Source organism: Lindgomyces ingoldianus (assembly GCF_010093535.1).
Source record: "Lindgomyces ingoldianus strain ATCC 200398 unplaced genomic scaffold BDR25scaffold_16, whole genome shotgun sequence".
In the NCBI taxonomy this organism is placed as follows: domain Eukaryota; kingdom Fungi; phylum Ascomycota; class Dothideomycetes; order Pleosporales; family Lindgomycetaceae; genus Lindgomyces; species Lindgomyces ingoldianus.
Window position 1 is genome coordinate 900,321 of NW_022985177.1, and position 65,696 is coordinate 966,016.

Sequence of the window (65,696 nt, forward strand, 5' to 3'; positions counted from 1 at the left end):
ATTATATAGATGTTATATTAAAAGCTTATTAGACTTATTTTAGAAAAAAACATGTAATAAGTTATAGTAGTTTTAAGAGACTATTATTTTTAAGTTAGTATGTTTTTAGAGAGCTAAAGCTTAGTCTATATTAGAAATTATAACTACGTAGATTTTGTAATCTAGTTATTAAGCTAGGGTTATAAATAGGGCAGGTTCTATATAGCAGATGTCTATCTGCTGCTTAAGTCCTAGTTTATGTTTATATTAAGTAAGTAAAAATTTCTTAAAGGCTTTCTTTTTTTTAAGTTTAAGTAGTTATTAAATTATTTTATATAGCCTATTTTAGTAAAAGGCTTAGCTTATTAGCCTTACTTAAGTAGTTTTTTTTTAAGTTATTAAAAAGTAGGTCTAGAAACCTTCTATATTAAGTGCTACTTAAGTGTTATTTAGGTGTAAGTGTAAGCATATATTTTAGCATTAGAAAAAGTTAAAGTTTAGAACTTACTTTTAGTAATTAAAGGCAACCTTGTGCTAATATAGCTATAGTTGTTCTAGAATTAGGTTATAACATCCTATGTTTATTACATAGAGCTTAATCTACTTCTTATAGTGTTAGTAAGTAATTATAATAGTTATAGTATAAAAAATAAAACCTTTTTTAAGTTATTTTTTATTAAATTTAGTTAGGTAAATTATTTAGGTAAGTAGTGTTAATTAAAGATTTAGTTTACACGCTAGTTTTTTATTAATGTAACCTATGCTATTTACTTTTAAGTTAATAAGAGCTTATATTAAAGCTAATATAGTTTTTTATTATAAATATATAAAAATATTAACTTAGTACTTTTAGTTATTAGTAGAGGACTTAGCCTATAAGTTAGCAAAGATCTAGTGTTAAATTAGTCCTAGAGGGCAACTTAGCCCTAGAACAAGCCTTTTTACAGGCTTCTACTGCTATAGCTGCAGCTACATTAAGAGTAGCAAAAAAGATTAGAGCTTAAATATAAGTTAAAGCCCTTATAAAAATAAAATTAAAATAGTAAAAATTTTTAATAAGTGCTAGCAGCGCTACTTATATAGACTTAAGAAAGAAAAATAAAGCAGTTTTAAAAAATATAACTATGCTTACTACACTTAAAGTATTAACTTTTTTTTTTATAATTTTTACACTTTTTAGAACTAACTAAAGCATAATTTAAATTAATTTTTATTATATTAAAGTTTTTATTTGCAACTGCGTTAGTTTAGAGGCGTATTAGAGCTTATATAAAGAAGAACTTTATGTTATTATTATAGGTAGTAATTAGGTTTACATATATATTAAGGTTGTTTAGAAGGGGTTCTCCTACTATAGCATGTTATAGTTTAGTTAAGAGGAAGTTATATAAGGCTATAATTAAACTTATCTTATTTAGGCTTATATTAAATACAAGTTAGCAAAACTTAGTAAAGTATAAAGTAAAGCTTTTTTTTTTTTATTATAAAGTGTTTAGGCAACTTAAGGCTATTAACTTTTTATTTAAGTCTTTATAAGTTACTTATAAAAACACTATAAATTAATCTAAGTTAATAATATTTTTATTTATTAGTAAGTTAATTAAGGCTGTTATATTATAGTTAAGTTAAAAGTAAGTGTATAGTAACTAAAAGTGTTTAGAAAGGAATTAGTCTATGTTTCTTTTAAGTTTATATTAGAGCTTATATAGGAAGAAAGGTAGGTCTTTTTATTTTCTATTAAACAGCAGAGGATTAGAGAGTTAGTTAGATTTTATTACTAAGTTAAAAAAGTTATAGGTTATAAGTAGTGTTAGGTAGAAAAGAGTTAAGCTATCTCTAGACTTCTAAGTAAGCTTTAAGGCTAGTAAGTTCTTAGTTCTTACTACTATAATAAAAGTTAAGGTAAAAATAGACTACTTAATAATATAAAGCTGTTCTTTAAAGTTCTTTTAAAAAGCTTTAAAGCTTGTAACATAGTAGCTTTTTTATAAAGTAAGCGCTTTTTAAAAGGCTTTTTAGCTTACTTTAATAGCTTAAAGTTATGCAAGTACTAAGCTTATTAAATTAGATTTAAAGGCTATTCTTAGCTAAAGTTTTAATATAACATAATGTTATAATTATGCACAAGTAAGGTTATAGAGCTTTATAGAGGTCTAGTTTAATTACTATGTAAGGTATTATAGTAAGTATAAGATGTTATGTAAGGAATAAAAAAGTTTAAAAGAAAATTAGTAATTAAATACTTAGCTTAGAAGTCTAAGCGCTTTAGGTATAAATTAAGCCTGTTCTAGGTTTAGTTAGTGTTAAGGTAGTTTATGCTTAAGTTTATGTCTGTGTTGTGTTGTGTTTATGTTAGACATGCACTAATAATACTCTAGTACGCGTCTAATACAGTTATGTCTGGGATCCGAGGAGGATACCGTGACATTTAGAGTTAACCTCTAGCAGTATATTTATACCTAACTATAAGCACAGCTTAAGCAGCTAATCTACTAAAACACTGCTAGGCTACTACTAAATTACCCCTAATAACGCCTTAAATTACTCTTACTACTCTAATAGCAAGAGACCCTCAAGGCACTTTTAATAACACTTAAATGCTACTACACTAAACGCACGCCTAAGATTAATAACTACATAGATAGTAATAAACAAAGGTCTTAATAATTACTAGGCTAGACATCTATATAGATTACTATTAGAACAGGCGCGCATAGCGTTAGGTGTGGAGGACACTGCTAGCAGTGCGAAGGAATACTTAGTAAGGACACCTAGCTAAATTAGACTAATTTTAGTTTAAGGTAGAAGACATAATAGTAATACTTTGTACTATAATTACTACTAATAAGGACTATTTGTCTATAGAGGGGGGGGTAGTGTAACAATTCTTATAAATTGTTTTATCTTAAGTTGCCTAGAACCTTTAGAAGGCCCTTGTATTAGCCCTAACCTTAACCTAGCTCTAACCCCTACTGTTACTCTTATTCTCTTATGTATTTAGTCGCACCTTGCCCTTATAGCTAGCTTAGTAGTTTTCTAATATCCTTTTGTACAAGGCCTATAGGTGTCAATGGCATTCCCAGGTTCAGAGTCCCCACGCACTCCCATATGCCTCTGAGTGGATTCCCACCGCATTCGGACCCATTGTCTTGCCTGCGCTGTTACACCTTAGTCTGTTCTTCCTTTGTGTGTAACAGCACAGGCAAGACAATAGGTCTAAATACAGTAGGAATCCACTTAGAGGCATATAGAAGTGCGTGGGGACTTAATAACCTGGGAATTCTATTAACACCTATAGGCCTTATACAAAGGATATTAGAAAACTACTAAGCTAGCTAAGAGGAGAGGTGCGACTAAATACTTAGGGGAATAGAGGTAACTGCAGGGGACAGGGTCAAGTCATAGTCGGGGCCGATACAAGGACCCTTCGGATAGGTTCTGAGCGACCCAAGATGGAACGATTCGTGAGAATCGTTACACTGTGGGGTTGGAGACCCGCATGTTCCTCTAGCCTAACTAGTGGTTGTAACAGCTAGCTAGAAGGTTGACCTTTTAGCAACGCAACAAAAAGTGTACAGTCCTTTGTATAATCTAGCAGAAAGTGAAGTAAGAGAGAAGGTTAGTAAAAAAAAGTAAAGTAGAAATAGTAAAATAACAAATTAGCTTTAGTTTTTTTATAAATTACAAAAAGTCTTTTATATACTTTATATTAAAAAGAATACTAGATATATTGCTATACCTAAGGTTATGCCTTAAAGATAAGAATAACTACAACCTCTTAAAAGATAAAGAGAGGTTAAGACTATATACCTAGGAGTGGTCGCAGAAATATTCTGCGACCACTGCGACCACTTGCCAAGACTTGCGACTACTGCCAAGTCTATGTACACATTAGTTCTAGCCTTTTTGTTACACTATACCTGATCTGGAGCATCATGTGATGTGACTTTTGCGGGCCGTGCCCTCGCTAGCCTCGGTCCGTCCTTCCTCCGTGGGGTTGGAGACCCGCATGTCCCTCTGGCCCAACCAGTGGTCGTAACGCCCGTGGTGGAGGATACCGTAAAGGAGAATACCGCGAAGGAGAAGTCCACAAAGAGTTCTTAGAAGGCTTAGATAACAATAGTATGGCCGCATATTATAAAATTACAATAGCAATCATTGCATTGATGGGATTGGCTTCTTACCTGGCATCACGTGCCATGTTCTGCTACAGCTGTAAAATTGTGCAGGGTGGAGTCTGAGCTGATTGGACCAAGGCAGGTTATTTGAAATGGAAGGTGCGTTTGGCCCACAAGGCTGCTAAATTGGCGAGCCCCCACGGGTAGCCACCACCTCTTCCATTCGCACCTACCGCTCCATCAGTCTTCGCTCATACAATTATCTTCACCATTCTCCTGCTAAAGCGCAATTTCACCCACCTAAAACTTCAGTAGTAGTCTCTCACGACGCCGAACAACCACTGTCGCAATCAGGAGAAACAAACCCGCTTTTTTTGCTTTTTTATCAGCGGACACGTCATGAGCAATTCCAGCGTCACCCAAGTTCCCTTCAATGCCTTCAAACTTATTGATTTTGGACCATCTCTTAGCCTCAAGGTGTACCAACAACTTTACAATGATAATGCTGAACCAATAGGCGTGATTGCCATCGTGCAGTCTCTCGGTCTTCTAAGACCGGTGGACGAGGCTATCGACCAATTCAACGGCAAGTGGACCCGAGGTTCCACGACATGGGAATTTTGTGAGACCGGTATCGAGGTTGTTACCGGCCAATCGTCGACGAGCAATTTCATGGCAAAGACCCGTGCAGGGGAGGCCGCCGTCATGGTCCTTTCGCTTCTCCTCGAATGCATGGATGCTCGAGATGTTTCTGAGATTGTGCGGCTCGTTATTGATTCGAGCCCCAATAATCTGGTTCAAATTAAGCCACGCAAGACACAGATTAAGAACGTGGTAACAACTATAGAGAGCCAAACGAGCTGCATCAGCTGGCAGGAGGAGATTATGGCAGCCCAGGTTGCAGTCCTTGAGAACTCACCTATTTGGACGAGAGATCAGGGTCCGGTATCCTCGGATTCTTTTGAAATCCCGAATCAGTGCATGGCTGCCTATTTTCAGGCTCTGTGTGCAGTCACAAATTTCCCTGACTTTCGTTGCACTCTCCACACCGGTGGAAGTATATCACTTCCGTTCCTTCTCGCGCACACAGTATGCGGGCTCCGTGTCTGTGTGACAGTAAATGGAGAATTGGTATTTGGGAACGCTTCTTCAGACGCCTGGCAGGTCCGGCTGGAGAAGTCTCTCGGCCAGAAGACAACTAGGGTCAAATTTGGACAGACGCTTAACGATATCCAAGACCTGCTAGTTTTGGATGAAACTGGAAAGCCGCGAGCTAACAGAATCGATATTCATGGAATTGGAAAAATTGCAACAATAGGGCAGGCTCTAGGTGAAAGGGAAGCAAACGACATTGCGATCCTTGTCGTCTGCGTTGCCTCCTCGATTTTAACGACCTGGAAACGCGAAGTCCACGACCACTCCAACCCAACCGGCTCGTTGGATTACGAAAGCGACTCATCCACCGCATCCACTAAAGAAACATCCGAATCTAAGGCATGTGGAGAAATAAAACGCCGTCTTACCCCCAAGGCTGTAGCACTCTGGTGGGGGTGCTCGGAGCTTGCGTCTGTTAAGATGATGGACGAGGCATCGAGACTTACTGATCTCCAGCCTACCGAAGCGACTTGGAGAGGCCTCAGATATTCGAAAACTACCATGGCAAACATTGCAGACTTTGAGGGGTTGAGCAAGAATGAACAGTCCCAGCGAAGGCTGAGAGAGAATAAGCCTCTCTCTCGAGAGGATTATGCTTCGCTCACCCACACTCTCACAACATATTTGGTTTTAATATCCTTCCTTTGCTTCAACGAGACGTCCAAGACCACCATTCGAGTTCGTTCTTCAAGCCGTCCGCAGAACTCGGCTATCGGACGAACCCTTCGATGCATGAGAAAGCCGAAACCTCTGGCACAGTCTGATATCCTAGGTAGTTGGTATTATTGGGTCAGGGGATCAGGCCCCAAGTCTCTGGATAATGTTGATGCCTTTGTTGTGGATGGCTTTCTCATCTACCGCAATCTTCTACTTCAGCTAGATCTCAGCCCTGAGGCATGTGAGACAGTTGTCGTTGAAGCTGGGCACCTCCAGTTCCAGGGTTACCGCGCAGAGCTAATTCGCAGTTCGAAAAATTCCACGACTGTAATTGGCAACGCTGCATCTAGTAACCTGAGCGGACCTTGCATATTGAGATCTAGGGACATGACAGGGCACGTAGATACCCGGTGGTCTGTTGACGAAGTGCAAGGCTCGTTAGAACTTGGCCTTACTCTCGAGTGTGGAAATTCCGGAATTCAAATTGAGACGTCCGTATCTAACATTGCCAAAGAGTCCTGGTCCATACTCTACGGTGATAGAACAATTGACTGCTCCCACGACGAAGGATTTGTTGGACGCCTTGTTGAAGGCGAAGTGGTCGAAGAGTTGGTTCCGGGTTCCCATCACACAGCTTCTCCACCAGGTGTTTTTGTATCAGGATACCGGGATTTAAAGTTGTACCGTGCACACAGAAACGAACTTGGACAGATCGCTTGTCTCATGAGTAGTCAAGGGCACTTGCGAGGGATTTTGAGGCGCGATGCGTGCCTTAGATGCTGTGTCTCATACGCCGAGAGAGCGGGTTTGGATTTCCTCATCGACTAATGTCAAGAGTTCCCCTCCTACTTTCATTAAACCTCTGGTGAATTTCGGGGAGCAACAGGCGGCACTGCAACTGCTAGTAGAGAGTTTTCTGTTAGCAATATTTCGGATTTTAGCAACCAGTGTCTAGGCACAATGGCTTTCCAGTGTGCGGGGCATTACACCTAGTGCTGGGGTTATGAAATGTGCCAAGAGGATGCAGACTTCTGCCTGAGCCAGAATTTTAAGCATCCTAGAAGCTGATATTAGGAATTAGGATAAAGCATTCGTCTGCGAAGGATGCTAAACTCTTAATTGATACATTTGAATAGCTTCCCACCACAAATGTCCCGCTCATGCCTGCAATACCTTCCACCCTCCAGGCGTCAAGTTCGTATATATCCTCGATGGATCGTACTTTTCCCGGACCTCTTTTAGCCTCTCCAAGTTCTTTGCAGGATAGCTCTGGAAAATAGGTTGTCCCTTCCCAGCATCATTCATATAGAGGTATGTCCCGGCCAGTCCCTTGGCCTGTAATTGCTTATTAATATCCGCCGTCACTGAGTCCGCAAAATTAAGAATGGTCTCATCATCCTCTTCTCGCGTCCAACTCCAACTCTCGTCCATCCAGAAATACGGCGCTTTGGAAATATCAACACCCTGAGGGTTTCCGCCCGCGTTTATCCCTTGCTGGATGAACTCTTTCGTGATAGGCTGAAAGGTAATCGTTGTGGTGAGATTCGCAACACCAGACAGTTTTGCGGATACCGCAGAAGTATAGGTGTCGTGAATGAGCCCAATGGCGTCACGACTCACAATGCTTGACATAACGCGAAATTCCTGACGAAGGCCAAGCGGTTGGAGAACATCGGTCGAATCAATGTACGTGCTCAACGGCTGTAGCGCGAATGAGTCCGAAAACGAAACTAAGTTCGGCGCAGTAAAGTTCTCAAAAACCGTCGGACTGCTCGTTTCAGAATCATAGAACTTCGCCGTGACGTATATTGTCGTATTTATTCCAGGAAGCATTACGACAGTTGGGATAATCGCGGCTTTTGAATCCAGCGCGCCGTATTTACCGAAAGTGTATACCGCGTCAAGATAGTTGGCACTCTGGGATTGATCGTATTGTGCCATTCCCACCCATACTTTCGGCGATTTGAAGGCCTTGAGGTCGAAGCGTGTGACAATACAGAAGGAGTTTCCGCCGCCTTTCAGCGCCCAGAAAAGGTCGGAATAGGCGTTTCTGGCGGTTGCTTCGATAATGATGCCACTAGCTAGTACGCACTGTGAAGTTCAGCTTATAAAACAGATGGGGGTATAGAGTAGAAGTTTCTAACTCGGCGGCGGGGAGATATACCTCATATTTAACAACGTTATTTGACGCAAACCCATATTGATTCGAATAAAAGGAAATCCCTCCACCTAATAAAAGCCCCGGAACCCCTACACTCCCAACTCTCCCCCCAGCAACGGCGAGCCCATATGGCTGGAGATACGCATAGACGTTGCGCCAGCGATTTCCAGGGCCTATGGAAACGGTAGCCTGGTCTTTAGAAAGTGCCAAGGTGCTAAGATTGGAAGTCGAGAGGAGAATGCCGTTAGAATCGATGTTGTTGTAGCCAGGAACGGGCATGTGGCCGCCACCCCGGATTGCGAATTTGGACAATGTGAGGGTTAGGGTTGTTATTGCGAATGAGACTTGGGTTGCGGATGAAGGAACGAAGACGCAGGCTGGGAGGGAGAATTGGCGGGCGGACCAGTATTCTATGTATTATACGTAAGTGCTAGACTGGATGTAGGGACAATATGTGGGAGGTTGAAGTTTATGGCTTACGTGACTGCGTTTCGTATGTATATCCTGCCGTGTTGGGGTAGAAAGTATGATCTGGATACTTCTGCTTGAAAATCGAACAAGCTACTTTCTCAGATCCGAATACGCTGGATACAGACGTCTCAGTCGGCGCAGTGAAAGCCGTTTGAACAACGAGCAGCAATGCTGCGAGGGTTGATAGAGTCGACATTGCGCAACTTAGATGATTAGGAGGTGTACATAAACCAGCGGGGGGTTGTCGCGATCATCATGGGCGGACGAAGACCTAGCTTTAAAGCGCATTTGTTGTGAGTTAGTGCAATTCAATAAAGCCTAGCTCGAAGATGCACGGTGTAATGTTTCCCTATTTCTGCAGCTTATTTACCGGTAAGCTGGTCTTGTCCCTGTTCACTAACATCTCATCATGAACGAGATGCAGGGGTCCGCCCGATCTGATGAGTCTTTCCCATGAGGCACGACAAATTGAAGTATGAATCGCTGAGAAGAAGTACAGCGATTACCCGAAAGTAGTATTGGATTAATTCATCAGCATGTTGTGTTTTCGTAGGTTTAATTTTAAGACTCTTCCGGTTTGGTCCAGTAACACGTGGTGCCAACTTTCCACACCTTCTATTCCTTCTGCTTTGAGTGCTGACAGCGGCGGGGTGACAACTGAAATGTGGCGTGTGATTGAGGTAAGGGGAAATACTCGCCCCAGCCCTCTAGGTTCTATTTGGACGAACGAGGCGTATCCCAACCTCCGTTAGAGTGGGAGGGAAATGTGACACCCGCCATGGCCGAATTCTGTTTGGCGTGGTTGTGCTGACTCTTGTATTTTCATAGGGAGGATTTGAGGTTTAGGCTAGTTACGAGCTTATATCATGCCAAATGGATTTAGCAGTAGCATCATTCAATTGGGGTTCTTTAACTCTCGACGCTGAACGGTGGGCTCGGGGAAGAAAGGGTTGCCGTGCGGAAGAGGTTCCGCGTCCCGGCTTCCCTGTTTCCAAGGGTCTGGTTGGGAAAGCACTTGGGACCCTGGTTCGCGGGACCGATGGGACCGATGCTGGACCCAACACAACGCCAACACCAACTCTCCCTGTGTGATCAGTTTGACTTTCGAGTCTCCACACATGCAGGGTCGAAGGGCTTCACTTCACTTCAAGTCATACCCTGCCGCTTTTTGCCTCGTTGCCCCGATTCCTGGAAAATATGTCCTCTGTCCTCAGGATTCATGTCACCCACCCACCTATCAACCGCGCCGCATCCCACCATCTTCATTACATCTGCAAGGATGGAAAATCACGCACTAGATACTGTTGAGTGAAACTTAATCCACGGTCTAGAAACTTTTGCTCGTCATTTCCTCCTTGAAGTTCGCAGGGAATAGTGCGCCTTCGCATTGGCGGCATCTGAAGCGCGGGGTATTTCCTTTTCATCCCCTAGTTCGCAGTAAAGTTATGCTAAAACAGTTCATCTACAAGGCATAATATTTCTACAAGCACGTGGTGAACTGCTCAGGATCTCGGCCCGAGGTCTTTTGATGCGAGTACGACAGTTCTAGATTTCGGGACCTCGCCAATCTGGTGGGGCCCTCTTCGCCAGCCTTGCTTCAAATCTCATCGATCAGCATCGAGCAAGTGCAAGGTGGGCTGATGCATCTACTATTAGCGTTGCCTTCCTAGGGCTAGCGACTATAATTATCACAAACCGTTGAACTCTGGACAGAATTGGTACTTTTCCGGCGCCGGCTGCCTCCTCTCTTCTTTAGCAATATGGGAGGTGATTCACAAAACCTGGCTATTATTTCCTATGCGTAGGTGAGTTGTCTCTATATCTATGTCGTCTACCCTACGACATCGAATTCTCTCCTCCCTTCTCCCTACTGCTAGAGCCTACGAATGTAGCGCTATAGCTTTAAATTTTATTTCCTTTTCCGTGTACAGGGGCAACACGATACCTTACAGAGGGTTACCATATCTCTGCATACGGCCTTAGGCGACATCTATAGCCTGTTTTGTTTTGTCAGATATCCCTCTACATATGATTTGTAATAAATAGTGTTTTGGGTGGTCAAGGCCTTTGATGATATGAGACGCTCCCAACAAGATGCAGCGTCGCTCAAAGTCCACCAGTAAAGTTTAAACTACACAGAGATAACAATAAGAATATAAATCTACGTCTTAACCCTATCCTCATTAATTGAAATATAGGTCCTAGTCTAGACTCCATGTAGCGTCGCCTCCGCCCCAACAGCATTCCGAGGAAGTATTCACTGGTGCTCTCAGCGTCCGCTCTTTGCGCACAACTACTTCGTCTTTCTCGGACCCTTCACGTTGACCCGGCTATCAGTCGTTGTCACCAGATTCCTTCCACATTTCTATATCATTGCATAGTACACCCAAGTGCGGATGAACCTCCTGACGCAGATGCCACCTTCACATCACGACTTCGTTGCAACGTAAACATCGTTGAAGTTGATGTTCAGGTTCTGCATCCTGACTTCTCATCAGCAATTTCACATGATACTATCGAGTATATTAGCCAGGTGTTACTCTTCTAGACTACTCTCTGGGACACCAAACTGTCACTTCCATTCTTCTTCCGCCGCCTGCTCACAAGCCTGCCAACGTACCTCATTGGCTAGCGGATCTGCTTCAGCTTCGTCATGATTTTGCATTTAGCCTACATGATTTCCAATCTACTGACTTGCGTCCCATTAACCAAATACATGAGTTCAGGTAAGCAGATCAGCTCTCCTAGAGACGTTACCAACCCCTTTACCAGCCAAAGTACAGCCGACTGCAGCGACCCGGGAAATCTCGTCCGCGCTGACATCTCGATAAAATTCGGAACCACAGCTGACATCGTTGCAGACGCTATCAGTAAGGCTACCCTACCCTCTCCTCCCCCAACCCCAGCACTAACCATTTCGCTCCAGTAGTAGCGATCCTCCCCCTTCCAGAAACTAGGCCTCGGAATCGTTTTATCCCCCGATGGAGCCATTATCGCCTTCGTATTCGCATGGCTAGCTCAAATCTCCAAAGTAAACTCATGTGCTGGGAATGACGCTGCCTCAATCGCCACAGTCTTATGTTTTTAAGTATGTAGAGTGATATGGGATGCGCTGTTTCTAGTATCGTCGGCACGTTACCTGCACTCTGGTTTTGGTTGAGTGGGAAATTGAATTTGGGGAAGACGCAAGCGCCAGGGATGTAAGGGTGTGGGCATTCTGGAAGCAGTAGGCTGGGAGCAATGGGGAGAACGAAGAAGGGGTTCAGTGTGTCTAAGCACATAGTCAAGGCGATACTAGTACCAAGGATGCTAGGGAAGGTTACCTTGAAGGATAGAGGCGAACATTGTAGGATATTGCGGCAGGTTGATGATGGCCTGAGTTGAAACGGAAGCTTTCAGTATTCTTCATTCTACAATTCAAGATAAAATGGACAGCAATTCATGTCCACTTTAACGTGTGTACAGGAATATGTAAGGTTCGGAGTTATGAACTATTTTGTAGTACAGCTTGTATGTTTGGGGCAACTCGAACAGTTGGACAACCCTTCCCCCCCAAGAAAAACCCCCCAAATCATTTAACATACTTGACCAGTTCTATTACAAGTACAAGAAGGCAATGTTCGGTACATCCATAAACTTTCCTCCTCTTAAGATATTGGGAAGGAAGACATGCAGATGAAGTCAATTCTCTGATGAGAAGTTAATACAGGGTTGCGTTTCAGTGCAAAGAGATCGCCCACGAAACTCTATTGATGTATGAAAAAGGATTGCACAACGTCATAGGACACTTGGGGTTGCCGTACTCCATAATAATATCAAGCACTATGGTGAATCGGCTCTGGTACATCTCTGTTTCTTAGAGGCGGCCGGACCTAAATTTCCGTTAGCGAACCTAGAAATACCGGAGTTGATTCAAGTTAAAAAGATGTGGAAGAACCTACTCGATCAGCTACACGCCCAATTTGGGATCCCACGCTTTGCAGAGAACAATTGAGGAACATGCGAAAATGATAGAGAGCCCCTTGCTGCTCAACAACTAATTCGGGTTGCAACTCCTCACATCGTGGGCGTTTCGCCAGCGGAAGAGTATACGTCGGTGCTTCAACGAGAGTAGACTCTAGGAGTCCACGCCGGGCCTCGCCAGAATATATTACTGTTGTTGATGTAGACCCGTTATGACGTGTCGACAAAGACCTCTTACGCTTCCCTGTCGCGGTGCTATTTCTAAAGATTGAAACAGCCTTCGAGAACGTTGACGATACATCCAGTAAAGCAATGTGTTTCGCTTCAAATGTTGGCTCGTTGTTGACAAGCCGACTGAGAGTTCTTGCCATTTCCTTAACATCCTCGGCCTTAACAGGCCGATAGAAGTTAAGTCGTAGGTCGATGTATTCGTGACGTGGATCGCGATGCTCGCTCCGCGCAATTGATTCTGGCTGTGGTTCACCGGCTTTAATCGGCGCAATCCAGACTATTCCGTCCGCAACCTCATCTCGCCGGAGGAGCTCTGGGTTTTGTCTCGGGTCGCGATGTGGATATTTCTTGATCTTATCGACCAGAGTGATCGACGTGAATGGATATTCGCATATTAATTCTCTCAATGCCCACATCAGTGCACTGGTGAAAGACTTTTCCCCAGGCCGAGCAGCCTTTTCCCTCATCCCACAGGCAGCAATGAATTCGAAATTTGGCTTGGAATAGGACCGGACTTTGTGTCCCCCAATTCCACCAGCCTCGCAGCAGTCGAAAATGACAAGCACATCTGCTTGGGAACTAGTAAGATTACTCTCCGCACCAGACCAGGCGATACAATTGCGTTGCTCCTCGTTCTCTGTCTGCAGACCTGTTGTGCTATGCTTTGTCAGACGAAATATGATAGAAAAGGTGCAAAGGGGGGGTCGTACGCGTGCATATGAACGCTGTTCTGACGATAGCTACCATGGCCAGCATAATAGACGATTAACAATGTGTCTTTACCATCATTTTTATACATGAAGGTAGATAGATAGCAATTGAGTTGATGTTTGGGCAGCTCATTATCCAATACTTCCCGCGTAACCTTGAACCCATAGAGATCGGTGAAAACTGCCTGTAATTGATCAACCTATTGCTATTAGTCTAGAATACCACTCCAAGGTCACATGGTTCGTCACCTCTGGTTTCACTTTGAGGTCATCGAGCTCTTCCCGCCAGGATAACAAAAGAACGCACACTCTATCATGCTTCACGGGCTTGTTCTGCATATTTTTATCCCATATCGTCCGAAGTAACTGGAGATCTCTTTGGGCGCGCATTGAATCTGGAGTAAGGGGGGTTTGAGTAGGGGAAATAGGCGTTCGGGCATCACTTTGAACTTCAAGGTGAGTTGCTAGGTTGGCACCGGTCGCCATCTTGGTTTCTAGTGGTAACATGTCGGACTGTGAAGGACTTGTGGGTGTTGCCCCGTGAGGCTGCAAAACTGGACCCATTGACATGCTGCAGAACGAAATCTGGGATAAGAACCTTGAGACAGCTCATTGGGAATCGAAATAGATATAGGCAAACGAATCGAGGCTGAGTTCCAAAAACAAAAGATTGCCTTGAATGCCTCGCGTGATACAGGATGTGAGCCTGTGAGCCTGTGAACCTCGTGTGTGAGCCTGGTATGCAAGGCTGGCCAATAAGATTCTGCGAACATTATCGATTCATATGAAGCTCTCCGCCTCCTCGCAGCCTTCTTTCTTATCCAGTCTCAGCTCCACATTCGTCTCTGAACCACCGGCTGTGAACTGTTGCGTTTCGTTGTGGTGGAGCCGCACAACTCATGGCCTTCTCATATATGATTCTCTTGTCGCAGCCTTATTCGAGTCCGGTATTTTCTCAGGTTGAAACTCTATTTGCATCGACCGTGACTTGTCAAAATGTCTGCCTCGACACCTGAAAAACAAGGCAGAGCGCTTCTGTCGAATGAACAGCCAAGCACAAGCAGCAGCGCCCAGTCCAATCCGGTCAGCGAGTGTCCACCATTCCCGCCTCATATTGTGGCTGACGAAGAAGTTCTCAAGCAGCTGCAGACTCAACAGCCTGATTGGAGGTCCCCAACGGGAAATGTTAGCGACAATCCAAACGCGATTCCGGTGAGTCCCTTTGGTATCGTGAGGGGGTCTATTGAAACCTCTGACCGGTCGACTGCAGAACTGGCCAGCGAAATACCAGGTTGGGGATGCTGTTTGGGTGTACAGAGAGGGCGATGGGTGGGTCCAAGCAAAGATCAGTAGCGTTCAGTCGTCTGGAGCTAGCTGGGGCTATCATCTGAAGGACAAGAATGGACGGGCAGTGTGGCTAGATCGACCGACTTTGTTTAGAGAGAATGAGCTCTCAGTCGATGAGGGCGATGATTGAGACCGCCACGGCTGAGCGCGAAGGGTGCAGCAAGAGATCGGGTGACACCAATCAAACATCCCCATTAGACAAGGCTACGCTTGATTGTTATTTAAAGGGTGACGACAGCATCGACAGAAACTATTTCTCTCGCCATTGCAAATGTGAATTCATGGACAATTCGTTGAAGGAGTTGCCAATGCAAAACGCGGAGAGTGTGATGGAAAAGGGTGAAGCAGGGTTGATTGGCTCAGTCCCCACATCCCCAACACTTTTCAACAGCTTTACAGATGAGACCATCACAAAGGATGAGCTTCCAAGCAAAAACTCCTCTGGTATGATTTTGAAGAAATCGGCGACCTATTAACTAATATCTCACAGTTCTTCCAATTTCGCGACGGCGTTGGCCGTGGGCCAAGTCCTGGAAGTCCTGGAACCTTCGCCCAAGGAGGACTCCACGACGAAAAAGGTATCGGACTCCAGTCATAACCAGGAGATGTGGGTTAATTGCCCTTAGCGTCTATTTTGTAGCACGTACTGATGATGATGGAAAAGTAAACGACTCACCTAAGGGATATCCAAACCTAGCGGCGTTCCTCGATAGCGATGAAGGTTTTACCATATATCGGCGGTTTGGATACCTCCAATCTCGACTGCTCCTGCATAAGCAAGAGGAGCTTCGACGTCTCGAAAAGAGACTAGATCGCATGGACATGAGACTCGTGAAGGATAACGAAAATCGGTTGTGCTCACGTGACCTTCGGGGACCTCCCTCAGACGCAGAGAAACAAGGAAAGCTCTTATTTGAAATTGAGAACGCATACTGCTCGTATGGTTAGTGGACCTAGATTTGATGAACCAGCTTAGAGCTCACTATAATAGCAAAAATTCTCGCCGCCGCCCAACAAATGAGGGGATTCAGTAAACCGGCCGACGCTGACTGGCAAAGCGTTGGACGTTATATCTATAACAGAAAAGCTCTAGTCGAAGAAGAAGCCTCATGGATTCAACACAAGGATGATTTACTCACCCTCAAGGCAGGACGTGAGCATGCTTGGCTTGACGATGTGGTTGAAGGACTCCTGAAGGTCTGTCACTGTAAGCTTATCGACATTATGTTTCGCTCCAAGGCACGTATACATGAATATTCTTATGTTCAGATCAGTTATTGATTGATCAAAAAGGAAACGCGAAAGAAAACCGAAATTGATTCCGATAACATGCCTGCTAGGCCACCGAAAGACGAAGACAAGTACGAAATATACTATACACCCTCTCGAATTGCGAAACTCACCAATGGAATCTTGACAATTATAGTATTAACTCTTCTAGTCCTTCCGATATATATTTTGTATCATATGGTGCATGAAATTGGCACTACAGCTTACATGAAATGTATTGGAACGCTTCTTGTCTTCACTCTTGCTTTCTCATCGGTCCTTTCTCTTTTCACGAAGGCTAAAAGACATGAGATATTCGCAGCAGCCGCAGCTTACTGTGCTGTGCTTGTAGTTTTCCTTGGAAACGCTGTTCCGAAAGACAAATCTTAGAGCTTTACAAGAAGACTTTTAATTTTACGCAAAATATTATAGATATCTTAGCTGCGGATAGAACATCGAAATTGACCCTATACATCTACACGATTGTAGTTTTCTAACTTACGTTTCTTTCCAATTTATCTAAGCGTGCTAACTATTACCGAGAACCAATTCCTGCATACAAGCTTGGGAAGACTTCTAACCCCATAGCTTATCTGCCCTGCATGTCTGCTGATACACTCACGATGGAGAATAAAGATATGTTCTTAGGACGGATACAAGCACCTTATTTACACTCTTCTCTATTCTAGTCATATGATAGATCTGAGTACCTCCAGGGTTATAAAGAGCTATAGCTGCTAGTTTATTTTAAAGTGACTCCTTTTTTGGTTTTGCGCTAATAGTAGTACCGTAGCAGCAAGGTTGGCTAAATATTCCGAGATAGAGTACGCACTATTAGAACCTACGAAGTCGCACAAGCCGAGATGGCCGACGTACCCCCACAGTCTTTTGCGAAGCGCTTTATTAGATCTATTTGATGTATTGTCTGTAATTTCTGACATAGTTTTTGGATATTGAGTGGGATTTTGTTTCACGGGGGGAAGGGAGTGGCAGGCACCCGGAAGGATTGAACAAGGCTGGACTTAGACGCGTAGACATCTTCAGCTGGGAGAACTATGTCATTCCCATCGCTAGAGAAATCGGTAGTCATTCGAAGTCAACTTTTTGGTTGTAACTCTCCTTCTTGCCCTAGATTGTCATTGGTATAGGTAGAGATACTACTTTGGCTAATAATCGTAGTAATGCTAACAGATTCCTGAAGATGTCTATTTAATGCCCAGAGAAACTCGAAAGGTTTCAATCAATCATTTACACTTTACCCACTTACTCCCTAATAACTTCTCTTCACAGGAGGCACACTCTCACACTCCCCCTCATCCAACGTTCCCATATACACCCCCCTCGTCCCCCACCTCACCTCCGCACCCACATCCCCCTGCCATGTTAGACTATGTACCATCCACTCCACATCATTCCTCTCCTTAAAATCATCCCTCGCATGACTCCCCCTACTCTCCGTCCTTGCCAACGCCGCACGACTCGTTTGCACGGCATTCGTAAGCAGATTCCGCATTTCCAGCGTTTCAACCAGATCAGAGTTCCAGATGAGCGATTTATCGCAAACGCGGAGGTCGGAGGTGAAGCGGTCTTGGATGCTTTTTAGGTGGGTGTAGCCTGAGGAGAGAAACGAGTGGGTGCGGAAGACAGCAGTAGAGGTTTGCATGGTCTTTTGCATTTCGGAGCGGAGGAGGGATGTTGGTGTGGCGCCGTCGGAAAGGCGGATCGAGTCGAAGGAGGTGAATGAGGATAGACCGATGTCTGAGGGCGAGGGGTGGTGAGGGGCAGACGGGGAGTGGTTTTCAGATATGTGGAGGGCAGAAGCCCGACCCTGGGGATATTTTTAGTTCGGTTTGGTTAATTTTTCTGGGAGGGGAAAGAATTGAGAGAAGGAATAGGGGGAACCGAAGACGTACGAAGACCACGATATCAAGTAGTGAGTTCGCGCCTAGTCGATTCGCACCATGCACACTAACACAAGCCGCTTCTCCAGCTGCATACAACCCATCCACAACTCTATCTTCTCCTTCTCTAACATCTAACACCTGTCCTTTCCAATTTGTCGGAATCCCGCCCATACAGTAATGCACAGTCGGCAGCACGGGAATTGGTTCGCGTGTGATATCAATGCCCGCGAAAATCGCCGCCGTTTCCGCTATCCCGGGTAACCTCTCCTCGATTACCTCTTTGGGAAGATGAGAAAGTTGGAGGTAGATGTGATCGGCTTGAGCGCCGACACCACGTCCTTCGAGGATTTCTAGGTTCATGGAGCGGGAGACGACGTCTCGCGAGGCGAGGTCTTTTGCCGTGGGGGCGTAGCGCTCCATGAAGCGCTCACCGTGTGAGTTGAGGAGGTATCCGCCTTCGCCGCGGGCGCCTTCTGTTATTAGGACCTAGGAGGAGTGAGTGAGATATGAGAGGAGGTTCAGAATTGGCAAGTATTTTAGTGGGGACTAGACTGACAGACTTACACCTGCACCATAGATACCTGAAGGATGAAACTGCACGAACTCCATATCCTGCAATGGCAGCCCCGCTCTCGCAACCATGGCATTCCCATCCCCCGTACTCGTATGGGCAGAGGTTGCACTAAAATAAGCTCGTCCGTAGCCTGGAGAAAACGTCAGCCTGTCCAGTCCAAACCCCTTCCATCCCAGACGAGAAATTCTGTCACCCACCTCCAGTAGCTAACACCGTGTTCCTAGCGAACATCCGATGCAGTGTGCCATCCTCCATACTTAATGTTGTAATCCCAACACACTTCCCATCTACCATCATCAAATCCATCGCAAAATACTCAATAAAGAAATTCACACCCGATTTCAGACTCTGTCCATACAGGGTGTGCAACATAGCATGACCCGTTCTATCAGCTGCACAAGCGGTTCTATACGCCTGACCTCCTTTGCCATATTCGAGGGATTGGCCGCCCAGAGCGCGCTGATATATTGTGCCTTGTGAAGTGCGTGAGAAGGGCATCCCATAGTGCTCGAGTTCGACGATGGCGGGGATGGCAGCTTTGGTCATGTAGTGGATGGCGTCTTGGTCACCAAGCCAGTCGCTGCCTTTGACTGTGTCGTACATGTGCCAACGCCAGTCGTCTTCTGTCATGCTGAAATGTGCTGTTAGCTCGGGCTCTCATGCTTTCATATCGCACACGTTTTCCAATTTCCCCTTATATTTCGAAGAAGTCCTAGGATTGAGGTTCAGTAACAATATTAGGGTTACCTACTTCCCCAGTGCAGCATTAATCCCACCCTGCGCAGCCACCGTATGTGATCTCGTTGGAAACAGCTTAGACACACATGCTGTCTTGAGCCCGGCTTCAGTCAATCCGACAGCGGCACGGAGACCTGCTCCTCCAGCGCCGACGACAATTGCACTGCGGCAATATCAACAATCCACTACTTCCCTAATTCTATCTTTAATTAAAGTTTAGGGAGGGAGAAGATTTACTCATAATAGTGATCAATAACCGAGTGTCCCGCAACCGACAAACTTGCATATGCTCTCCAGGTTCTCCTCAGCGGCGTGATACCATATCTCAAGCAGCAGCATCTGGCGTCGTAAGCCCGACGCAGTGAGGCTCGAGCAAAAGCCTGCATTGCGAATCGTCAAGAAAAAAGAACACGGAAGGGAAAGCAATCGAAGATAACATTATGCGCGGCGTTGGAGAGCAATGGAAATAAGAATTTAGGAACGCGCTACAGCCCCTCATCACGACTCGAGCGCCTCGGCTTTGAGAGAGTGGGAGACCTGCAGGTCCTGGGGATAGGCGCAGGTGATTGGCTGCTTATTGGCAATGGGGGTGACGAAGAGCCACAGTGGGTATTCAGACTCCAGACACTCTTACATTACTATATGATGAGCATGTTGCGTTGGAATTTGCCTGTTTCTGACGGATACCTGAACTTGCCATGGTAGCTTCTCTTGTAGCTTATGCTTGAGCACGTGGCAAGTTCGGGGAAACCCGTTTTGGTATACCGTCACATGCCTTAGCTAATTAAACCTGAGTCGTTTGAGCATCCTCGAAGAGAACCTCTAAATTTCTTACATCAGAAGGTATATGTTCGCTTCTTTTTCTACAACTTCGCAGAAATATCTGCTGCTCGGCGTCTTCGAATAAATGAAGGAATGGTCCTTGCTCAATTCTATCCACCTGGTCCCAGCCTGGGTATGCGAATTATCTTCGTTCGCATGTCATATTTCACACCCAAGCACCATCATGTATCAAAGTCCTAATCCCAGTTCACCTTAAGAGCTACAACAATGTCAGTAAAGGCTTTCTATACCTGAAAACAGGGGTGGGGAAAATAACAGGAAACTTACCACAAGGGAACGGCCAATAGCTATCCCAATTCTCCGTCAAATAAACATGGTACGGATACTTCTCACCAGGGAACAACGGCTTCGTGACCTTATGCACCTTACCCTGAGTTCCCTTCGCCGTCCTTAAATTAGGCAACTTCGCAACCTCCTTCAACATAGCCGTCAACGCGACTCTGGTCATCGGCAGCCCCAAGCACTGATGCGGGCCGTGGCCAAGATGGATGTAAGCGTCAAGTGGGCGCGTGAGGTCCACTTTATCTGGGTTGGGGAAGGCGGTGGCGTCATGTGATGCAGCCCGAAGGTCGACGAAAACAATGTCCTTAGGATTGACCTCGATGGTGCGACCCGCGTCCTGGATTGTTGTTTTCTGGACCGCGGAGCGAAAGACACCTGTTTCGCCATTCAGCCTCGAGCCTTCCATGAGATAATGCATCAGGGTTTCGAAACTCTCGTCGTCATCTTTTTGCGCGAGAGCTTGGATAGCAGGCCAGTGCTCTTTGCCTTCCGTAAGGAAATACTCGATTGTCTGACCGAAGAGTTGGCCTTGATTTGGAACCATACCGCCTGCCGTGCCGAGGATGTGACCCCATGTTAGTGTCTTGGGATCCATGCCGCTGTCCAGAAGTCGCTTGATCATGTGGATGCCGTAGTGCTTGAGAGTTGAGTCTTGCGGCCAGATAGTGTTCATGACGGAAGATAGGAGGCCACTCTTTGAAATGGCTTTCACGTTCTCTTCCACGACCTTGCCCAGCATTTGTGTGGCATCGTATGATTTGACGTGCAGAGGGAAGGAAGCAGCGACATCAAGGTCGAAAAAGACGAGGGCGAAGACGCCGGCTAGGATGAGGTAAAGCTCATTCTCTGTGAAGAGGCCATGGGGTCGCTCTTCAGTCTTCAAGGGAAGCATAAACAGTTCCGAGCAGAAGTGGATGTGCGCTCGGTTGCCAACATCCCGGATGATGTCCACCTGGTGAAAGTCTGCAATCTTCGCTGCCTTCTCTTGAAGCAGCTTAGCCGTCATGCTAGTGTACCATTTCTTGACTTCCCTGTCCCAGTCACTGATATAAAGTGCTTTGGACATCATGTTACGTGAGGCAGCGTTCTTAGACCCGTCGCCTGCGAGCATAAAGTCCTTGGCAGAAGGACCCATGAGGAACTCCATAGCTTTACCCCAAGTCACCTTGAACCCATCCTGATTTTCCATCAGAGCCGTCGCGGTCTTGTACTCGAGGATCAAGTGAGGGTCGGGAGTAAACTGTGGCTTATCCCAACTATAAAGGTGGTCTTTCTTGAGATCCTTGAGTGCAACTTTCATCGCGTCAGGTGTGGTAAGAGGATAGTGAGCGTAGATCGAGTTCTGCTGGAAGTGCTTCGGGAAGGCGTTTAGGAAGAGCTTGTAGAACATGCAGCCATGGTCAACACCAACATCAGGATCTACCTCGTGGTAACCCCAGTTGGTGAGATTTCGCGGGTTGTAGTCAATAGTGTAGAACCGATCACCTCGCACGAGGGCGACGGCGTCGGATAAGACTGCTCGAGAGACGGTGTAAGATGGTGTCAGGCCTGAGCCAGGACAGAGGGGTATCTTGGCGTCTTCGACCACAATACCGGGATAAATCTCCACCTTGTCTGGTGTGTCGTAGAGATGCTTGAGTTGCTCGGCGACGTATTTGTCCTTTGTAATGCTGTCAAAAGTCCGATGCTCCTCGAGGCCGAAGTACTTCCTGAACTCGTTCAGTGAGCCCAAATTCCAAGAACGCGCTTGCTCAATTCCAAGGACTTCAATCGCCCTCATCACAGCAGGAACTCTGTTCGGGCCGAAAGAATTTGCGCAGTCCTCGACGCTCTCTGTCATGATCTTAACAAGGCCCTCATCCGGAAGCGTTCCATCCTCTTTGCGAGTTAGACCAGCGAAAGGTCTCTTCTCAGGCTCCTTTGGTGTCTTCTCGCCCACTTGCCTGAGCTTCCCAAGGAATTCAAACTTGTCGACTGTCTTGGGATCCCTGCCCTTTCCAAACAGGCCGTCCCACAAATCTTGAGTCCACTTTTCGTCTCGGTCTGACACCGCAGAATGCCACCTATAAACTAGGTTGAACTCGGCTGAGACTTGGTTGCCTACAGCTGTAGGAACACCCTTCATATCCGCACGAGGATTCAACTGCCAGTTACTGTCAGTGCGGTTGAGATCGAGAATGGTCCGGACGTAGTCAATCAGAATGATGTTGACGTAGAGACCACAGGTGACCAGTCTTCCAGTCTGGAAGAGGTCCTCGTCGTATTTAGCAAGCTTCTGTTTATACAACTTAGCCGCAGCCTCACTCGCCGGGTCCGCTGGAGGTGTAGGCTTCGTGAATCGGTTCCCTTCGTTGATCGAAGCAAGGTTGGCCACAACATGGTTGTGGAAACGATTGAACATAATAAGTAAGACGCCCACACCAGGAGGGAAGAAAAGGAGGCGTTGTTCCGAAAAGCAATCTGGTTTTATCTTTCCGTCAACCTTGACCCTCATGAAGTCCTGCTCCTCTTGGTTGCTACCGTATAAGGGGGAGAGGTCGAGATATGATGAGGTCATTGAGTTCGCAAAGTCATCGTGATCTGTGCGGAAAAGGTCGTGAATGATGATGGAAGCGAGATAAAAAAGTACGCTCGATACCCTGTTTGGGTGGAGCTCTCGGTGTTTCCTTGTCATAATGCTGTCGAAAACAACCCCAGCATCAGGACGAGCGGGCGTCTGCATGAACCTTGGCTCAACAGTCCTGGCGTATGGCGTTCCGGCTGCGCCAAGCTGAGGATGGATGAGACTGTTGTTGGAACCATTAGCAGAGCGGAATTGGTATTTTGCTCCGAGGTACGACATCGGCGGGTGCTGCAGGTCGTTCCAGAGTGTCGTCAGCAAATTGTGCGTGAGTTTGTCACGAAACTGGGAGCCATCTGGTAGTTTGGCAGCTGCTCTGATTATGCCTTCCATCAGATATGTTTTATCATCAGTTGGCTCTCCGGTCAACTTCGCATATGAAAGCTTCAGTAATGTGTCGGCGTCTTCGATTCTCAGGTGGGTCAGATCCGTAATATCTCCCAGAACCCTCTTGAGAATAGCATTTTCCTTCTCTGGATCAAGGTCTGACCCATCCCCGGTTTGATTAGGTACTGGTCGGACTGCAGCACCAACAACACTAGCGGCTTGCTTGAAGGGTGCACCTAGGGCATTCCGAAGCTTGTCAAGCTCAGAGATCCCTTCCGGCCTCGGAGGAGTGATACCGGTGCGGGTCTCGACTTTGTCTTTCCATTCGTCGGCCATGATGGGTGAATGATACTGATGACGGGATCAGTCAGTGGGAGAAACATCAGACAAGAAATGAAATTGGACTTTGTGGGGAGATGTTCCGAGAGAACCGAAAAGGAGGGTACCCCGCTAGATCTTCGTAGACAAGAGAGTGGCACTTGGAGATGGAATGTCGGGACGAGATAACTTTGGAACGAGAAAATGTTGAGCGGTAGGACTAGAAAGGCCTCAATGTGCCATCCCAACTCTAATGGGTCGAATGGAAGACACCTCAAGAGTAACAAGAACAATATCGTGAATTCTGAACCTGTCGAGGTACTCACATTGATATTTGGACGGTAGAGTAAAAATAGTAACAGAAACGACCTAAACCTTGAGCTCTCCGTAAGATTCCAACAAGGGTTCGGAACAACTCTCTGTCTTGGACCCAGGGAGTCGCGACAGGGCTATCAAGTGGGGGCCGTAAGGCTGAAATGTGAATGTGATACCAGCAGAGATTTTGGCGCGGGATATCCAAATACGATGTTTCGTTCACGTACGTCGAACCAAGAGACGACAAACGATCAGATTTACCATTGCTCACACCAGGAACCAACGTCCGTCTTATATCTCTGAAGTCCGGTCCCGCAAAGAAAGAAACGTGCCAGAACGAAAGCTGCGGCTGAACCTCTTGCCTGGTCGAGAATGGATTGGTTGTAAGTCAGCACGCTCTCAGGGCTTCGCCGCCAGCCACAACCCCTCCGCCCCCAGCTCGTTCACTTCCTCGGCCCGCCCATTCGCCCCGTCAGCCAATCAGCACCCGGCAAAAGCAACCTCTCCAAGAAAAAAGGCATATGTACCAGGCAGTCAGCTGAAAAAGGATGCTTGTGAATGGTCTCATGTGCAATCAAAAAGGGACCCCACCATCCAGGATCACTCCGTTTTTAGCCGCTAGTTGAAGGACAAGTCTGCCTTTTGTGACGACAGTGTCAGCTTGGGCAACGACTAGAGACCGGCTTCAACAAGGCAATGTGATTATCTACTATCGTCTGACGTTTTCTAGCATGCAGGACCAAGAGCATCTATCATTGTCGGTGAGGGCGGTGGCTTGTCTTCGCGCTTATGCAGGGTCGCTTTGCATCTCAATGTCTTTCCCGCCAGAAGGGGACACACATCGGCCTAGCCGATCCGCAAGCGGTGCGGGGAAGAACATCAAAATTGAATCTGGCGGTCTCAAATCAAGGCTAAAGGATATTGGATTATGAGAATTATCGAAGCAGCGTATATAACGTACGGCGATGCTATTGTTGCCATTGTTGTTGTGCCACTGCACACAAAAACATGGCGGAGGTAGCATTGCAACGGCGACCTAGCGGCCTCCGCTACAACAATTTGATCTCGTGCGGCGTGCGGGCGATGATGGTGATGAGATGATGCAAGGCCCGTCTCAGCCTCGGCGCGAGCTGCAATTGTGTAGAACAGCCCTGCCACCGACGGTAACCGCTGGTTCTCTACGTTGCAGTGCCCAAACTTAGTAGATACCTGGGAGCATGACGAACCGCTTGCGCCTGTATTTGTCCCCGAATTCCTTGCGGTAGCGCTTTTCCTTCTTCTTCGCCCACAAGGCCATCTGGACGGCTGCCGCCACCAGAAACACGCCAGTGCTCAGACTCCAATTGACCAGCCAGACGCCAACCCAAGCCATAGTCTCAAACATGTAGTTAGGGCACGTCACGAGGCTAAAACCAAGCCCCTTTGGGATCCCTCGGTCGGTGCTGCCTGGGCGCCGCAGATTCTTCAGCGTGTAGTGGTTGGACAGGTTTCCCAACTCGCCGATCACGAAGAGCGCAATTCCGGCGTAGGTTATCAGAGGATTTGAGGCACGAGCGGTCGGTGCATTGGGGCCATAAGTCCAGTATGCCAGGTTCAAGCCCGACAATAGCCAGTAGTGCGCGCTGTTCTTGAAAATGTTCCTGGCGGGCATGGTAGCGAGGGAGAAGCGGTGTACGAAGAGGGTCTCAAACTCGCGCTTCAAAAAATGCAGCGAGACCATAAGTAGTGAAAGTTTTTGTAGCTCGGAGGGTGGAGTGGAGGTGCCGTAGATCAAAGCGCGGGCCGAGTAGACGAGAGGGTGGATGAGGAGGGGGCCAAGGTACTCGACTATGAAGACTGTCCGCCAGGCAATTTGGGGGCCTGTTGCAAAGAAATTAGATATGCAAAATATAGAGATGAAATACATAGATGATAATCCCGTTACGCACCGAGGTCCTTCACGTCTATTGCACTCCTGCTCCGAAGTCCTGTTTGGTATACTGTCACCGAACCGGTGTTGGGGATTGGCGAGCCATCGCTGCCCTTTGTAATTCTCAGCCGGTGGGTGGAAGACTTAGAGGCACTCGCAATTTTCTCGAATATCTGAGTGGTTGAGTCGTCCGGGCTGATGGTGATGGATTCGGGAAGGTTCTTGATCGGTCGGCCTGTAGAAACACAATGTTAGTGGCCATAGAGCTCGTTATAGGAGCATTCATCCTACCACGGGGGCGCACTACAAGCGATATGCTGGATGAAGCCATTGTGGGAGCACAGAGAGGTGGGGATGCGCTAGAAGGATATCTCAGGTAATTTCTGTCCTAGGACTCCCTCTTCGGGCTTAGTGCAGTCTCCACTGCACGTGCACATTGTTGACTGTGCATCTACCCGCTCATCCCCACCTCAACATTCGCTCGCCTCAACCACACTCAGTTCTTCGAGTCTTCTTTTCCCATCACTAGAGGCCATGGAAAACGGCAATCCCCCTCAGCCTGGGCTTTCAGCTCGGCCCACAACCAGATTTCGGGCGCCTAACACAAGCACTCCTGCAAGCCACCACTGAGTTCGCAAATCTTGCCAATCTTCCTCAAATTGCTCAGTCCACGACAATAATACAGCAGGTGCAGCAAACTACCAACAGACGCAGCAGCAGGTGCAGCAGATGCAGCAACAGACACTGCAACTCCGCACAGATATCTCCACAGGCCATCAAGCAAACGTGAGTGAATACTATTTTGATGTCCTATTTATCTATTAACTAGTTATTGTTACAGCGAGTACGATTCTACTACCCGCCTTCAAAACTCTTGTATTAGAAGACCCAGCACCCTCTTACCGCACTCCGCGAATTGACGACAAACATCGACGTCCAAGGGTTTCCTGCCACACCCGCTCAGCTTTCGAATATGTCAGGTCCTGCGCTAGATCAAGTGTTAACCGCACTAAACCTGCTTACCAATGGCACGACTGCGGATAAGAAACAATGACTAAGGTTCTATGTTGGATTAAAGGATATACGTTAGCAATGCGAGAGGCGTTATCATACCAGAATGGATGGTCGGAACAATAAATGGTTAGTTGTAGCTTGGAAAGGTTCTTTAGCTTCACTTGCTAAGCTTCTCCAACTGTACTTGCTCTCCTTAAAATTCGGTTAATGTAATACAGTGGCAAAGCCATAAACTTCTTGTACTATATTATATATAGCTGGAGTTGCTGACACCAGAGTGACTGCTCGCGCGGCACTTGCTAAAAAATGGCTAGAGATTACAAAAGCTGATGGATGTAGGTTGCTCCAAAAACGACGGTAGAAACTCTCCAAAAAGGGAGTCAAAAGTCCCCGGACATAGAGTTACTGTGGTAGTGTGGGTAGACATCGCTGGACCCGGTTAGTCTTGGCATATAAATCCGCTAGTCCGGAAAGGGGTAGCCTCTACAAATTTTCCACTATGCCCTGTTTAGCACCCTCTGCAGAGGAAACAAGAGGCCACGAAAAGTGGTTCGCGATGTATGGAGTAGAAATTGGAGAATATAGTGCGCCGCGGCCAGTGTTCATGTATTCTTTTGTGCCTAAGACCGTAAGATATCCATCCAGTTGCTTAATTGGCAACTACCTGCCAACTTTAGCCAAAGTCCACCACCACCTGTTTAACGACCTCAGGCCCAATGGCAGCAACAAGCTCTCCAATGACACCCTTGAGCGACCTGGGATCTCGAATATAACTCTTTTCCCAATTCATGAGATCCTTTCAGCGGTTAGCTATCATGCCTATTAGGGAGTATATCCTCAAGAACTCACCCCTGCTTCCACTGTGATAGACCTTTTCCTAATTTGGATCGCTGTATGATCGAGCTGCACTTGATGCTCGATTTGCTCCACCGTCATAAGACCGGGAACTTTTAATTCGAAGAGAGACATCCCTTGCATCACAGCCTTTCCAGCGTCTTCCGCGTTGAGCAGGGGGTATTCGGGTGCGACTTCCGGGGTATCGCCGGCATCGCCGGCATCGCCCTTCGATTCGTTCTCAATATCCTGGGCAGCTATGGCGGTATCCTCTCTTCGCCGACGTTCTCTTGACAACGACACGTAGGCCTTGGCGTCGAGTAACCTTCGGAGTTCTCCGTCTAAAGGATTCCACTCGTAGGTTTCTGGATCCAGTATATATGAGGGTCTATACTCTCCCTTGTATCGCATCTTCACGCAGGAGTGGATGTAGTAGCCCATATAATAGAACTGGTAACCCCCTTCCGACGCCAACGCTATTTCTCTCATGGCGCTCAACTTGCCGAAGCTCCACTTCTCAAAATCAGAATGATAAATCGAGTAGACACTGCTAACACAGTGGGGCAAAAGATCTAGCACGCTCATGGCAATGAGCCGGCCATCAAGCCGGTAACATTGATGATAAGATCCTAGCTGCTGTGTATGTCCGTCTACTTCTCGGATGGTACGTTGCAGCGGGGAGCCACAGAGGAAGCGTTTGAAGCCATCCTTTGACACATCAGAAGGCCCATCATGGTGAACATGTTGTTGGTAATTACTGAAGAGTTCGAACTTTTCATCTGTGAACTCGTCTGGCTCCAGAATCACTTCAAATCGATGTGCCGGCTCTGGTGGGCGTTTTAATTTCTCAAATTCGCCCTCGTGAATGGTACTAACAAGGTCGAATCCATTCCGCTGTCGAGCCTTTTCTCTGAGATTCGGTTAGTAAGGGAAGTATGGGAAAGCCTGACTTGGCTCACTGCTTAGTTTTGGGATATAGTTTTGCTGCCTCCTTGATGTAGTCTTCACCAAGGATGTGTTTATTCCACCGATTCACCGCGTGTCTGTGTTCTTTGGCGGGGTTGAAGGAAGCGGCGGGGAGCCTGTCGTATGTTAGGCTATTGTGGCTCTGTATCCAGTGCCAATACGTGCCGAATGGTGTAATGAGGGCAGCAGTGCCGAAGTACATCTGGCTTGTAGAGAATCGTACCGGATCTAGCAGGGCGGAGATTTAGTCCTGTATCTATCGACTACCGCAATCTTGCTCGATTTTTAAATGGGAAGACCGTCGAGATAGCTTACCTCCGCCACCCACGGTCAACCAGATCCTGGTAAGCTTGGGTACTTAGGCTCTTCGACGTGATGTAGTAAGAGCATCCTGATTATGTAACATTGTCAGTACCTAGGTAATGCAATTGGTGTCATCCCGAGATCTCCCGTCTGATCGTTGTGGAGTAGCAGGGGAGGCCGAAAACAACAGTGACGTGGTATTGTTGACACGATAGAGCAGTGAGCCCCATCGCGCCTATGTCGCACGATACCGTCATGGCTGCTGGCACAGAATGATATTCAGGGCTACGATCAAACCTTGGCGAGCTTCGGCTAGCTGCTTCGGAACAGGTTTAATCATGCACATAGCGGGGAGTTGAAGAGTGCACGTGAGCGTGAGCAACCTTAATGGAACATCAAATGAACAAGGAAGCGTCGACATGGCCATCCATGCTGATTCAGAATGTCCATGGCTTCGCTATCATTCTCTTGGCCGGCCTCGCGAAGACAGGTCATGCACGCGTGACGGTCTTGCGAAGGGGGAAGGAGAGGAAATGGCTACATACGAGAATTTGGAGTGCGACGGCCAGTAGAGGCATCTTTGCAGTATCCGCAACTCTCCGCCGAGTAGCCTAGAGGAGTGAGGGAGGACATCAGCACCTTGTCAAATATCCAGGAATCGGGAGAGGGTTGTCCGTCGTCTTTTTTAAACGGTGAAGCGCGTTCGGTATCCAGCCAGACAGGCACGAGCCCCAGGCGAGGCAGATGGTTGGAGCAAGACGTACCTAAAGGCGTTACAAGGGACTGCATGATGGCAGCATAAGCGTGGGAGCCAGCCGCTGCGGTGGGGGGGGGGAATTAGTCTTAGGCGGGAGCGGCGTGAGTGCGACGGAAGGGTTGAATCCAGAGGCGTTGGGGAGCAGCTGCTTGGAAGGGAACAGGGTCGAGGCCTACGCTGGAGCTCCGGTGTTTGAACTTCGAAGTGAGACTGGAGCGAGAATTCTAGCGGGAGACAGCGGCGCCGTTACCCTGACAGGCAAAGATGACAAGAATAAATGGGTGGGCAGTGATGACGGGCGAGGCAGAGATGCAGAGTGCTGCGGCGGAGAAATCTGGCCGGCGGGTTCAGGTACTGCACTGACATGCAGACGACAACCCAGCAGGCAGCGCAGCTCTCCAGATATCTGATCTGCGGCTTCACGAGGGCGAATTCGCGCCTGTCACTGGAGCATTCAGGAGCCCCATGGCCCATGGATTGATAGAGCACCACGTCATGGCGAGATTGAGAGGCAGAGGAGGGCTGCCTAGGTGCTTTGTGCCCCGCAAGCCGGCATCCTTCACCCCTCGGACGACACCGAAAGACGCGCGCTGGCTGGCCACAACACTCGCGGGCGAGCCCTTCGCGTGCAACTCTCGCTGCTGCTGCTGCTGCTGCCTCGCCGCTCGCCGCGGAGCATATGTGCCATTGTCGTCGCGCATATTCTCGTCGCGACATGCCCCCCGGCCGCACGCCCGTGTGTCGTCCTCTGATCTGAGGCTTGGCGCCTATAGGCTCCGGAGATGGTGAGTAGTTACGCTGGGCGTGGTGACCCAGCCGCGACCTCTTAGTCTCCCACATTTTTTACAGACCCTGATTCGAACCACCTAAAACACATACACGATCCACGATGCCTCCCTCCTTCCCTCTGCGCAGGCCCTTTCAATATCCTCAGCCCCGTCCCCCGCGGGACTGAGCCGTCAGCCTCCTCGCAGCTTCCCTCTCGCTCCCCCAAGCTCTGCTCTCTTGATCAGCCCCAGACTCACGCTACCTGCCCGTTGCTCGGCTTCATTTCGTGTCCTGAAGCCACCCTCCCCGTCGCCGGCATAGATAGTCTCTCCCTCAGCTGCCACCTTCACAGTCTGCACGCTGTTTCGTTGAGCAAGTCGCACCTTCCTCTGCCACCCTCTGCGCCTGCTCGCCCTTCGTTGAGGTACCCCCCATCGCCCCTGCCCTCCATGGCTGCCACCCAGCAGCTGCCCATGCAGTCGCGCACCGGCCGGAGCAACCAGCGTGAGTCTGAGCGTGACCGCTTCACAAATTGACGCCGATTCCGTTGACAATTGGCTGACATTCTTTGTCCTGTGCATAGGCTACGGCTCCCAAGGAGAGCGACTTGTCGCTGGAATTGTCCCCCTCTCAGCCGACAAATACTACGTGCTCCTCATCCAGTCGGCTCGCCGCGGCGGCTGGGTGCTCCCCAAGGGCGGCTGGGAGACCGACGAAGCAACCGCCCAAGATGCCGCCAAGCGAGAGGCCTGGGAAGAAGCCGGCATCATCTGCAAAATCTCCTACGACCTCGGCCTCATCCCCGAGAGTAGGCGGCCGGAGCAGCTCACGGCGCAGGCCCCGAAAGCCGCCTACCACTTCTTTGAGGCCATCGTCGAGAAGCAAGAAGCGCAGTGGCCCGAGATGAACAAGCGCTCGAGACAGTGGATGACATACACGCAAGCCAGAACGGCGTTAGCGGATCGACCGGAGTTGCTTGCCGCTCTGGATCGATGTACCATGCATCGTTAGACCGGAAGTTGAGAAGTTTTCATGCTGCGTCCGGGGGAGAACTGCCTTCAACACGAGACCACCTTATCCTACAACATACCCCAATCTCGGCGGACGCTTTTCCTTCACAGCAATGCATCACAGCAGGGTCGCAAAAAAGTCCGGTGGTTCATAGACTTCAATTTTTTTCGTTTCTTTTTCTCCAATCTGGCGTCGGTGGCTTGTCTTCGACTAGAGGGATGCATATGCGGCTCTCGAAGTATGAGGGAGCGGTGAGCCAGGAGCACTCTCCAAGGCTCACTCAAATGCAACCTGTCCACTGCCAAGAATTTGATCAATTCTTTCGGACTCTGCGTATGAGCTCACTTGAACTGTTCCTAGGGTTGAGGGAGCTCGGTTCCGAGCTCGCTATTCCACCCGGGAGCCGAAGATTGTCCCGAGTAATCGCAGAAGAAAATTCTCCCGACTGCAGGTCACATGACAGCGCGATGAATAACTATCGGCCGCTGATCACGTCACAGAATTGTAGTAAATGCCTAAGGTAGCGGTTCTTCTTGAGTTAAAATAAATATACCCAATGCGGTCATCCGGGCGAGCGAATCATAAGCCGGAGCATTTCAATTACCCCCGGTCATTTTCTTCTTAACAGCACACGGTGCATTTATTTAGGCACTCTTAATCCTGCTGTCTACTTAAATAATCGCTTCAACGCTTCATAGCCAATAGCAAATTTATACTCTTCCTTGCTATTATTGTTTGTATATTGTTACTCTCCTCTTGGATCCTGCAATCGATCCCCCCCCGTATCGTTTCTCTCCTCTGTGGCTAAATTACGACACTGTAGTCGCTTTCTTGTCTCTTCTCAGTCTTTGCGTACACTCTCTTCAAAGTCTTAAGCACAATCGTCTCAATCGATCTACTGACCTGCATGTCATATATGACTTCTCTAATGTCCACCCCCACGCAGACTGTACAACAGTCGCCCCCAAGTAATCTGATCGCACAACTCACCATGTGCAAACTCACATATCGGCAAGCAAGACTAAGGTTTCGTTATGGACAGCTGTCGTTGTTCTTGGGAAATCTTCCTAGTCTTCTGAATGAAGACGATTCAACACCAGGATAGACCCTTCTGCGAGAGTCTGGTTCTGACCAGACTCATCACCACTGACTCCGCGATTGTCCTCGTTGCTCGTTAAATTATGGTTCTCGAGTAGTAGGGTACAGATAAGTAGAATACAAGACCAAGGTATATTCTATATAATCTTCCATTTCGGGGATTACCCGTATGCCTCATCTTTGCGGTCCAAGGCAAGAGGGATAGAGAAAAGGCCCACTATACTGTCGAGCCAAGGGATATGGAACGCGACTCTCATCTTAAATACCGCGCGTATTCTAGGTTTGAAGGAAACTCGAAAGTCTAGTCGAAGATGGCTTTGGAGTTTGCTAGAGGCTAAAGGCTAAGTGTGCAACGCCAGTCAGCTCTCATATTATAAACTTCTGCTAGGAAAATTTAAATCCAGGTTCCACCTTTTCTCGTATCAGATATAATGGTTCACCTGCTACGGCTAGCTTAGATCTCATGAGTGTTGTTTTTAGCGTGAGGCTAAATACTATTAAAGGTGCGTGCATATTAGAAATATAGATACTTGCAGTAGCATAAAATTCTTCAAAGACTCGATTTTCTTGGTGTGCCTTTCGGGGTTCGGCCAGTTATCCAAAGCTCTCAACAGATCCTGCGGTATTTTGGGGTATACCCACCACTGCCCCCTCGAGGATGTCAGGATTCTAGACTAGTGGCGGTAAAACGGTAGCCTCTGATTCGGTCTTGTTACGTCTGTGTCGCAAGGCTGTCCAATCAGATACCTACCGCAATCCCTGACTGAATCACTTCCTTTCGAGGGCGGCGCCTTTTCGCTCTCCAGCACCTCCTATGGGGTCTCCCCTTAGAGCTGCGGATACTTTCAGTACGAAGTATCCTACCTCTCAATTTAGCGAGGATTGCGTGTCGCACAGGTGTTGGAGTTGGTGTCACGTTCCGATCTCCGAAAACACCCTCCCCAGTACCGTAACAGTACGAAGTCGACGAAATCCGACTTCAGGCGAACCACACAAGCTCATTCTCATCTCCCCATTGTCTTAACTACATGTGAAATTGTCCACATACTCGATTGTTTCGTGTTTTCTTCTCCGACCTGGCGAGGTATTTTGTTTATTAGAGCTCACCGCAAATGTTCCACCATTGTGCGCATTCACTTCCAAGCCCCATTTATCGAATAACCGATGAATAGGGCAAACTTCCAGCCAAGAAAAATCCAGGAGGAAATCATTTCTGTTCAACCTGGCTGGTCAAAAAAAGCCGTCTCCGCACCTCTCGGTATTTGCACCACGGTGCTTGGTGGATAGCAAGAGGAATCAGAGGTGAGTTGCCTTCATAAGTCTCAAATTCGTTCCCCATGGGTCTAGGATATCTTGCTCACATATTACAATGAGATGCGTAGACGTTGAGTCAGCAACTTCCTCATTGCAACTCTATCAAATCCCGTGCCGGGGGTGGAATACCCGAAAACGGAAGGTACGAGATGTTCACGAAACCCGCAAGCAACAGCAGCGACAGTATAATGCGCTTCTTGAGGCGCGAAGAGGTAAATTTTAGGATGCTTATTGGTATTCCAAGAGGAGAGGAGCAACGGGGAGGACGAACGAAGACTACCCTTTTCCATCACAGCGCACGTCTGATCGGATCGTCATTTTTCGCCAGAATCCACACTTATTAAGCATGATACCTCCGCCCAATGCGCTCTTTTCCTTCCTATTTGCACTTTTCTTCGCCTGAGTTATCCTCTTCTAATCCCCCTAATTCAACGCATTTACCAAGCTCGGCACATCCATCAAACTCTCGATATTGGAGATTTTCCAAATCAAGCTCAATTCTCGATAAATACGACCGTATCCATGGTCCCGAGCTCCACCCCTCGATTCGGTACTCCTCGACCCAAGATGGGAAAGGTACGTCATTGATACGAGGTGTTTTCAGCTCTGGAAGGCTCAAGCTTCACCAAGCTTATCTTTGGCCGCCACAAGGCAAAGCTTATGCGCGCACTCTATTTGCGGGGCGCAGTAGCTTCATCAATTCGCGCCCCCCATAGGCGTTTCTTTCGTTTCACGGCCCCGAAAAGGCTAAAGGTTCTCAGGAATCGTCAGCGTTCTCGTGTTGGAAGAAGTGGTGCCATTCAGATGAGACCAGAGAAGAGTAATGCAGAGCGGGCGATTGTTTCACGGGTTTGTTTTGGGATGGATGGCAGCCGACGGATCCGTACATATGTTTCCTTTTCAGGCTTTCCACTTTTACCCCTCTAACCCCCTCCTCTTGCTGGATCTCTGTTCCCTCCAGACCTCACTTGATCGCGTGCTCTCAATAAACCAATATTTTGCGCTGTTGGCAAGTGGACTCGGCGAAAATGTCGTCACATGACTTCTACAATTCCACTCCTGGATCGAACCACCCTCCTACCCAAGGATACAACCCTGCCGGAGCCCCGCCCAACCAGAGCTATCCTCCACAGCAATATGGCGCTCAGCAACAAGGTGGACAACAATATGGTGCTCCGCAATACGGTGGTCAACAACATGACGGTCAGCAATATGGTGGACAGCAGCACGGCGGACAGCAATACGGTGCTCCCCCTCAGCAGTACAGCGCTACGCAATATGGAGCTCCCCAACAGCAGTACGGCGCTCCTCAGCAGCAGTACGGCGCTCCTCCTCAGCAGTACGGTAGTGCTCCTCAGCAGCATGGTTCTCCTCCTCAGCAGTATGGAGCTCCTCCCCAACACGGTGCACCTCAACACAGCGCCAATCATCAGTACGCGCCCCAAACTCAGCCACCACCCCAACACGCCCCACAAACTCACGACACTACTGCACCTCCCGCCGGTGCTGGCGAAGGAGAACGTGGTCTCTTCGGTAGCAACAGTAAAGGCGGCAAAGAGTCCGGCGGCATGATGGGAAAGGGTCTCGGATTCTTGGGCAAGTTCGCTGAAAAGCAGATTAAGAAGAAAACGGGAATGGGAGGGTCTTCTGGACATGGTGATAAGGCTCATGGCGGTGGGGCACATGGTGGAGGAGGAGGGCTTTCGGGGCTCTTGGGTGGACATAAGAAAGCTAGCCATGGAGGACATGGTGGAGGGCATGGTGGAGGGCATGGTGGCGGGCATGGTGGGGGTCATGGTGGGGGGCATGGTGGAGGTCATGGAGGACACGGGGGACATCATGAAGAGCACCACGAGGAGTATCAGGAGGAGGAGTATGAGCAAGAGGAGTATAGTGACTAATCACGAGCCGTGTTTCTATTTTCTATTTATTTTTTTTTAAAAAAAAGAGAAAGTTCCCAGACATAATGCGTCAGCCATTGTGGATCTTTAAAAGGTGATCGTCTTGAGAATGTTTTCTATATTGACATGCTGCTTATTTGCACTTAAGCCTATGGTTCTAAATGGAAGCTTTACAGGCGTTCAATTCTTCAGGTTTAATTCCAGGAAGTCGTTATTCCGGAAACCACCCCCACCGCCCATTACTCAAACTCTCCCGGTTCACGTCTTAGATCATGTAGTACCAGCGAAAGCACCTCTCTCGGTACTAGAAATTGACGACACTATACTCGTCCATTTTGTGAGTCTAAACACGACCTTCGTCATTGACTTGTTTGAAGGACATGCGTTTGGCTGTAATGATCGACAGCTCGTTCGACACTAGTGTAGGAACTCTAGAGCCAATCTGAACCTCTCTGGTGAATGTGTTTAACGTAGATGGGCTCAATGGGAATCCAGAGTGTTTCTCTTTGGTGAATGTATGCATACCAAATAGTTCTAGTGAGCATTTATGTCCCGCACTGCAGTAGCGGATGTCAGGTCCCACAAAAGTAGGAAACTCTTGACCTGGAGTTTTAATCTCGCCCCTGGTATCGATTTCCCAAGAGGAAAACGAAACTGAATCCATCGCCGTAGACAGGAATGGGATCCGGTGTCCTCCCTGGGACTCGTAGACGGCTCTTTGGATACAGGAATATCGTTCTGGATGTTAGGGACTACATAGCTCGGATACTCTGGTGGTATCTTGCACACGACTGCTGCTTATTCTCGTCGATTGAAGCCAAATGGAAACTGCTCGCCAAAAACCCTCTATAAATAGTTGTTATTTGTTCTGGGGACATTTCTTCAAACAAGGCTCTGATACAATTCCCGCCGGAAGTTCCTTTCCTTATCTAGCAATAGACTGCTAAATTAGACAGAGATTATCCGAGTCTGTCATTATAGTAGGGCAAGATGTAGGAAAACCTTTTTGCGACATCATACGAAAGGACTACTAGTTACTTCCGAAGCAAAACTGAAAGCGTTGAAGTTGATGACGTGGATTTAGTCAATAATATGGGAACGGGCAGTTAGGTAACAGATGTACACTGTGGAGTATGAGAGGCCGGTCTAAGATGACCCGCTGAATTTAGCGTGCCAGTATCTTCTACCAAAATTTCCTTCCTTGAATAAACGATTTCCTAGGGCTTCTTGCAAGAGTGTGAGAGTTTCTGGCCAAGTGTGCGACACCTCACCATAGATATACTATTACTATCCCCAGGGATATTCCACCCCAGCGTCAGCCAGCATAAGCCAGCATGTCAGACAGTCAATACCCGGCCATTTAAAAACCAATCTAGATGAATGTCCTAGGCGCCCACGACTCGTTGCTTTGGTTTCACCGTATTAGTTGAGGTCGCAGAGAATGTCGAAGATCGCGTCAGTCCATTTCCAGGCGTTCCAACAAATTTTTTTGCGCCGCCGATCTTAGGTCCGGAGAATTGAGGTGGTTTAGCAGTTTCCTCTTGCGATTGCGATTCTGATTGCGATTCGTCTTGTATTTGCTTAGCCTCAGAGCTCACAAACAGATTCATTTTCTTCTTTGTGACTTCTGCTGCGTGCGAACCGGGACGGATTTTGTAGCCTCCATAAACATCGACTGGGAAAGCGAAGGTGGAAGATCGAGCGAGCGGCATTGTTCGGTACGGTTTGGAGTATTAATGGTTGACTGCGATACTGGGGAACGAGGCTGACGAGGGGGGTGTCAAGCGGGGCTAAAAGAAAGATTGACTGAGGCAACGAGATAGTTCGGGGCGTTTCAGTGTAGATAAGATCAGTCCGAAGAGAGACTTAGTGGCACTGCATTCTCACATCTTTAATTATAGTAACAAAACAACCTCCGTCAGTGGTCCAAAAAGTGCCGCTATGTTGTGTAACGCCAAATACCTTTCAGCTGAGTTTCGGCCTCGTCATATCTTTCCAGGCAAACTTTTGGACAATTCCACCCAAATCCCCAAACAACACTAAAAATGACAGAAAATGTGTCAACAGAAGCGCTCCACAAAAGGCCTTGGAAATATGTCGGCTATCGCGGTTTTTGCGACTTTGTAGTATCTGACAACGACTTCTTCGTCCTACGACGCTTCAGCCAACTTACCGCAAGGGTACTGTTAGCGCTTCAAGACGAGCTCTCTGAACTAGAAGAGCAGCTGCAGCTTCTCGAAAATCACCTTTCGGATCCAGCATCTCCAGATGTCCACAACGGTTCCTTACGAGAAGAGACCTCGGAGACGAGACTGGAGCTGATTCGAGAGATCGACAAGAAGCTCCGAGCATACAGTCAGCCTCAAATTTCTTTCCAACCAAAGCTTCATAGACTTATATATGATAGACGAACTCGTAATTCAGCATTCCGAGGTCCGATCTCGTCCCCGAGTGCCGGAAAAGGACATTTCGAGCATCTCGAACTGGTTCCACAACTATGAGAACGCGATTCACCCACCTGAGACCTCCTACATACACTCCCACGGCGACCTGTTTGCCGTTGTTCCAAAGAATAAAACACCTCTTCGCCGTCTTCTTGAGCAATCCTCGCATTTCAGGCTATGGAAGCTGTGGAAGAAAGCCCCAAAGATTCAAGATGAAAATATCCACTATACATCTGATCAACGAATCGACTTCTTCGTTGGCATGATCAACACCACCCTTGGGCTGATAATGCTGATCGTTCCTCTCTGGCTACTCGCTTTCGTGGGTAAGACTGTGAACCGGCTGGCTATAATCACGGCCTTCCTTGTCTGCTTTTTGTCCTTAGTAACGTTCACGACGATCGCGAGACCTTTCGAAAGCCTAGGGGCTACTGCGGCGTAAGTGAGTCTAGAGACTGTGTGAGGTAAATGCTAATCATGGAGTTGTAGGTATGCTGCAGTGCTGGTGGTTTTCTTGCAAGTCGCCGTGTGAAGTACTATTGTGTATATTATCAACCGACTGACCTTCTCCCACTTCCTCTTTTGATTAGCGCTGTATCCCCGATTTGGAAGCAAAATAACGCCCGGCCCAACTTCGGCTCAGCTGCTCCGTTTGCACCGCCACAGTTCAGGTGCTCACTTTCCAACTCACCTTTCAATCCCAACTCCATTAGCCAGCCCCCATTATAGAAAATTCCTTCACGGTTTCCTGTCAACTCTACGCGAAAGATAATCGCAGGGGTGAGCTGGCATTGAAGCCCAGAAATGGGCCATCAAATGAGATGTCCCAGAACTGCACCCCTAAAATTTGGATAACTAAAGAAGAACCAACAATAAAAGCTCAAATCAATACGCTTCATATTAAGACATATAAAAAAATGGACGTAGAAGGCATATCACAATCCCTAGCCCGTTTTATAAAAGATCCTACTAGTAGTACAGACGCTCATATCGGTCGTAATAAAAAAAAGAGGAAAGCCGAAAGCCGAAAGCCGAATCCGCTGAATATCACTAACTCGCAACCGCGAACTGGCGGTTCATGAGCCTCCTCACTTTAGGGTTGTTGAAACGTTAGTGAAGTCGTCCATCTCCCGGCCCGGCAGATTAAGCAGGTCCTCTAGGCTGTCCGCATTCAGGGTCGAAGAGGCCGCAGTGTTAACACCTGCGGATGCCCCTTGCGATGTGGTCCCAGACGACTCGGGGTGGTCCTGTAGCGGCGACGGAACCTTCGCCTTGGGTGGCGGGGCGACCTTGGGCTTTGGCGGAGGCAGAGGGGGAATGTAGGGCTCGGGCGGCGGGCGGACCGGTTGGGTTTGAGGTGGCGGAACAGAAAATTGGGCCGGTGGTTGAACCGGCTGAGTTTGATGTGGATTCATAGTAGAGGGTACTGCCGGTTTACTCTTCATCTAGTTCGTGAAGCTCGATGCAACCTTGGATTGACCAAATACATAGGGTTTCTGTCCCTTAGTGCTGAAATCTCTAGATTTCATGTTGAACAAGAACTGTTCCGCCACTGATTTATTAGTATTGGTCTGTCTGAAGCCATTTTCGCCGCTGAAGAACTGCCTGAACAACTCCTCGGGGTCCATCTCTGGGGAAACTTGACTGGGCGGCTGGCTGGCGGCCGGTGAAGACGAGTACGCCGATGGATCTTGGACCTTGTTGAAGAGCTGTTCGACGGACTCATCTATGTTTTTATGGGATTGCGTGAAAAAGTTTCTGACAGAATCATTGATGTCCGAATTAGGCCGAGGCTGCCTCAAGACATGGCTGTTCATCGGTTTAGGAGCTGGTGGAACATCTGGCGAAGCACTCGACGCTGTTGCTTGTGGCGGAGCAGCGCTGCCATTCTCCGAGGCAGGTTTCTCCTGTGGCTGGTCCTCAATCCCGCCCCCGAGCGGATACTCGCCGATGTGTTTCCGCTCTGCGTCCTTCAGCGTAAGTCTGGCTAGGTGCGCCGCTTTGCGAAGCTTTCGCACCGAGCCTTCAATGTCGTATGGATCCTGTACTTGTTGCCGGAACCAGTGGAAAGCAAGCAAGACCAGTCCGCATAGAACGATAATGCCGCATATTTGCAGCACATGGACGTAGGTGTGGAGAAACAGAACCCAGGCAAGCTTCGCCGCCCAGACCAGCGGCTTGAATGGCCACAATAAAACCCACGCAATGGCAAGCTGATAGTGAGTTACCAGCTTGATGAGGTAGTACTGCGGTACAAATGATGCAAGGACCAGCAGAAATCCCCAGAACCCGAAAGCCGCAACGGAAGCTGCAATGATAATATTGTTCAGGATGGCGAGACCCGAATAGAACCAGTACCAGACTGTGAAGGTGAGGATCGAATAGATTTTCGCTTGATCGTGCATCATGATGTACCCGCTAGCGGTGATTGTGCCCAGCAGATACAAGACACTGATCAGGTATCTTTGCAAGCTGCACAAGTGAATGAACGACGCGAATGCTATGAGCGCGTACTCTGAGAGGTATGTCCAGCCACTGTAGGCGGGATGCGAGGTGCGTATTTGGCGGAAGAATAGCGTGACCCCCACTCCGAGTGTCGAAAGGTATCCCATACAAAAGTTGAAGGTTAACGTCGTCGATACAGCTCGTGCCCAGTACCACCACGAGAAGTCGTACTGGGATTGAAGATAAAGTGCAGGCTCCTTGATCGCAAGGCGAAGGCGATCCATCGGGTTATTCAAGTAGTGTGCTCCAATTGAAGGGAAGTAGATGTTGCGGACGAGGAACATTAATGCTGCCAGGATAAGATGGAAAAACGAGGCAAGGCTGGCCGTTCGCCAAAGGAAATCGACATGGCGAATTGTCATCTGGACGCCTTGGGCCACCTCTATCATCTGCCGAGCATGTGTTGCGATAGCTTGAGATGCGACGTTGCCAAAACCCTCAAAAAGGAGAGTGACGTATTTCACAAAGGAAATTTTTAGGATGGCTGGGACTGCCTCCAATGCTGCCGCCACTGGGGCTCTCGCGAGGGACTCAGGGGCGTGGCGTGCTAGTGTTTGCTTTGGGTCTTCGAACATTCCAAGATAGCTGCCATCCTGGTTCAAAAGCAGATTGGAGCGAATGTGGTGTTGTCCGATGGGGTTGTAGACGAGTGTCTTCATAAAGGACTGCTCGTTGCTGCCTCCAAAAAGTTGAAGGATGACGTGCGAGGTCATGTATTGGCCACCAGACATTCCATGTAGGCGCTTCACCTGCTCTCGGTTTTCGGTGGATGCGCGCAGCAGCTGTCGACCGCCGAGGTTGGGCTGTGCGTTCACTCGGCTGACAGCACGCATGTATTGGCGATTCGATTCTGCATTCGCTGGGATTTGGTCCTGCAGCTCTCTCCAGGCGAAGCATTGAAGGACGAAGCGTGCCGGTCCCGCCTGCGGGTCGTCATCGTTGCAGATGAATGGGTCAATAGGATCCCAGTTGGAGGAGAGCTGATCCCAGAATGGGGCGCTTCCGCACTCTTCTAGAAGACTTGCAGCATAGACCAGTGGGTGAATGGGCGAGAATGTTGTACCGCCTGCGCTAGATATCAAGGCGCTGTACACTGGGTTCACGGCGAAGCGAAGAGCCACAGAACGGAGATTGCGAGCAGCTTCTAGCAACGCAGATGTCCCTCCAGACCTTGATATAGCTTTCTTGTAGGCTGGCTTCTCCAGCAATGCATCGATACGGAGTCGGATGACAGTGGTGTCCTTTGGCATCAAACGACCGCGAACCCTCTGGTAACCCCTTCTCACAAAGTTTTCGCACATCTCGTACGCTGTTAGAGGAGCATCTTCTTCTGGGACGACCAGTTTCTTATAACCGAAGAGGGTCGTTGACAATGCATCTTCGGGCTCCTTTTGAATGTTTGTCAAGGGCTCAATCGCCGGCAGAAGACATTCGCGGGCTCGCTTCAGACAGAGAATGTACTCCAAGTCAGAGTATCGGCCACCCACAGGAGGGAGATCTCGACCGACAAATTCCGTGAGCGCTCCAAGGAAAGCAATCGTGTCACGACTGACGCCTCTGATCATCTGATCCAGGATAACGCCAGGTCTGGCTGAGGAACGTTTCAGGTGATACTTCCAGTGGTCCCAGCAATACTCCACGAATGGAATCGGTGTCGTTGCGAACGAAGTTGCGTGCGATAAGGTGGAGCTCTGAACAATTCGCATGCAGAGTTCAGCTGCCGCTGCCTGAGCCTCGCGCCCAGTGAACTGATATCCCGCCAACCGTAGTTGCTCGCTGGCAGAGCTCTGAGGGTGGCTCTCCGAATCATCTGGCAGCAGCAGTGCTTGTCGAACTGAATCATGCACTAACTCCACGGTTCCTTTCTGGATGTCGAATTCAACCAGAGAATCCAGAAGGCCGCGAATCTCCTCCATAGCAAATTGGTTGTCTTTGAATTGCTCCCGACCCCTGACTAAGCGTTTAACTTCGCCGTCGATCGTCTTGAAGGTGCCATCATCCTCTTCTTGGAACCCGGTGGTGCCAATGGTGTAAGCATAGTAGAGCTCAGTTGCAGTGAGAGGGCGGGCGTGGACGGTGAGGAGCTTGAGAGCGAGGCGGATTTTCCTCTGGGCATCTACTGCCTCGTTTCCACTAGGCAATCGCATAAACACTTTCTCCCAGGTTTGTGTGAGAGTTGGTGGTAGATTACCTAGCCATTTGTCAATGCCTTCAACATCTCCCGCGTACTTCTCCAACAGCTTGAAGGCTCCATTGACCCACTGGAACACGCCCTGAGCACCATCGGTGAGCGACTGGACGATTTTGTCTCTGCAGTCTTGCAGCTTTGGCTTTTGTCTCATCAATTCGTCGCCCTTGGTCTGGACGAAGTTGGCAATGTCGCCTTCAGTATAGCGGCAAATGTCAATTTCCGCGCGCCTCGGGAGAGTCTCCTGCATGGCAAAGGAGATGGAGCTGGTGGCCTGGCTGACCACCATGATCTGTAGTCGTACTGCTTGATTTGACGTTGCTTCGGCTTGGGTTTGTTCGTCCTTTTTCGCCTTCGGTGGCGATGAGAGTTGCTTCTTGAGCCTAGCAAGAGCTTTCAGACATGCGATGCCTTGATCGTCTTCGCTGTTTTCCTCAACTCCGTCTACGATGATGTACGCCGGTCTGCTGAGGAGCGTGAGCATATCAACGAGGAGTTTGATGAACTCTGCCTCCTCGTCTTCCATCGCACCAGGGTTTCGCACTCGCTTGTCCACGAAGTTCCTAGCCGTCGCGAATAGCTGTTCATTGTCATAGTGGATTGCTAGCAGTTGATGCACCAAAGTTCCCAAGAAACTGACAACATGCTGATTCGCACGATTGACGCCGAAGAAGAAGAAGAGCACCGTGGTTTCTTGCTTGACGTATCCACAGGCATTTTTGTTCTTGTCCAGGCGACATACGGGAAGGCCAGCGCTGTCGAAGTTTGCGCCGGTTGCTCGGCCTTGGTCTGTTCGAAGCCAGTCAATAATGTACGCGGCCAGCACACTTTTTCCGGCTCCGCCTTTCCCGTAGACCCAGAAAGAGTCCAGGCGGTTGGAATTGGATATCCAGCGCTTGAAGTCATAATGAGCGAGAATCCACATGCAGGATTTGGGCGTGTGTCTACGATGGGAGAGCTTCGTACGGAGTTGATCAAGCTGGCCGGTGGCCGGTTTCAGCGCAACTTCGACGGCTTTGCTTGCTTCGGATGCACCTGTCGTCCCGTAATTACCAGGAGTGAATGTTTTGGCGATGCGCTGGGCCGAGTTCGTGACAGCATATTCCAAATCTGTTAACACCACGTCGTAATTTGGATCATCTCCAGCTTTGAACTTGTTCAGCTCCTTGTGTGTAAGGTTGAAGCCTCGACATTCGGCGTCGGATATGCATGCGGAGGCTTTGCTGACCACTATGTGCGGGTACAGAGGAACGCCCTTCATCTCATAGTAACAGTACAGTAGTGCCTGAGTAAGCTTGTCTCCTCTGTACAGCCGTTTGAAGTCTTGTTGCATGTCGTGAAGGTCTAACGAGTGTGACCGGAGCAGTCTGATAAGGTCTGGAAATGTGGCTTGTCCGCACATTGAACCGAAATACATCTTCGTCTCAGCCCAACGGGAGAAGGAGGAGCCTTTGTGAGGAGTGCCGAAGAAGAGCAGGCCACCGACCGCGGAGAGGATGTCTTGGTAATTCTGTCGTTCTCGGAGGCCTTCCTTGGTATCATGAAGCATCCGATCCGTGATATATTCGTTGGCGATGAGAAGAGCCTTTTTAATAACGAGACCACCGAAACTATGTCCTAAGAAAACGATTGGACGCTTCTTCCTCGTTGGGCACATCCGGAGCCTTCCAGGATGGCGGCGGTCTCTGATAATCTCTCGCAACAATTGTCTAGCGCATTCTTCAACCGATGTATATGTCGGGTCGCCGTAAAAGGAAGAAGGGTACGAGAAGGTAAGGATCCGCGCATCAGGCATGCCTTTCGGGAGCTTCTTTCTCAGCCAGGGGTATCGAGACCCATCAGGTAGCTTCCGCGCCCATCCTGTCTCCGGGTCGGAGTCGAGGCCATGGACGGCGATGATACTGGCACATGTTAGGCTCAGGGCAACAACGAGGAGTCGGTATCATACTCTACGGCTGCTTCTCCGCAATACTGGGGATCACCAGCTGGTCGCTCCGCATATGGTATGCTGGGAGTGTGAAGCTCACTGAGCCTCGCATCGCGAGATTGCTTCTCCTGCTCCTTGAGAGGTTCAAATGCCCACTGAAGAATGATCCTCATGGTGGTCAATTGGCGATTTCAATGAATGACTGCGACCAAAGAAGCGGCATAGTACTCTCATAGATCGCAATCAGCTAGAATCTGGGAACCGGGTAGGAGGTCGAGGAATAAGAGGACCGTGCGACTGAGATAGACGCATTGTCACGGGGTGGACCGCAGCAGATCCACCCGCATGGCTGGGGCTGAATGCTTTTTGCGTCGCGATGGGGGCGGGGCGCTCCGCAGGGTGGCGCTCGAGAATAGTTTCAGCTCGATGCAGGGTGAGATTGCACCGCGCAAACAGCGAGTCTCGAGGTCTCTTGCAACCACCCGAAGAGTACATACGGAGTATGGGGTAGACTTGCTGCTGGGAATCCTCACCAAAGCCTCGATTCCTGACATTGGGCCCAGAAAACCCGTCGCTCTGTGGTCATTCTTTTGTGCGACCTCATGTTTAATGACTCCGAGTCGTTGCTCTACGAACATTTCAGCGTCCTTTATCGGCAATGCAAATGAAGAGCATGGGGTTGGCCACAGTACCGTTTAGTCATGAGACTGAGCTCTGTTCCGAGCTCCAGCTTCAAGAGGTCGAAGGACAGAAACAAATAACGTCGACATCGAAACTTCTCCGCCTTCCTGGACACCCAAGAATCTCCCTAGCCGAACTAGATGTCCGGGACGTCCTAGAGCGTGAAATGATGACGCCGGATCTGAACAGAATGGCTCCGCATCTATGGTTAGTCGCCAAACCATCGAGCGACCACTGCAATCCTCTGCATGAACAGGTTGTCCGCGGCCGAAACATTGTCATAACCGAAAATCCGGAGCTACATCTCTGCTGGATCGATAGCAAGGTGTTCATCAAACCCATTCCTCGATGTCTCCTGTCGTGGGCATTCTGGCGACACTACTTGGACGACTCAAATGCCAATTCGGATCCAAAGGCGAAGGCGAAGCTGATAGAAGCCGTCCTTGGATACATGCGGTCGTACAACTTTTTGGTTCGACATGAATCTGACTACAGGATAGCAGTCAAGGAACATCTCATCCCCGTAACAGCGACGTACGAGGACTTCATGATATTCATCTCCAGTTTCGCCGAAATCCAGGACAGCCAAGTCTCACCGCGATATCGGTTCGGCGAGCTACGACTGCGGAGACTGAATCTGTGGTCTCCATTACTCTTGAAGAAGACCTACTTCCACAAAATTGTCTGGCAGTACGGCGACTACCTCGCGCAGTATTACGCACCGTACCTCTTCTTCTTCGGCATCTTCTCGGTCGTGTTAAGCGCGATGCAAGTTGGCGTGGGCGCGAAGAAGGATTGGCAATCGTTTTATGGTGTCTCAGCGTGGTTCTCGGTCGCAACTCTGATAGTTGTGTGTTTGGTCATCCTGGGGATAATAGGTGACTTTGTCTTCTTGAGTGGGAGAGAGGCGGTTTATGCGATCAAGCATAAGTTCTTCCCGCGGAGGAAGCCATCGAATGCATCTAGAAAGGGCTTGGTTTAGACTACAAATCTAATGTTAGAATCAGCATTCAACCAGCGTTGAACTAGTTGAGAAAGTATCGGAATCAATCGCGAACTTACTCTACAGCTTCATCCAGCGCGCTGCACGACAACCACTCTTGCTTGGAGGTGTATATCAGTAGCCCATAGCATCGCAGCGGGGCATCGAGCTCTCGATATCACAACCTTATTCACCTAGAGCATCTCAAGCCATCCAAAACGAGACCATGGTATCCTCAAAGTCCTCATCCTCGCCCACCACCCTCCCATCCTCCTCAAACCCTCCGCCCACCACCACCACCAGCACGCCCATCCACTCGGCCTAACGCATCACCGAAGCCAAAGTGGCCATCACCACCTCCCTCGCCAGCTTCAGCGGGGCGCTGGACACAGACATCACATCACGCGCCGCCGTCATCCACGACAACGCGGCGGCGCTGGCATCACAGGAGGCAGAGCTGCGCAAGCGGACGGGCGCGCTGGCGGGGGAGAACGCGCGAGCTGAACAAGCTGGGGGATGTGCAGAACTAGACGGAGGTGTTGGAGTGGGATTTGTTGGTGCTGGAGGAGATGGTGCGGCTGGTGGAAGAGGGCTGGATGGGGGAAATGTGAGTGGGGCTAATTCGGGGAGGATGGGGTCGTAATGGGTGGATTATTTGTGGGATTTGAATGTATGACTGGTTTCTGAAATGGAGCTGTTTCTGAAATGGAGCTGATTCTTCTGGCTGGACATTAATCAAGGCGGGCAAGTTCAATATAGAGGACCAACGTTATTAATCGGGGTAAGCCTGAGAGGTGGACCCAGGAGCAGGTATTTGAGAGTTTGTTCTATTCTTTTGGCTATGAAGAAGTGAGGGACCAAGTCATAGTGAATAAAGCGGTTGAAGAAATTGTGTTTTTGGATTAAGACTTCAACGATAGAGCTTCAGAAGACCCTGCTGCTGGGTTCTATCCATTACTCTATATCCTTTATTGCGTTACCTCACTGTTGAGCATGATAGTTGCAACTCTTATCATAGTTTAGGCTAGGATAGTAAGCCCTAATATACCCTGAAAAGAATTTTAACTCTGTTAACATAGAACACAAGCGAGTTGGTAACATAAGCAAGTCAGTAGCCTTACTAACTTTGCGCAACGCGTTAACTATTAACTACTATAGCTTAACTAACTACTTCTTAATTATGTTTAAATAAAGTAGGTATTATCTTTACTATCTAAGCCTTTAATTGCGCGCAAATTAAAAGTGTAAATTATGCTGCAGCTATGTTTAATGTGCCCTAATTAACTTTAAACAACTAACGCGCTAGTTAACTTACATAATGTAATTACTAGCTTAACTTAAAGAAGCTTACTAAGCTAAAAAAAAAGTTAATTATTAAACATATACTTAACTTTAATTTATAAAAATTCTTGCCTAGCTTAAACACTGTGCAAGTTATAGCTAACAATCTGCTTACTGCACGCAGTGCTTAGCTAGTAGAAAAAAACTAGCTGCTAAACTTTATTAAGTGTATAAATAGCCTTACTATATGTTTTAATTAACTATATAACTAGCAGTAAGCTTTATGCAAGGATCCTAGAATAATACAGACCTAGTTTAAGCTTGTACAGTGTACGCAGGCTACCTATAGGATCTTAGATAAGGATACCTTTAACTTTAATAAAGCTAGCTTTATAATAAGCTAAATAACATTTTAAATAGTTATTACTAGCTTAAAAAAATATTATTAGCTTAAAGTAGTATAACTAGGTAATTATAAGTAAGTTATAGTTATTTAGAGAATTAATGCTATAAAGTAGGCTATCCTACTATATATTATCTTTAAGGCCTAGTACTACCTATCTGCCTAGTATAAGGATTAGGATATCCTAGGCAACTAGAAGATTAGTGTAAGTAAGAATAAATAGACTAATAATAATCTTAAAGTTACTTAGCTAAGGCACTTTATTAAGCATACTAAGAATAGAATAGTAGGCGCGCGCTAACTTTTAGTTCTAAATAGTTATATAAGCTATTACTTAGCTATATTTAAAGACCTCTATAAAAAGAATAATATCTACATGCTTTATATGCCTTTACATTTATTACATCTCTTTTAGCTGCTTAATTTTAGCTGCTTTTTACTATTAAAGTATGTGTATAAAGATAAAATTAATAGCTTAGTTTACTGCTATATAAAGCATATTACTAAGCTTAAATTTCTGCCTTCTTTTAAAGCAGCTTTTAAGAAGGCTTTTACACTAAAAAATATTTACATAAGTTTTAAAGGTGTAGAGCTAGTTTTACTTACACTAAAAGTAGTACTATTAAAGCTTAATGTAGTTATTTGTACGCCTTTACTACTACTACTACCTTAACTAGAGGCTCTCTAGGTGTTGTAAACACTAAGTAACATATATAAACTTAAGGCGCAGTTAACTTTACTTTATATAAAAATTTAATAGCATTAAAACTTATTTTTTATATAAATGCTTTAGTTACTAAATTATCTTACTAAAAGTGCTAAAATAGTAATGTATTTAGCTTTACTACTATGTAATTAGGTCTCTGCCTTTTAAAAAGCTAATAAGGCTGTAACAAAGTAAAAGGCGTGTAAAAAAAGGCAGATTTAAAGGCATGAAGATATAATAATTAAAGAAGGTGTAGATATAGTTACTTAAAAAGACATATAGCAGCTAGCAGAGCAGAGTAAGCAGCAGGATGCATTAGCATTAGAGCAAAGTTAACAGGCTCTTACGCGCTGTAGTTGCTGCAGGGAGCCTAGTTATAATTCTTACACATGTAAAAAAAATACTATAAACGCTACTTTATCTTAGATACTTACATTTTTATAGTATTTTAATGCGTTGTTAAGTTGTGTTGTTTTAAAGGTAAAGAAAGTTAGTAAGGCTACTAACTTGCTTATGTTACTAACTCGCTTGTGTTCTATGTTAACCATAATTTAAACATGTTTTACACAACGCATGCTAGAGCAAACTGCATGCAAATTAGCATAAAGGTGCACTTACATTAGGTATACATTTTTTTCAAAAAAGAATTTAAGAAACACATAAGGTGACAGAGAAACAGCGTTACCAGGGTTTATCCAAAGAAATTCTAACTAACTAGCGCGTCTAAAAGAGGAGATTCTGCTCAACTTTTTGTTCTGCAAACCCGAATATAATAAGCAGAGCAAGCTCTGCTAATTATGTTATGTTCTTAAGTTGCTAATGTAACTCTCTTAAAAAAATAAAAAAAGTTGTAACGTACCTAACAGGTTGGCCGGCCACACAGGTTGGCCAGCCACTTTTGCTAAGCCCCTACTAAACTCTACCTATCTACATAATGCCTTAACAACAACACTAGATTAAATCTTCTAAAAAACATTAGATACAGCTTGCTCTTTAGGCTCTTAAATAAGACTTAAAACTCTCCTTACAACGCGCTGTAGCTATCTATAATGTCTCTTACACAACACTAAGCAATTAACGCGCTAGACAGCCTTTATAAGTAGAATGCTAGCCTAAATTAAGGAATTTAACTAAGCTTAAAAAAAAGGTAGTTATTAAGTACATACTTAAGCTTATTACACGTAGATTTCCCTTTAGGCTTACAGCTGTAGCTAATATAGCTAATTCCTTGCCTGTAAAGCGTAATTTAGGCTAGGTTAGCTTAAACTAGACTAGTATGTAGGTTAAGCACTGCTTTAAGTTTATAATAAAGTTTAATTATAAGTATAATTATAAGAGAGTGCTTTATAAAAATCTAGAGGTTATCTAGGGCTAGTTTTGCCTAGTAGCTAACATAAAAGCTAAGTACAGTATCTAAAATAAAGACAAGTATAACTTTAATAAGTTAGGCTTTATAATAGGCTAGATATTAACTAAAGCAGTTATTATAGCTTTAAAGAGACAAAGACAGCTAAAAGTAATACAGCAAAGTAATAAAAAGTAGATAACAGTTATTTAAAGTATTAATGTAATAGAGTAGGCTATAAGATTATAAAGCTTTAAGCAGCAAATAAGGCTGCTACACAACATAGATTACATAAAAAAAAGTAAATTTAAGTAAAAAAAACCTTAATAGTTAAGAATAGAGCTTGTCTAACTACTTTAAAGAAGTTTAGAGCGTGTAGTAATAGGAAGAAGCTAAAGACGCAGGTGCGCGCTAAAGAAGGTAAGCTAAGTTAAAGGTAATATAAGTAGTGTAATTAAACTAGGCATAACTTGCGTACGTGTAAGTAAGTAGTAGAAGTAGACTCTAAATAATATCTTATGTTGTATTACTTTATATAGGGCTAAAGTGGGCTGTTTTGCGAGAGAATAGGGTGGTTTTAGTAGGGGCTTGGCAAAAGTGGCCGGCCAACCCGTGTGGCCGGCCAACCCGTTAGGTACGTTACCTTATATAAAGCATAGTTTAATTTTATAAAGTAAGAAAAGTTTAGCCTAAAGTTTTTACATATTTCTTTATATAAAGATTAATTACTAATTTATATTCTAAAGTAACTTTAATTATTTAATGCTAGCTATTTTATTTTATATAATTATTAAGTAGAACTTTTTTATTAGTAAGAGTAATAAAGTCTTTTATACAACCTAGTAAGCTTTAGGTGTATATAACAATGTTATAAAGTTTACTAAGCGCACTAAAAGCTTAAAACTAGTTATTTTTTAACTTTAAGTTTACTTTAAGTCTATTTTTATCTTTAATGTTATATAATATAAGCTTATCTTTTAGAATTAGGTTCTAGAAGAAGAAGGCCTTAATAGTAAGATAAAGAATATAGCTATTATATTAGATACACTAGTGTAGCGCTTTCTACTCTATATTATAGTCTTCTTAAAGATATTTTTAGATTGTATAACATAAGATGTTGTTTATAGATGCATTATTAGTAATAATAGCACTAAGTCTTTACACAATACTATAGTCTTAAAGTATTAGAAGTAGTGTTTAGAACTAATTCTCTTTACTATATAATAAAGTTATATAAAGTGTAAAAAGCTTTTTTTATAATCTTTTATTTTAATGTACAAAGTGTGCGTAGACACTAAGTAGAAGATGCTTATTTAGAGATGTCTAGATATCTATAAAAATGTGTACCTTAGATATTACTAATTAAAGCTTTTTTTATATAATATTCGTGTAAGATAAGAATGTACTTTAGATTATTTTATTTACTGTAAAGTAAGTAGTTATAATATAACTTTTAACCTTTAAATTTAGAGCCTTATAGAATATGTAAAACTCTAGCTATTTAACTATTTAAAATAAGAGCCTTCTTATAGTTACTACTAAAATAAGCGTTGTAAAAATAACATGCTAATTTAGTACATTCTAAAGAGCTAGTGTATTAATATTATTTAACTACTCTATGTTGTAAAGCTGTGCGTAGAGATATTAAAGTTAATTATAAGTTTTTATATAAACAAGTTTATTTTTTTTAAAGCAGATATTATGTTTAGTCTTTAAGTAATTTTAAAAGTTTATAGTAGACTTTAAGAAATATACTGTTTTTATATAATATTTATAGTATATAAGCTTTATTTTTTTATAATGTGTATCTTTTTTTTATATAGTAACTAAGTATGTTCTTATAGAGCAGAAGTCTTCTTTTGCGCTTAGTTTAATAACTTCTCTATACAAGAGAAGTATAATTTTAGTGTAAAAAGTAATAAATTAGCTTTAGAAGCTATTATATTTAAATAATTATTTATATAATGTAGAAATCTAAAAATCTAAATTTTTTTTATAGAGGGCTAAGAACATCTGTGTAAATATTATAAATCCACTAATATTTGCTAATACACGCTAGTATTAATTAGTAACAATATTAATTAATCTAATTAGCACATATTGAAATTGAAAACCACGCTAATAATACCTTTAGTCTTTCTCTAGTGTTCATTCTACGTTTATGCTAGCTTGCCCTTGTGCTCTTAGAGCTTAGAATATATTCTCTAAGTTTTGTTGTTCTTTAGTGTTCTAAAGCTGCCTACTAGGTTCCTACGTAGCTAGAGTTAGCAACAATTAAGTTAATTAAGTTAGAGTAAATTACTTAATTAATTAGCAAATCTAGCATATTTTAATTAACTTAATTAACTTAATTAATAGATTACATAGTAAATTAACTACTATATATTGTATAGATAGTCTCTAGGTCTTTAAGAGAGATAGTGTTACTATGTAGACTTTTTACTAACTTTAACGTACTTTATAGGCGAGTTGCTCACACACCTAAGTTGCTTACTTTTGCTAAAACCCTACTAAACTACCTTTTCTACACTAATGCATTCCCTACAACACTACTTAGACGCGCTAAAAGAACATTAGATACAGCTTACGCTCTAAGCTTTTAAATAAGACATAAAACTTTTAAAAAAATATGCTATAGCTATATATAAGGTCTTATAAAAAATAATAAATAACTATAGCGCTAGATAACCTTTATAAGCTAATTCTACAGCTAAATTATAAAAGCTAGGCAATAAAAAAAAGTAGGTAATTATTAAGACTATACTTAAGCTATATGCGCAAGGAATTTCCCCTTAGATAGCATTTATAGCTAATATAGCTAATTCTTTGCGCGCTAAGCATAATTTAGGCTATGTTTATATAAACTAGCCTAGTATGTTTGTAAAGTGTTATTTAAAGCTTAAAGTAACATTTAAGTGTAAGTATAACTATAAAAAAGCTTTTTATAAAAGTTCTAAAGTAATTTAGAGCAGGTTTAGCCTTATAAAGAATATTAAAGCTAAGTATAGTATCTAAGATAATAACATGTACAACTTTAGTAAAATAAAGTTTATAATTAGCTAAATATCTTTTAACTATACTTATACTTAAAACTTTACTTTAAGCTTTAAATAACGCTTTATAAACATACTAGGCTAGTTTATATAAACATAGCCTAGATTACGCTTAGCGCGCAAAAAATTAGCTATATTAGCTATAAATACTATCTAAAAGGAAATTCCTTGCGCATATAGCTTAAGTATAGTCTTAATAATCACCTGCTTTTTTTTATTACCTAGCCTTTATAATTTAGCTGTAGAATTAGCTTATAAAGGTTATTTAGTGCTATAGTTATTTATTATCTTTTATAAGACTTTATATATAGCTATAGCACATTTTTTTAAGAGTTTTATGTCTTATTTAAAAGCTTAGAGTGTAAGCTGTATCTAATGTTCTTTTAGCACGTCTAAGTAGTGTTGTGGGGAATGCATTAGTGTAGGAAGAGTAGTTTAGTAGGGTCTTAGCAAAAGTAAGCAACTTAGGTGTGTGAGCAACTTGCCTATAAAGTACGTTATAGGCTTTAAGCTAAGGCGCTTCTAACTATGTAGGCTTTATAGAGTAGAAAGAAGGTCTGCCTTTATGCAGAGACGCCTTGTCTCTAGTAAATTATCTAGCTTAGAGAAGGTTCTCTTATAATTAGTAGCTACTATAAGAATGCTAAAGATTATAAAGGTAAAGCATAATAAAATAAAGTACTTATTAGCCTTCTTTATTCTATATAGAATTAAGTTACATGTAAATAATAACTTTTTTAGTATAGGTAACTTAATTATCTAGCGCTTAAACTTATTATAGTAATAGGTTAGGCAGGTGTTATTACCTTATAAAGTAGCTTTTATAAAATCTAACTAGCTTTTAGCTAGCTTTATATATGCCTTCTTTAGCAAAGGCTTTAGAGTACTAATAGAAAAGGCAGTGTCTTTAAACTCTATCTATAAGTGTTAAAAGCTAAGGTGGTAGTTATTTAGCTAGCTTTTATATATATAAGGTTTCTTATAAAGCTTCTTATTATAATTAAAAGGCACTATTTACACTTTATCTATGTAACCTTTTATGTGTAGGTAAAAACAGTAGGTAGTGTAATAAGCTAAAGTGTTCTTTAACTTACACATATAATTTATAATCTTAATATAAGCTATGTTATAAGTAGCTTAAATATAGTTCTTTAAAGTGCTAATGTTATTAAAGTTAATGTTATTATACTAAAAAAGCATCTTATTAGAGGTAGTTATAAGCTAATTAAGCGTAGAAGGCACCTTCTAGATAGCGCCTAACGTGCTAGCTACGTCCCTGCCCTCTATACAGGTAGTAGCCTTTTTAAAGGGCTATAAAAATTTTTAGTACTCTATAATTATTACTTAATTTTTAGTAAAAAGGCTATTTTTTTTAATAAACTAGCGCTTTTAAAGATTACTAAGTTAGAAGTATTAATAAAAGCCTTAGTACTAATATTTAATAAGCTTATAGCTAATATACTTATTAAAAGGCATGTAAAGCTTAAGCGTGTGTGTAAATAGTTATAATAAAAGTTTTACTTTATCTTTACAAGTTTAATAATCTCTAGCGTTTTAACCTTGCAATCTAGCTCTAATTAAGTGTTGTAGGTTATCTAGCACTGTTTAAGAAGCTAGCAGGCTTGCAGTGTATAGATAAAGGCAATAATGTTAATTAGAACACCTAGAGGGCTAGCTTTACACTACTTATTAAGAAACACTTTTTTCTTTTTAAAATGCTCTTTTATGTTTTTATACACTTTATAATCTTTACTAAATATAATTTGTTAGGTAGTAAAGTTAATTATATAGTAAGTGTAATATAGTTATTAATAGTAGAAGTTAAAGTTATATTTAATAGCTAGAGTGTTAATTATAAAGTTATTATTAGTAGTGTTATTAAAAATAAAGTAACCTAAGTTATAAATAGAGATCTTAAAGCTTTTAAGTATAGTATTAATAATAGTAGCAATATTAACACCTATATGCTAGCCTATTAATAAGGGCAGGCTAAGTATGTAATAATAAGGCGCACTGTTGTAATTAAGGTAGTGTATATAAATCTTTATAAACGCCTACTTACTACCTGTTAACATCTAATTATTAAAGAAGATATATATAGCTAATTATATGTTATAAAGATAATTAATAATAGTAGGTATATATAACATATACTCTACAATTATATAAGCTTGTAGAGTATTGTAGAACTTCCACAGCTATGCCTTAGCTAACAGGTTAGCCTGCTGTAACATAGCTTAAAAAGCAGCGCTTTTAATTATAAAAAGCACCTAGTTATTAGCTACTACTTAGTTAAACACTAATTATAGAAAGTTTGTACATAAGAAGCTTTTTATAATAAGGTTAGTAACACTCTAAAATACCTTAAGGCCTTTATAGTAAAGGTAAGTAAGCAGGAAGGATTACTAGAAGAGAGTTATAATATAAAAGGTAACTTTTAGACTATTTTTATTAACACTATAGCTAGCCTTACAATTAGTAAGATAGCGCATAATTAACATAGTTAATAGATTAGCTTAATAGAACCTATTAAAGTGCTTATAATAGTAGTAATAGTAGTAAAGCTAGTATAAGCATTATTACTTGCAGTGCTAAAGGTAATACTTAGACTACTAAACCTAGCTTTTTTAACTGCGCTTTACTATATAAGCTAGCTTATAATAGTTAAGTAAACATGTCTATTTAATGCTCTTATACACGTTGTTATTATTATTGTTAATGTTAGTAGTAGAGGGGGTGCCTTCTATAAAGCTTTTATTAGTGTTAAGCTCTAACAGCATGTTAGTAGCTAAATTAGTAAAACTATTTTTAAAAGTAATTTATAAAGCTGCGCTTTTAAGCTGCTAGGTTTAGACTTTTATAAAGTTACTATTTATGCCTTCTAAATAATTAGGCAACGCTATATTAATAAAGAGGGCGTTAGTAGAGTAAAAGAGATAGTAGAGGCAGGTAAGTTAGTAGGTAGTAGAAGGTAAGAAATTTTAGATTTATAGCGCTAAGCCTAGTTAGGCAACTATTACAACTCTAAAGTCTCTTAAAGCTAAGCTGCCTTATACTATATTTACTACTTCTACACACTAACGTACTTCACAGGCAAGTTGCTTACACACCTAAGTTGCTTACTTTTGCTAAGACCCTACTAAACCACCCTTCCTACACTAATGCATTCTCTATAACACTACTTAAACGCGCTAAAAGAAGGTTAGATACAGCTTACACTTTAAGCTTTTAAACAAGACATAAAACTCTTAAAAAAATATGCTATAGCTATATATAAAGTTTTATAAAAAATAATAAATAACTATAGCACTAGATAACCTTTATAAGCTAATTCTATAGCTAAATTATAAAAGCTAGGTAATAAAAAGAAGTAGGTAATTATTAAAACTATACTTAAGCTATATGCGCAAGGAATTTCCTTTTAGATAGCATTTATAGCTAATATAGCTAATTCTTTGCGCGCTAAGCATAATCTAGGCTATATTTACATAAACTAGCCTAGTATATTTATAAAGTGTTATTTAAAGCTTAAAGTAAAGTTTTAAGTGTAAGTATAGTTAAAAAATATTTAGCTAATTATAAACTCTATTTTACTAAAGTTATACATGTTATTATTCTAGATGCTATACTTAGCTTTAATATTCTTTATAAGGCTAAACCTGCTCTAAATTAACCTAGGACTTTTATAAAAAGCTTTTTTATAGTTATACTTATGCTTAAATATTACTTTAAGCTCTAAATAACACTTTATAAACATACTAGGCTAGTTTATGTAAATATAGCCTAGATTATGCTTAGCGCGCAAAGAATTAGCTATATTAGCTATAAATGCTATCTAAGGGGAAATTTCTTACGCATATAGCTTAAGTATAGTCTTAATAATTACCTACTTTTTTTTTATTACCTAGCCTTTATAATTTAGCTATAGAATTAGCTTGTAAAAGATATTTAGCGCTATAGTTATTTATTATCTTTTATAAAACTTTATATATAGCTATAGCACATTTTTTTAAAAGTTTTATGTTTTATTTAAAAGCTTAGAGTATAAGCTGTATCTAATGTTCTTTTAGCGCGTCTAAGTAGTGTTATAGGGAATGCATTAGTGTAGGAAGGGTGGTTTAGTAGGGTCTTAGCAAAAGTAAGCAACTTAGGTGTGTGAGCAACTCGCCTGTGAAGTACGTTAAAGGATCCTGTATTTTCTAGTAAACCTAAGATCCTAGAGATTTAAGTCTATTAATTAAGTTAATTAAGTCAAGTTATCAAGTTGACTTGATTGTTGCCAACTCTATACGTGGCAACGTCATCATGGCGTGTCTACCATCAGGCCGGATAGGAAACAACCCGGCAGCTGCTGTCGTAGGTTAGCTTACCACTAAATTCCGGTCTGTCAAGTTCGCTTTGATGGTGGGAATTGGCGGCGGAGTTCCGAGTATAAGAAGACGTCGTGGTCGGTCACCCGCACTCCCAGTATAGCGGGGTGGTCTAGTACGATTTCGGGAAGACCGGCGCAAATGGACAGAACAGAGTTCATCAACGCACTGCCAACGGTGCTCCTTGATGCGATCGCGAAGCTATGGGCCAACCATTACCGTGGCCTAAACAATATCTTGGCGCATCTATCTACTTCCGACTGGTCGGCGCGATTCAGTCGAGAAACAACGGGATCCGATGTTCTCTTTCAAGCGGCATACGAGGGCCTGCAAGGAAGTTCTACACCTAGTACTCACCCTGTAGTGCACTAGTGGGCATTTCACATACAAGACAGACTAGCGAGCAGAGCTGTCACGATTGGCAGCTCTCATAATTGGATACGCAGTTCAAAATGAGGATGTCTTTTCCACTGCGTACTGTCTCGTCCTCTTATCGCGACAGCTGCACACACAACTCTCACGCCAGGAAAGTGTTGGGCTTAGTAGCCTGTCACGAGACGCAAATCTGGATAAGCGGTTCAGAGTCGATCTGTGGTTTATTCTATGTAGCCTATGCCGTGTATATAGCCAATCAAAAGCAAAAAGAATGTGCGACAACTAGTGAAGGAAATCAAACATCTATCTCTGCTTAATATCAGGTCCCAATCGATAGGCTGTGGCGCCTGCGCCACAGCTAGCAGACCTATACAAGATCGACAGAAAGAGCTAGAAAATAGAAATCAGTCCAAAGTTCCAGTGCCTGCTGAACTACTACTTAATTTGGTACAAATTGATCTAGGTACAAAACAAGCGTATTGATGTCAACTAGAATTCGTCCTCCTCATCCCCTTTATCGGCACTTTCTACTGTCTCGGCATCCATTAAGGTGTCTCGGCTGGGGGAATGATTGTTAGTCAGCTTCTTAAGGCATCTCTATTATTCACTGTACATCTTGCCAAGCCTTTTCTCTTATTAGTTTAAAAAAGGGCTAGATTAATGTCTAATTAGCCTATAAAACTTTCCACCACTTTTACAAATATTCTAGATTTTTAAGGCAAATAAATATATTTTACTAGGTTTATTACTATATTCTAGGTGTTTTAATGCAATATTATAATGCTATGTTCTGTTGTTAGTAGGCTAAAGTTTGCCCCTTTGTTACTGTTTACAGTTTTAAGGTGTTGCTAAGCTAGAATTAGTGTGTTAGCGTCTGTATTCTAGTACTGTCCCCTTTTCTTAGTTATATCTGTCTAATTCTGGCCAGATATTTGTAGATATCTGCTAACACTGTTACTTAGGCTTAGTATGTCTTCCTAGCCTTACTGCAAGGAATGTTAAACCTATTGCCTATTGTCTAACTTTGCAACTAACTAACACAGTGCTTTATATAAACATTGTTAGCAGCATAGGAGATTTGTTTGTCTATATCTCTATTCTTTCTTTATTATTGCTAAATTGTCCTAGAGGAAACAACGCGCTTTTTAGAAAATTAATTCTAACCTACTAACACAAAGGGTACAGTACAACGCTTGCAAAGAACAATCTTTTTATTGCTAACAGATACAAACTGTATCTCCTACTCCTTTGCATCTAAATGTGTTTAATTCTGTCTTAATTAGTTGTATTTCTCTAACATTTACATCTGCTTCTTCTTTTATCTACTTAAATGTTAATTAGTTTACTTTAACTTCTACACCTTTATTTCCCTTTATCTGTCTAAACCCCTAACTTTAGTTAACTTCTCTGCTGTTTACTGTGTCTTAACATACTCTAATTGCATTTGCTTTCTAGCCTTCTATATTTCTTAAGCTTAATCTAATTAATACTAAAAAACTATGCCTAGCTGCATATATTATAAGTGTACTTTACTATTCGCCTATTAATCTTGGCCTAATGCGCGATTCTACTGCTATGTGTACAGAATGTAGTGCTTATTATTAGATTAATAAACGTTTGGCTAGGTCTACTACTAGCTAGCTAAAATATAGGTTCTGCTGCCTCTAGGGGGATATCTATTTAGAGTTCTATTAGAACCTGCTAGTTATTATCTAAAGTTTGTTAGATAGTTCTTATGCAAAAAGTGCACATTTCTGTAATAATATTTGTACGTATAACGCTTCTCTAGCCTTTACTTCCGCCAATTACACTGCTACAGATCGCAACGTGCGTGGGAATAGCGTTAGGATATTTTAGATTATAGGGGAACTTTACTACTTACAGGGTCTATTAGAGCCTGCTTAGGGGGTTGCTGCTAGCTACGCGCAGTTATACTTCTATAACTTAGAGTTTGCCTTAAGTACTTAGCTGCAGCGCAACTAGAATTTAAACCTAGACCTAACCCTATTACAGGAGCTTATGCATATGTTAGAGGCAGATGCCTGTAATCTATAGATTTCTATTTATAAAACTGCCCACAAAAGACTAAAAAGGGCTAGGCGTGATAGTTAGAATATTTAGATTATTATAAACCCTTAATTAAAGCTTATTATTAAAGCTAGTGCTAACTAATAATAGGAAAATCTGCTAGTTTTAAATAAAGTTGCTAGCTTAATTATAAAGGATTTTAATAAGAGTATAGGTTGTAGTCTAATTTTGCATTATTATAATAGTGACAACTTTACTTAATTTTACCCTTAAGTCTGTTTTTCTTATCCTGCCTATTAGCCTCTCTATTATGTCCTTATGTTTCCTGCTAGTTAGCCTGGATTCTCCTTTAGGCTTACGCTGCGTAATTCTAATAGAGTCTAGAAGAATCTTTATGTTACTAATACTATGTTTTATTAATTCTATTTATTTCCTTAAAGGGGTTGCAATGTAGTACCCTTTGCCTATAGCTAATTGTTCTAACAGCAGATAATAGATTGCTAGGCATAGGTTAAACAGAGAGAGCTTTATTAGGTCTATAATAATTAGTTAAAACTCTAAGCAGATCTCTATTAGGGCATTAGTAATGCCCTACACTAAGATAATTTTAACGCGCAATCTGTTAGTATTTATACTATACTCCCTTTAAGTTACATTAGCAGTAGTTAGTTTATATCTTAGTGTTACTAGAATTCTATAGCTATTATCTAGAAGCTTAGACGCCCTTCTCTATTTATTACATTTACTGTAAATCCTAAGTGGCCTAAGATAATAGTAGAACTTAAACAGCCACAGTGTGCTTTAGATTAGCCTAATATAATTGCTTAAATATTTAAGTTGCAGCTAGATTCCTTAATAAAGGATATTAAGTTACAGCAAGTGTTTAGTTGCTTTACTAGCATTATTTACATAATTAAGTATTAGAAGTAGGGACTTCCTTATGCCCACATCCTACTCTTTATGCACCTAGATAATAGAGATTAGCTCCTATTGCCTAATTTTATTAATTGTGTTATATAGGCCAAGCGTCTAACACAGTCCCAGGATCCTAATAGTATTCTAACTAATATTGTTATAAGGTCTATAGTACACAGTCCTTACAGCAACTTAAATCTATCTGCTAGCTGCATGCAGGTGCTTCCTAGGTTAGAGCAGCCTTCTTGCTAAAAAAGATTTCTAAAGGATTTTGCTATAAAAACTATAGTAAAGGAGAATAGTTATTTAATTTATTATTAGTAAGATAATAGCTAAGTCTAGACAGTTAAGTGTAGACAACATAAAGTTGCAGTTAACAATTAGTAGATTGTTCCTTACAGTCTGTTCCTGTCTAGGCAATATAATGCGCATGTTAATGTAGAAGTCTGCGCATCTGTTAAGGCTATTAAATACATTTATAAGTATATATATAAGGGCACTAACTAGGTTACTGTTTGTATCTAGGATTAAGACAAGGTTACATCCTACCTACAGCGTTAGTATATCAGCCCTACTGAGGCAGCATGGCGACTGTTCGGTTTTCCTGTACACAGGGAGTGGCCTCTAGTGGTTTGTCTGGCAATTCATCTGCTAGGAGGACATGTGGTATCCTTCTAAGATAATGACGACGCAGATGCAGTACGCAGTCATATAGAAGGCGCTTAGTTAACTCTAATAGCGTGGTTTCAGTACAATTCCTAGCACACTAACAGGCTGCATCTACTATACTAGGACTTTCCTACAGATTACTAGTGGAATTTAGCCACGTGTGCTTAGACTTAGTATTGCAAAACTGTAATGTCTATTAGGCGTATGTATTTTTGTGGTCTGTCTGCAGAGGAGCGCTTTTATTTGCAAATGTTGTTAACCTATATCCCTAGGGCAACTAGCTTTAGTAACCTGCGTACTGTGCAAGGTAAGCTTTATCTAACATTTAAAGACGCCTGTTTAGCTTATAGTTTATTACAGAAGGACTAATCTTAGAATTATATCTTCTAAGAACTTTAACTTACAGCTACTAGCTCCTTATTATAATAAATATTTGTGCAGGCGCTAGTATTTAGTAACATACTTAATTTAGTAGCTATCTAGACAACATTTTATGCTAACTTCTTAGATAATCTACCTCTGCAAATAGCCTTTATTAATCCTCTTCCTACTAAATCTAAGCTGTTGTAAGATTACAGCCTGTAAATCTTAAACTAGATGCTCCTAGAGTTACATAGTAAAACGCTATCTTAATTTAGAATGCTAATGCCCTTGCATAATTAGATCCTTGTTACTGTTCCTTTCTTAGTACATAAGCAGATGTTATATAATAATATTGCTAAGTATACTACTTTTACTAAGTCCTATAACTAATTAAATTGCAGTTAGAAATTAGCGTTTAATACTATTAAGTCTACTGTGTGTTTAGATCTAAACAACACTTAGTTTTTTATTTAGAGCCCTAGTAGTACTAGCAAAACCTTCCTCTATTAAATGTTATGTTCTTAATTTTAGTCTTAGCGTAAGATTGTTCTCTGCGTGGCTTTGTCTAGTATTGCAGCGCTACTTCTTCTAGGTGGCAGAACTGCGCACTTAAGGTTTAAGATACCTATTAAGATTACAGAGGATTCCTTCTGCACGTTTACTGCAAACTCCCCTACTTCTAAGCTGCTTTGTAAAACTAGCCTTATTATCTAGGATAAAGTTCCTATGCAGCACTAGTTATGTTTTAAGGCTGTTAATTAAAGTTTCTGCAATGTACTATAGAGCAAACTGCCTTTTAGTAGCATTTTATTAGTATTTAGCAGTAATTTTTTGCAGATTCTGCTAGTTGTACCTAAGGGTGGCTAGGGTTAAACAGTGCAGGCATGCCTTTAACAGTCCCCCCTCTAGCGTTGTTTTACAGTTCTGACTTTAACTAAGAACATAAGAATGCATGCTAAGGCTGCAAATTAGGCTTATGTAGACTAGATACTCTCTGTATCTAGAGATAAGCAGACGCACGTTAATCTGCTCCCTAGTGTCTAGAAGTTTGTCTCTACAAGTTGCTTTTATTCCTATGTGTATCTATTAGATATGCTGCGTATATTTCTAGACCTTACTATTACTGCGCGCTTCTTTTAACAGCGCTGTATCCTTACAGTCTGTAATAAGGCAGTTATAGAGATTAATAATATCCTTCTTAGGCATTTTAAAGGTAATGTCTGGGAATTTATGTCTACAGATAAGGTATATTAGACAGAATTAAATAGTGTTAATTATCCTCTAAAGAATCTATTACAGACGTTTAATCTGCCTAGTTTGCCTCCTACTAGACTTTATTTAAAGGTTAGAGTTCTAGTTATTTTACTTTAGAATCTAGATCTTAGGGAAGGTTTGTGCAATAGGACCTAATTGTTAGTTACTGCCCTAGGTTAACAAGGCGTGTTTATGACTAGAAGGATCCTAGGGGGTGAATTTAACAGACAGACGCAAACTGTTGCTTAGATTAAATTAGTATTAGAGAATTACAACATCTTACCCTTTTCTATTATACGCTATTAGATACTTATCTAGTTGTGTTTTGCAATGTTTATTAACAAATTACAGGGCTAATCTATAGAGATTGTAGGTGTGGACCTGAGGCATCTAGTCTTTACGCATAGACAGCTTTATGTTGCGCTTTCTAGGGTTACAACTGTATCTAGCATATGTATTTTAAACTAGGCTAATTTAATAGGGCGTGTTGTTAATGTTGTGTACAAGGAGGTGTTATTATAATCTACTTAGTTATGTGCTGTGTTTTGTGCATGTATTAGCGATGCCTAGGTCACAATCTGCTGCACTTAAGGCGTAATCTAGCTAATTTAGCTAGGCGTAATTTAAAAAGGGCTTCTTCTTGCTTTTTTTTTTTTCTTTTTTATTCTACTTTCTCTGCTCTTTCTTTTTTACAGCCTTTGTCCTTTGTCTTTAACGTTTGTTTTGCTATAAGTATTACTTATAAGCTGTCTAATGCGTCTACTCTCTGCTATGTTTCTGCCTATAAGTGTTGTGCTACTAGTAAGCTATAGTCTAACCTTAGAAGGGATCTACAAGGTTAGTATTAGTAGGCTACTTATTAATTAGTTGCGCTCTACTTTAGTCTTACTAGTAAGAAAGTGCAGTTAGCAGACTATTCTTATATAAATGTATGTACTATTACTCCTTTAGTTACTAAGCTAATAGTGTTAGGCATATAACGTCCCTCTGTCATCCACCTGTCCCCCGCTGTATATACTAGAACATTAGGGTTGTCTACTTAATTAGCTATTTAATGTTTCTAGTAGTTTTGTAAATTAGACATAGTAGAGTTGTTATTAGGATATTAACCCCTAATATCTGCTTACTTTGTGGACATCTTTCTAGGGTCAGAACAACGTAGTCCAGGAGTGGCCTCTCTAGGATAGTCTGCTTTGCGTTCTGACTTTATCTAGTACTAGATCTAACGTTCCTCTGTTTAAATTTATCTATAATTAGCGTCTACTAAGGCTAATGTTTAAGGCTAATAGTATTAATTTCCCTTAGCATGTTTATATAGACAAAGTTATGCCCTATTATTATTAAGCGCAGTTAGAGGAATTCTATAGTTCTAAACCTTTAAACGTTTAGACTTAGCCTTATGCACATTAGGTTAGTAATTATATTTGCTAAAGTTTAGCTGTTTGCTTACTAGAAATCCTAGGCCTATACACTCTCTAGTTGTGATCTGTGTTGTCCTCTTGTAGCTAACTAGTATTCTAGTTAATTAGCTTACTTACCCTCTCTCTTGCTTACAGATAATAATCTAGACTATAAGAGTATTTTACCTAAAATACGCTCTAAATCTAATAACATATGCCTTATGTCTTTAAGCAAATATTTTAATTTAGAGACTAATAATAATTGTTAGATAGCGTAAGAAGAATATTAGGTTGTTACCTAAGTTAATAACAATACTATTTAGTAGGAAAGGGAGGAAAAACAGGAGATATAATGTTTACAGTAGCAGAAATGTTAATTTATAGATTAGATAACCTACTTAACTTAGACTAATATCTAGCATCTTATAGTTACGCGTAGGGATAGTTTGTATAATTATTATTTTACTTAATTTTATCCTTTATTAGTGTTAATTTACTAGAGTTTGTAAGTTACTTTGCACTTATTTGTCTAAAGTCCTTCTATTTACTAACAGACCTAAGCTGCTATTAGCTCTATATCTGTTGCATTTGTTAAGGCTAACTATTATTATTAGTAGGTATTATACTGTCATCTGTTTGCTTTGCTAGGTGGCATCCTGTCAAAAGCCGCCTGCTATCTAGCATGCAGTTCTTAATTTTCCTGTATAAAATTTTTTTTTTTTTTTAGGTATTTATAGGCCTAAGCGCTTTTTTATAGTGTTGTGTAGTAATTACTGTTATATTAAAATCTATTAGATTAGGCTAGAGATTGCTGTTATTTAAAGAAGTTATCTTTATACTGCTTACGTTTTCTGCTCTTAGTGTTACTGCTAACTTTTTTACTATATTTCTATATGTTGCTACTAGAGTTTTTAACATTGCAGCTAGATTTCTTATATTTGCTGCTAGAC

At 43.7% G+C, this 65,696-nt stretch overlaps 17 protein-coding genes across 17 annotated transcripts; 9 read left to right on the forward strand and 8 right to left on the reverse strand.

Moving 5' to 3' along the window:
- Nucleotides 1-4,496: 4,496 nt before the first annotated feature.
- On the forward strand, nt 4,497-6,737 carry BDR25DRAFT_314453 (uncharacterized protein; the record flags this gene model as incomplete). Its single annotated transcript, XM_033691451.1, has 1 exon — nt 4,497-6,737. One exon carries the CDS (start codon nt 4,497-4,499, stop codon nt 6,735-6,737), a length of 2,241 nt encoding a protein of 746 aa, XP_033547622.1.
- Nucleotides 6,738-7,062: 325 nt separating this feature from the next.
- On the reverse strand, nt 7,063-8,771 carry BDR25DRAFT_261957 (FAD binding domain-containing protein). The gene is made up of 3 exons (XM_033686736.1): nt 8,551-8,771; nt 8,074-8,480; nt 7,063-8,000 (listed from the first exon to the last, which is right to left on the reverse strand). The coding sequence occupies exons 1-3, from the start codon at nt 8,735-8,737 to the stop codon at nt 7,068-7,070; spliced, it is 1,527 nt and encodes a 508-aa protein (XP_033547623.1). The 5' UTR covers nt 8,738-8,771; the 3' UTR covers nt 7,063-7,067.
- A 99-nt stretch (nt 8,772-8,870) lies between these two features.
- Nucleotides 8,871-11,995, forward strand: BDR25DRAFT_355263 (uncharacterized protein; the record flags this gene model as incomplete). The annotated part of the gene is made up of 20 exons (XM_033695429.1): nt 8,871-8,932; nt 8,966-9,014; nt 9,041-9,090; nt 9,128-9,205; nt 9,253-9,345; nt 9,393-9,445; nt 9,486-9,844; nt 9,903-9,971; nt 10,048-10,166; nt 10,218-10,308; nt 10,352-10,429; nt 10,494-10,550; nt 10,605-10,660; nt 10,783-11,061; nt 11,090-11,191; nt 11,263-11,469; nt 11,529-11,582; nt 11,664-11,741; nt 11,766-11,887; nt 11,922-11,995. 20 exons carry the CDS (start codon nt 8,871-8,873, stop codon nt 11,993-11,995), a joined length of 2,130 nt encoding a protein of 709 aa, XP_033547624.1.
- Nucleotides 11,996-12,018: 23 nt separating this feature from the next.
- BDR25DRAFT_303768 (uncharacterized protein) lies at nt 12,019-14,034 on the reverse strand. Its single transcript, XM_033690073.1, has 4 exons — nt 13,695-14,034; nt 13,446-13,645; nt 12,483-13,392; nt 12,019-12,413 (listed from the first exon to the last, which is right to left on the reverse strand). Exons 1-4 carry the CDS (start codon nt 14,013-14,015, stop codon nt 12,357-12,359), a joined length of 1,488 nt encoding a protein of 495 aa, XP_033547625.1. The 5' UTR covers nt 14,016-14,034; the 3' UTR covers nt 12,019-12,356.
- A 232-nt stretch (nt 14,035-14,266) lies between these two features.
- BDR25DRAFT_303769 (uncharacterized protein) lies at nt 14,267-14,997 on the forward strand. The gene is made up of 3 exons (XM_033690074.1): nt 14,267-14,528; nt 14,586-14,657; nt 14,716-14,997. The coding sequence occupies exons 1-3, from the start codon at nt 14,442-14,444 to the stop codon at nt 14,920-14,922; spliced, it is 366 nt and encodes a 121-aa protein (XP_033547626.1). The 5' UTR covers nt 14,267-14,441; the 3' UTR covers nt 14,923-14,997.
- A 48-nt stretch (nt 14,998-15,045) lies between these two features.
- Nucleotides 15,046-16,558, forward strand: BDR25DRAFT_32466 (uncharacterized protein). Its single transcript, XM_033692171.1, has 5 exons — nt 15,046-15,236; nt 15,283-15,370; nt 15,457-15,735; nt 15,784-16,031; nt 16,086-16,558. The coding sequence occupies exons 1-5, from the start codon at nt 15,192-15,194 to the stop codon at nt 16,449-16,451; spliced, it is 1,026 nt and encodes a 341-aa protein (XP_033547627.1). The 5' UTR covers nt 15,046-15,191; the 3' UTR covers nt 16,452-16,558.
- A 773-nt stretch (nt 16,559-17,331) lies between these two features.
- Nucleotides 17,332-19,724, reverse strand: BDR25DRAFT_286996 (succinate dehydrogenase; the record flags this gene model as incomplete). The annotated part of the gene is made up of 6 exons (XM_033688290.1): nt 19,515-19,724; nt 19,291-19,440; nt 18,737-19,170; nt 18,530-18,669; nt 17,975-18,451; nt 17,332-17,889 (listed from the first exon to the last, which is right to left on the reverse strand). The coding sequence occupies exons 1-6, from the start codon at nt 19,661-19,663 to the stop codon at nt 17,332-17,334; spliced, it is 1,908 nt and encodes a 635-aa protein (XP_033547628.1). The 5' UTR covers nt 19,664-19,724.
- Nucleotides 19,725-19,899: 175 nt separating this feature from the next.
- Nucleotides 19,900-24,065, reverse strand: BDR25DRAFT_261963 (heme peroxidase). The gene is made up of 2 exons (XM_033686737.1): nt 20,388-24,065; nt 19,900-20,319 (listed from the first exon to the last, which is right to left on the reverse strand). The coding sequence occupies exons 1-2, from the start codon at nt 23,683-23,685 to the stop codon at nt 20,297-20,299; spliced, it is 3,321 nt and encodes a 1,106-aa protein (XP_033547629.1). The 5' UTR covers nt 23,686-24,065; the 3' UTR covers nt 19,900-20,296.
- An 849-nt stretch (nt 24,066-24,914) lies between these two features.
- Nucleotides 24,915-26,242, reverse strand: BDR25DRAFT_261966 (uncharacterized protein). The gene is made up of 3 exons (XM_033686738.1): nt 26,183-26,242; nt 25,911-26,126; nt 24,915-25,842 (listed from the first exon to the last, which is right to left on the reverse strand). Exons 1-3 carry the CDS (start codon nt 26,220-26,222, stop codon nt 25,181-25,183), a joined length of 918 nt encoding a protein of 305 aa, XP_033547630.1. The 5' UTR covers nt 26,223-26,242; the 3' UTR covers nt 24,915-25,180.
- Nucleotides 26,243-27,201: 959 nt separating this feature from the next.
- BDR25DRAFT_303772 (arginine-tRNA-protein transferase 1) lies at nt 27,202-30,055 on the reverse strand. The gene is made up of 7 exons (XM_033690075.1): nt 29,773-30,055; nt 29,554-29,619; nt 29,021-29,096; nt 28,871-28,933; nt 28,699-28,821; nt 27,755-28,649; nt 27,202-27,701 (listed from the first exon to the last, which is right to left on the reverse strand). The coding sequence occupies exons 1-7, from the start codon at nt 29,795-29,797 to the stop codon at nt 27,579-27,581; spliced, it is 1,371 nt and encodes a 456-aa protein (XP_033547631.1). The 5' UTR covers nt 29,798-30,055; the 3' UTR covers nt 27,202-27,578.
- A 927-nt stretch (nt 30,056-30,982) lies between these two features.
- Nucleotides 30,983-31,544, forward strand: BDR25DRAFT_225004 (uncharacterized protein; the record flags this gene model as incomplete). The annotated part of the gene is made up of 2 exons (XM_033685166.1): nt 30,983-31,037; nt 31,117-31,544. 2 exons carry the CDS (start codon nt 30,983-30,985, stop codon nt 31,542-31,544), a joined length of 483 nt encoding a protein of 160 aa, XP_033547632.1.
- A 728-nt stretch (nt 31,545-32,272) lies between these two features.
- Nucleotides 32,273-34,246, reverse strand: BDR25DRAFT_355272 (uncharacterized protein; the record flags this gene model as incomplete). The annotated part of the gene is made up of 15 exons (XM_033695430.1): nt 32,273-32,307; nt 32,363-32,469; nt 32,550-32,611; nt 32,642-32,731; nt 32,764-32,859; nt 32,894-32,983; nt 33,054-33,095; nt 33,173-33,286; nt 33,318-33,360; nt 33,415-33,502; nt 33,559-33,639; nt 33,691-33,718; nt 33,750-33,864; nt 33,914-33,985; nt 34,011-34,246. 15 exons carry the CDS (start codon nt 34,244-34,246, stop codon nt 32,273-32,275), a joined length of 1,299 nt encoding a protein of 432 aa, XP_033547633.1.
- Nucleotides 34,247-34,984: 738 nt separating this feature from the next.
- BDR25DRAFT_314463 (uncharacterized protein) lies at nt 34,985-35,857 on the forward strand (the record flags this gene model as incomplete). The annotated part of the gene is made up of 1 exon (XM_033691452.1): nt 34,985-35,857. One exon carries the CDS (start codon nt 34,985-34,987, stop codon nt 35,855-35,857), a length of 873 nt encoding a protein of 290 aa, XP_033547634.1.
- Nucleotides 35,858-37,863: 2,006 nt separating this feature from the next.
- Nucleotides 37,864-38,743, forward strand: BDR25DRAFT_369291 (uncharacterized protein; the record flags this gene model as incomplete). Its single annotated transcript, XM_033697095.1, has 2 exons — nt 37,864-38,212; nt 38,265-38,743. The coding sequence occupies exons 1-2, from the start codon at nt 37,903-37,905 to the stop codon at nt 38,741-38,743; spliced, it is 789 nt and encodes a 262-aa protein (XP_033547635.1). The 5' UTR covers nt 37,864-37,902.
- A 944-nt stretch (nt 38,744-39,687) lies between these two features.
- Nucleotides 39,688-41,454, reverse strand: BDR25DRAFT_32616 (uncharacterized protein). The gene has a single exon (XM_033692257.1). The coding sequence runs from the start codon at nt 41,379-41,381 to the stop codon at nt 39,747-39,749; it is 1,635 nt and encodes a 544-aa protein (XP_033547636.1). The 5' UTR covers nt 41,382-41,454; the 3' UTR covers nt 39,688-39,746.
- Nucleotides 41,455-45,266: 3,812 nt separating this feature from the next.
- On the forward strand, nt 45,267-47,360 carry BDR25DRAFT_314467 (uncharacterized protein; the record flags this gene model as incomplete). The annotated part of the gene is made up of 5 exons (XM_033691453.1): nt 45,267-45,410; nt 45,565-46,452; nt 46,604-46,712; nt 46,923-47,191; nt 47,325-47,360. 5 exons carry the CDS (start codon nt 45,267-45,269, stop codon nt 47,358-47,360), a joined length of 1,446 nt encoding a protein of 481 aa, XP_033547637.1.
- Nucleotides 47,361-57,677: 10,317 nt separating this feature from the next.
- On the forward strand, nt 57,678-58,666 carry BDR25DRAFT_355277 (uncharacterized protein; the record flags this gene model as incomplete). Its single annotated transcript, XM_033695431.1, has 6 exons — nt 57,678-57,732; nt 57,765-58,105; nt 58,143-58,333; nt 58,409-58,440; nt 58,476-58,580; nt 58,611-58,666. The coding sequence occupies 6 exons, from the start codon at nt 57,678-57,680 to the stop codon at nt 58,664-58,666; spliced, it is 780 nt and encodes a 259-aa protein (XP_033547638.1).
- Nucleotides 58,667-65,696: the final 7,030 nt, after the last annotated feature.

What these genes read in the sequence shown, in the direction of transcription:
- BDR25DRAFT_303769 (XM_033690074.1), top strand. Translation starts at nt 14,442, where the DNA reads ATGTCTGCCTCGACACCTGAAAAACAAGGCAGAGCGCTTCTGTCGAAT. An exon ending in GCAGCGCCCAGTCCAATCCG is followed by an intron (nt 14,529 to 14,585) that starts GTCAGCGAGTGT and finishes GAAGTTCTCAAG; the next exon opens with CAGCTGCAGACTCAACAGCC. An exon ending in ACAATCCAAACGCGATTCCG is followed by an intron (nt 14,658 to 14,715) that starts GTGAGTCCCTTT and finishes GGTCGACTGCAG; the next exon opens with AACTGGCCAGCGAAATACCA.
- BDR25DRAFT_32466 (XM_033692171.1), top strand. Translation starts at nt 15,192, where the DNA reads ATGAGACCATCACAAAGGATGAGCTTCCAAGCAAAAACTCCTCTG. An exon ending in AGGACTCCACGACGAAAAAG is followed by an intron (nt 15,371 to 15,456) that starts GTATCGGACTCC and finishes ATGATGGAAAAG; the next exon opens with TAAACGACTCACCTAAGGGA. An exon ending in GAACGCATACTGCTCGTATG is followed by an intron (nt 15,736 to 15,783) that starts GTTAGTGGACCT and finishes TCACTATAATAG; the next exon opens with CAAAAATTCTCGCCGCCGCC.
- BDR25DRAFT_303772 (XM_033690075.1), bottom strand. Translation starts at nt 29,797, where the DNA reads ATGCAGTCCCTTGTAACGCCTTTAG. An exon ending in CCGTCGCACTCCAAATTCTC is followed by an intron (nt 29,097 to 29,553) that starts GTATGTAGCCAT and finishes TTACATAATCAG; the next exon opens with GATGCTCTTACTACATCACG. An exon ending in TGCCCTCATTACACCATTCG is followed by an intron (nt 28,822 to 28,870) that starts GCACGTATTGGC and finishes AACATACGACAG; the next exon opens with GCTCCCCGCCGCTTCCTTCA.
- BDR25DRAFT_261957 (XM_033686736.1), bottom strand. Translation starts at nt 8,737, where the DNA reads ATGTCGACTCTATCAACCCTCGCAGCATTGCTGCTCGTTGTTCAAACG. An exon ending in TACATACGAAACGCAGTCAC is followed by an intron (nt 8,481 to 8,550) that starts GTAAGCCATAAA and finishes TATAATACATAG; the next exon opens with AATACTGGTCCGCCCGCCAA. An exon ending in ATAACGTTGTTAAATATGAG is followed by an intron (nt 8,001 to 8,073) that starts GTATATCTCCCC and finishes TGAACTTCACAG; the next exon opens with TGCGTACTAGCTAGTGGCAT.
- BDR25DRAFT_261963 (XM_033686737.1), bottom strand. Translation starts at nt 23,685, where the DNA reads ATGGCCGACGAATGGAAAGACAAAGTCGAGACCCGCACCGGTATCACT. An exon ending in CTATTGGCCGTTCCCTTGTG is followed by an intron (nt 20,320 to 20,387) that starts GTAAGTTTCCTG and finishes ACATTGTTGTAG; the next exon opens with CTCTTAAGGTGAACTGGGAT.
- BDR25DRAFT_303768 (XM_033690073.1), bottom strand. Translation starts at nt 14,015, where the DNA reads ATGTCAATGGGTCCAGTTTTGCAGCCTCACGGGGCAACACCCACAAGT. An exon ending in ACCTCAAAGTGAAACCAGAG is followed by an intron (nt 13,646 to 13,694) that starts GTGACGAACCAT and finishes TAATAGCAATAG; the next exon opens with GTTGATCAATTACAGGCAGT. An exon ending in TTGGGCGTGTAGCTGATCGA is followed by an intron (nt 12,414 to 12,482) that starts GTAGGTTCTTCC and finishes ACGGAAATTTAG; the next exon opens with GTCCGGCCGCCTCTAAGAAA.
- BDR25DRAFT_261966 (XM_033686738.1), bottom strand. Translation starts at nt 26,222, where the DNA reads ATGGCTTCATCCAGCATATCGCTTGTAGTGCGCCCCCGTG. An exon ending in GCTTGTAGTGCGCCCCCGTG is followed by an intron (nt 26,127 to 26,182) that starts GTAGGATGAATG and finishes GTGTTTCTACAG; the next exon opens with GCCGACCGATCAAGAACCTT. An exon ending in AATAGACGTGAAGGACCTCG is followed by an intron (nt 25,843 to 25,910) that starts GTGCGTAACGGG and finishes TCTTTGCAACAG; the next exon opens with GCCCCCAAATTGCCTGGCGG.
- BDR25DRAFT_32616 (XM_033692257.1), bottom strand. Translation starts at nt 41,381, where the DNA reads ATGTTCGAAGACCCAAAGCAAACACTAGCACGCCACGCCCCTGAGTCC.